At 37.9% G+C, this 55763-nt stretch overlaps 5 protein-coding genes across 11 annotated transcripts; 2 read left to right on the forward strand and 3 right to left on the reverse strand.

The window, feature by feature from the left end:
• Positions 1–2980: 2980 nt before the first annotated feature.
• Positions 2981–5546, reverse strand: LOC148714404 (uncharacterized). Its single transcript, XM_089927257.1, has 4 exons — positions 4976–5546; positions 4177–4903; positions 3422–3895; positions 2981–3319 (listed from the first exon to the last, which is right to left on the reverse strand). The coding sequence occupies exons 1-4, from the start codon at positions 5506–5508 to the stop codon at positions 3152–3154; spliced, it is 1902 nt and encodes a 633-aa protein (XP_089783383.1). The 5' UTR covers positions 5509–5546; the 3' UTR covers positions 2981–3151.
• LOC149751391 (uncharacterized) lies at positions 5540–6946 on the reverse strand. Its single transcript, XM_089927119.1, has 4 exons — positions 6648–6946; positions 6233–6310; positions 5581–6147; positions 5540–5545 (listed from the first exon to the last, which is right to left on the reverse strand). Exons 1-4 carry the CDS (start codon positions 6690–6692, stop codon positions 5540–5542), a joined length of 696 nt encoding a protein of 231 aa, XP_089783245.1. The 5' UTR covers positions 6693–6946.
• A 13510-nt stretch (positions 6947–20456) lies between these two features.
• Positions 20457–27388, reverse strand: LOC103712617 (uncharacterized). 6 transcript variants are annotated; one of them, XM_039116308.3, is made up of 6 exons: positions 26841–27388; positions 23033–24725; positions 22492–22867; positions 22070–22399; positions 21287–21471; positions 20457–21151 (listed from the first exon to the last, which is right to left on the reverse strand). In XM_039116308.3, the coding sequence occupies exons 2-6, from the start codon at positions 24720–24722 to the stop codon at positions 21129–21131; spliced, it is 2604 nt and encodes an 867-aa protein (XP_038972236.3). In that variant the 5' UTR covers positions 24723–24725; positions 26841–27388; the 3' UTR covers positions 20457–21128. The 6 variants fall into 6 exon arrangements, 4 of the variants coding, with proteins under 4 accessions (XP_038972236.3, XP_038972237.3, XP_008797405.4 ...); XR_015973274.2 differs by having other exon boundaries at positions 20585–21151; positions 22070–22314; XR_015973275.2 differs by lacking the exon at positions 21287–21471 and having other exon boundaries at positions 20457–21044; positions 22070–22314.
• A 3247-nt stretch (positions 27389–30635) lies between these two features.
• Positions 30636–42248, forward strand: LOC103712618 (uncharacterized). The gene is made up of 6 exons (XM_008799186.6): positions 30636–31233; positions 31320–31543; positions 40336–40570; positions 40641–40726; positions 40912–41003; positions 41655–42248. The coding sequence occupies exons 1-6, from the start codon at positions 30835–30837 to the stop codon at positions 41921–41923; spliced, it is 1305 nt and encodes a 434-aa protein (XP_008797408.4). The 5' UTR covers positions 30636–30834; the 3' UTR covers positions 41924–42248.
• A 3825-nt stretch (positions 42249–46073) lies between these two features.
• LOC103699733 (Ppx-GppA phosphatase) lies at positions 46074–53280 on the forward strand. 2 transcript variants are annotated; one of them, XM_039116311.3, is made up of 8 exons: positions 46074–47228; positions 47333–47506; positions 48753–48794; positions 48875–48955; positions 50078–50197; positions 52345–52449; positions 52523–52582; positions 53058–53280. In XM_039116311.3, the coding sequence occupies exons 1-8, from the start codon at positions 46155–46157 to the stop codon at positions 53064–53066; spliced, it is 1665 nt and encodes a 554-aa protein (XP_038972239.3). In that variant the 5' UTR covers positions 46074–46154; the 3' UTR covers positions 53067–53280. The 2 variants fall into 2 exon arrangements, with proteins under 2 accessions (XP_038972239.3, XP_038972240.3); XM_039116312.3 differs by having other exon boundaries at positions 46083–47228; positions 52532–52582.
• The last annotated feature ends 2483 nt before the right edge of the window (positions 53281–55763 follow it).

Genomic DNA, 55763 nt, shown 5'->3' on the forward strand with positions numbered 1-55763 from the left:
GCATTCTCCCGGAACCACCTCCCCAGCCATCTCCCGAGCAACGAGCACCTCGCCGGCGCCTCCACGACCACGTCGAGGTAGCTCCCCGCCCCCCCGCCTCCAGTGCTCCGTTCGGCACTGGATCGCCGAACAGAAGGGTTCTGTTCGGCTGAACAGTGCCGAACAGAAGCCCTCTGTTCGGCAACACTCAACCGAACAGAAGCCTTCTGTTCGGCTGCACGGTGCCGAACAGAAGCCTTCTGTTCGGCTGCACGGTGCCGAACAGAATGGTTCTGTCCGGCTCTGAGCAGCCGAACAGAAGCCTTCTGTCCGGCTCTGTGCAGCCGAACAGAAGCCTTCTGTTCGGCTCTGTGAAGCCGAACAGAAGCCTTCTGTTCGGCACTGTGCAGCCGAACAGAAGGGTTCTGGTGCGTGCCGTGCTGAATTTTGTGCCGAACATTTATGTATGCAATTGAATTATTTTCTTTGATATAGCCTAACATTGAATTTCTATATTTTCAGACATGGATCCCCGTCCCGCCAGAGTTAGACCTACGGCGTCAGCTAGGAGACGTCGTGCTAGGATTGCTTCTCCCGAGCCTGCTCATATGCCATCGGACTCTCCTGAGTCAGAGCATGATGATATGCCCGCTAGGGGCGAAGACGATGAGTCCGTTGGACCATGTCCAGGAGGTCCAGAGGATGAGTCCGTCCTGATCAGTTTCAGGACGCATATAGCAGCTTCCATCTGGAGGCAACAGGTATTGTTTATTTGTTATAGCATTATATTTTGTTTATTGATGTTTTATAAAGTAGTAGTAATTATACATTTATATTACAGGAACGAGCTCCACTAAAGTGCATGAACCATACTGCCAAGGTTGGTGAATGGAAGTGGTGGTCTTCAAACCAACCAAATACCAGGTTCAGAGCACTATTGAGGCAGTCGGGCCTCGTAGAGTTAGTACAGTGCTCTTATCGATTCATCGATAAGATTCTGATTTCGGGCTTCGTAGAGAGATGGCAGCCCGAGACGAACACCTTCCATATACCATTTGGCGAGATCACTATCACGTTGGATGATGTATCCGCCATTTTAGGGATTCCTGTCGCAGGTTCCTCAGTATCAGTTTCTCCTGAGAGGATGAGTGATCGGGATGCTGAGGAGCTACTTGTGGAGTTGTTGGGGGTGTCAGCTGGAGACGCGCGTCAGGAGGTACTGTCATCGCGCGGTCAGTCTGTGAGGATGGAGTGGCTGAGGACTCAGTTTCACTCTGTATCTGATAGAGACAGGCAGCAGAGGATAGAGTGTGCAGCACGAGCCTATTTGTTATTTTTGTTAGGCTGCACACTCTTTGCTGATAAGAGTGGGACCAGGGTGCCTATAGCGTATCTGTGTTTACTGCGGGATCTGGATAGGGTGAGCACATATGCCTGGGGTACAGCTGCCTTAGCATATTTGTATCGGCAGTTGGGGATTGCGTCGAGGTCATCAGTGAGACAGATCAGTGGTTATATGACGCTTCTGCAGGCATGGATTTATGAGCATTTTCCAGCACTCAGTCCTCACCCGTCGCTCGAGTATACTGATGCCAGTCCCCGCGTGCACCGCTGGATGCCCGGTACTCCATCCCGTACCACGATGGACCATTTAGTGGTTCTACGTGAGTCATTGGACCTTTTGAGCATCGATGAGGTACGTATCATATTACCATTTGCTTGTGTTTGTCAGTACATTTAATATGCGATATAGTATAAAACTGAAATGGACCTTTTGTTTTACAGGTTATTTGGGATCCCCATCATCGGCTTCGGGGAGATCGCCCATATATACCCGTTGCATTTTTTAGTGGCTCCATCAAGTGCCTTGATATCGTAGAACCCTATCATCCAGAAAGGGTTCTTAGACAGTTTGGTCGTATTCAGACCATCCCTCGAGCGCCACTAGCCCCTACGCGAGCCAACAGAGGTTCCACAGCAGGCTCGTACCGGATACATTACTCCTATATGGATCAGCTTTGGGAGCGGTGGGAGGACCACGTGCTGAGCCAGGCGAGCAGGAGCCACCCAGTTACCCGGCCATCAGACAGCGTACCGGGATACATGGAGTGGTATCTCCGTATCACGCACGTTGCAGTTCAGCCTCCTCATCTGCGCTCGAGTACTCATTCTGGAGCTAGGGGAGGTCATGATGATGCTGACATGCACCGGCGGCGTAATGCAGCTGCACTCGGTATCAGTACCGACATTGTACGGATGGGTCCCTCAGAGGCTACGTCACTAGGTGCCGGGCACCTATATGATGCTATTTCTCAGATGCATCAGGTACTTCTGGGTGATGAGCCTGGCCCGAGTACAGCACCCTCTCATTTGGATCCAGGACCCTCTCATTCGGACGTACAGCAGTACACGCGTCGACGATGGCGTCATAGGGATTGATGATGGAGCCTTTGTAATCTTTGTAAAGCCTTTGATATTAATGAAAAATATATATTTTTGGTATATTTACGTGTAATCTTTGTAAAGCCTGGCCCGTTCTATTTTACATAAATATAACAGTGCACATAACAATCAATCTAACAATGCGAAGACAGATATTTTTTGATTTATATTGATGATGGAGTTTCAAAAATTGTACATATATAAACAATCAATCTAACTCTACTGTCTTGCCTCCACCTCCCCCTGAGGAGATGGAGTCCCGTGGGGGGTTTGACCCTGAATCTGATACGACTGATGTTCTGCCTCCACCTCCCCCTGAGGTACCTCCAAATGTTGTTCCAATCAAAGCTGACCCTGGACAAAGTTCCCCTCCAAAAAAGGCAGCAAAGCCTAAGAGGGTGCCAGTGGCAAGACCTGGCCTTGCAAGGAGAGGGCAGCCGATTAACCTCTTAACCAAGAACATCACAGAGCCCTCTTTTCCAACAAATGTGTTAATCATCTGCTCAAGCTTGTCACCGTTAAGTTCTTGTACATCAGAAAGGTCTATTAGTTCCCATGTTTGATTTGTTTGCTCCCACCAGCTCTTAAGTATGTTTCTGTTTACATCTGAAATCTCAACGGAAACAACAGTCGTCATATGTATTCCCAGCTGATGATGGAGTTTCACAGTACATGACTCTAAGAGCCCCAAAAAATTTACAACTTTCAAAAATTGTACATATATAAATAATCAATCTAACTCTACTGTCTCGCTAATTATAACATTAGGTGAGATGCTCTCTTTGAACTGTTGAATCCGTGCTTCATATGAATTTTCCCATCCGGTAGCACAAGGAAGATGATATTTTCGCCAGTTGGTCGCTACTGGCGGAACGGGATGTCCCGGCAACAAGAACACCTTCAAAATTAGAAATAAGAAAATATTAATAGCTACAAAATTATAAATAAGCAAAATTAAATAAGCAAAATTAAATATTCGCAAGTGTTGTGAACGTAGTACCTCAACAAAATGATTTCCATTTACGAATCCGATAGCGATATCTTTGCGGGATAGAAGAGGTACTGGCACAGAACGGAGAGGTAGGAAGGTCAGACATTGTTGCAACGAGAGATGGTATAGGACAACATTATAGCAGGATGCTATAAGATGACCCATGTCCGGCATAGTCATCCATCTGTCATATGGTGGACAATCATCATAATATGATAATGCATGAGTGATCTCAGCAATCGTCCCTTCCACACCATATAATGTGCGATAGTGGTCCGAATGACATTGCAACTCTTGCAATAAATCCTTCCTAACACGCACCCAGTCATCTTCTCCAAATTCCAGTAAGTCAGCTATTGCCCTAAATCCGCAATTCCCATCAGCTTTTACATCCTTGATATGCTGGATGTATGGTCTCAAGGCAGAAGGAATAGCATCAATATAGATAATGGGCGTATGTGACTGGGCTCTAGTACGAAAAATCTGCAAATAATATCAAATGATAGAAAATATGTAACAATGGCAGAACATGTCCCGTATCGGCACATCTCGGCACGGCACATCCCGTATCGGCACATCTCGGCACGGCACATCCCGTATCGGCACATCTCGGCACGGCACGTCCCGACATGTCCCGTATCGGCACATCTCGGCACGGCACGTCCCGACATGTCCCGTATCGGCACATGACATACCGGCACGGCACGGACCGTCCCGTAGACGTTGTGATACCTATTGTAAGGAAATAAATATTTGGTACTTACCTTTTGCTTGGGCCGTCTCTTTTGAATCTGAGTAGATGGATTGCGGATGGTAACTTTCTCAACACCAGGTGAATAACTATCCTGTCCAGATAGAACCAACTCAAACGCAGACGGGTCACGTCGAGTAGACGTATCAACCTTCAGTGAAGCGCGCCCACGTGAACCGGTCTTCCGTTTTGCAGGCTCTAAAAGAGGTGTACTATCTGGACTTGCAATCTCTCGTAACTTCTTGATCATCTGCAATTGAGAAGCCCCATCTAACTTCTTGAATCGTAGCGCAATCAAATCTAACTCTGCATCACAACTCAACTGAATTGGCTGCACGGGGGGGGTAGGCAGAATATCAAGTTTCCTCCAATGAGGATCTATGCAGTCGAGAGGAATGGGCCGACCTTCCACCCTGTACCGCGCAATCTGGTGAGCACATGGTATACCATGTGTGCGTCGAATAGCGCACCCACAATTTGAATCATCAAACCCAACTGAATTGGCTCGTTTCGATTGGGCGAGGACATGATTTAACGCACTTATAGATATGAAACCTCGCAACTCTTTGAATTCAGCTGGCTTGAAGTTGTGCTGCACTACCAATAAACTCTTCTCCAATGAGGCTTTAACAGAGCTGTGCTGCAACTCAATCAATCCATGTATTCTAGTCCAAGATGACTCGAAACTTCCTTGGCTTGATCCAAGCTGCTTTTTGAGCTTTGCATGTGCACTCTCGACCCTAGTAAACAAATGAAAGTTAGATATAAGAATTGAGGCAAATTAAATTTAAATGAGTCTTTATTTGTGATACCTATTTGTCGTCACATTTCCGTAGTGCCTGCATGTATCAGTCCACGCCGCAACAAATCTTTTCTTGTATTTGCTCAGCCAAGTATCTGACACATACTGTAGTGCATCTGGATAGGTACCGAACTCTCTCTGTAGTGCACTCCAGCGATCATTATACTCGTCTTCCGTGGAGGACAGCACTAGTACATTCCAACTCATAATAAATTTATCCCATTTCTCCTTCAATTCGAAAATTTTTTTGCACTTGGCCAAAACATTCCTACTAATATGCCATCTACATAATAAATGTCTAGCAGTAGGAAATACTCTATGAATTGCATTCATCAAAGCCAAGTCTCTATCTGTAACAATCAACTCAGGCAAAACATCATCAGCTATGACACTGCGCAATCTCTCTAATGCCCAAGTATAGCTTTCTTCCCCCTCAGAATTTAAGTATACAAAAGCAACTGAAAATGTCATGTCAGTAGATGTCACCCCCACAATCTCTAAGAGCGGAAGACGATACCTATTCGTCTTGTACGTGCAATCCATTATCAACACACGGGGAAATGCACGGAACAAATCAATGCTGCCAAGGTGTGCCCAAAATAAGTCATGCACAACATCCGTATTAGTACAATTCCTATGCCACTCAATATATTTAGCCTCTGATAATTTACCTAATAGATGTTGCATTTCAGACCTCCCGGCTTTCTCTGCAACCTTAAACCGTTGACGTACATTGTAGATAGTCTTGATAGTCGTAACATTGAGGGCATCTCTTTCCTTCAATGTGGATAATATGTCCTTTGGACGAACCAAACTCTTCGACATATCCACTAACAATTCCGTCTCCTGCTCAGATAATCTCCCTGCATATGAGTGCCCCTCCAGATTCTCTGCAGCGGGATGATTGTGCACTCCACATACGACCAGTAATATCCAATCATCCGCAGTATCCAATTTCTTTCCTCTTAATGCAAAAGGGCATCCACACTTCTTTGTCCCACAGGCAGTCTTTATTCGCTTTTCTTTTGTGGTTCGGTACGTCCCACCCCTCTCACAACCTAACGTAATTCTGGGTTTCTTAGAAATGGTACCTGCATCGGATGATTTGATTACAACAACAAAACCATTTCGCCTCCCAGCTTCACGACACCAATTACACAAGTCCTCTCTACTCTTGAAGATCTATACATTAAACAATTTATGTAAGTACACAGTTGTAAAAATAGCTCGCTAAACTAATACAAAATTGCACAATATATTATAATACCTCGTAAGTTGTAAATTCGCTTGTGTAATCCAGTACAAATTCTGATCCAATTATACTCGATTCGGTTGTAGCATAGCCCTACATATAAAATAATTTATCACCAAGAATTAATGAATCAGAGGATCTGTTCGGCACAAAATTCAGCACGGCACGCGATTTGGCACGAGAAGGCTTCTGTTCGGCTGCAGAGTGCCGAACAGAAGCCTTCTGTTCGGCTTCAGTGTGCCGGACAGAAGCCTTATGTTCGGCACTGTGCAGCCGAACAGAAGCCTTCTGTTCGGTAGAGCGTTGCCGAACAGAAGGCTTCTGTTCGGCACTATGCAGCCGAACAGAAGCCTTTTGTTCGGCGATCCAGTGCCGAACGGAGCACGAACCGTGAAAAAAAAAAACTTTCGAAACAAGGTGGAACACGTACCTTTGCGGCCGATTCTTCGTCCCAAATCACTAGTTGCTTGTCCATGCTTCGAATGGGGCTTAAATCTCCTTCAAAGATCGCCTAAACGATGTAAATGGATCGAGGGGTTTAAGGGGGGTTTGAGGGGTGGTTTTTTTTTTCCTTTTCAAAACGAAACGGAGGAGGAGATGGAGGAGGAGGAAGGGGGGTGTACTGAGAAAATTTCAAGGGCAATATGGTAATTACACTAAAGGTTAGTTTGGGTATTTTTTTTTTGGTTTTTGGGGGGTGTCCTGAGCAATCGGGGGGGTGTATTTAGAACTACCCATAAGGAAGACATGGAGGTTTTAATCTCCCCATTTGCCTTTCTGCATCCTTTTATAAACCAATTGTGAAAGAAATCACCATATAATTAGCCATGTATTCTCTATACTGCTAGAACCATTAGCCTTTGAATAACCCTAAAATTGTCTCTTTATTGTAAGGTTATGCTTGGTTTAATAAAAAAATGTGGATTAGCAACATTCATTCCCCTTGAAGTAACTATTTCACAACTTATTTTTGTTTGTGTTTGAATTTCTAATAGTCTCTAGAATAACTTAGGCTATAGATAATTTTGTCCATAGAATAGAATAGAATATGCATGAAGTTATTCCAGATCACCTTTGGAATAACTATTTAAGGAATAAGCAAGCATTACCAAGATTACTATCCCTCCCTTATTCTTGCTTTTTAAACCAATTTAATAGAAATAAGGCTTATTTTGATTTTTTTTTTTCCTTGAATACTAAGAGTATGTTAATCCAAGTTAAAAATAAATTACCACGAACCTTCATAAAATATTGAATTGATTAGATGGCAATGTAGGTAACTAAATATTGCCAAACCTTCTTCACAAGGATCTATAATTCAGTGACACATGATCATATTGGATAACCTATATTTCTATCTACTAATTTGTTGATATTTTTCTCTCTTCTCTTGCTAACTTAATTAAGTCAATTTTACATGAAGGTGAGACTTGAAGGTTGGATATAAAGCCTACAATCTCCAACAATGCATTGTACCAAAAATCTCTAACACCAAATTCCAATCCAAGTAGCTCCAAGAGCCTTAAAGGTGCACTCTTACGAAGGTGATAAAGTATCTTTATAGTTATGCTAGAACTTAGTTCATATCATGCCTTTAAGTTTAGGGGATTAGGGTTGAAGTATTAGAGAACCTTCATATATTTCAAATGCATACCTCCTTTGAGCAATAAAGACTAATTAAAATTTATTTTATATAACATCACTTAGATTTATATTTAGAATATATATCTAGAATTTTTATTTTATTTTTTATTATTTCATGATGATGATGGTTTGTCTAAGGATGCCTTTGAAATGGATTAGAATATCAAGGGGGAAATTTTTGCAACATCTAGATGTAACACCCTCTTACAAATAGAGTAAAAGGCATCACCCTCCAATTGGATTCCTTATTCCATTTAGAAGGGTGCCACTCTTTTGGGGTTCCATCCTAGGTATCTAAAAAACTACTTGAAAGAATAGGAGAAAAAGGATTGAAGAAAGTAAATATTGGCTAACGGACGAATATGCATAGTCGGTCCTAAATTGATGAGATAACATAATTGCCTATTTATTTCTATTAAAACATAATAAAAATCTCCAAAACCTAAGACCTCCATGTGGCTCTCACATGGAGAAGAACCTTATAAAAAAAAATGGTATCCCCCCTCCTCCAACATCGATATATTTTTTTCTGCATGTTTTGTGCCTAAGATCAACTAGAAAAGTAGTATACCAGCCAACCCCACCCTCCTACCAAATCAACATCTCTATATATTTTTTCTTACAAGTTGTGCCTAGGACCTAGTGAAAAAATAAAGCACCATGACATGCATAGAGAGTGTGTGTGTGTGAGAGAGTGGGAGAGAGAGAGAAAGAGAGACAAACGGACGGACTTGGAAATGCTAGATGTATCTCCACTTAGATTCCATCAGATCTAGATCAAACAATGAGATATATGTGATCTATTACCTCTAAATTGCTTATATACTAAAAAAGTATGTAATTTGGAGACTTTTATCCTATACATCAAGTGGTCAAAAAATTAGATAGTTTAAATAATATAAAATAATATATTTTTTGTCGCTTGATGCATAGGTTAGAGATCTCTAAATCATATGAGTTTTGGTGAATAAATAGTTGTGAGACAGTCGATCACGACCAATAGCTCAAATCATCGATGTGAACCCCCGTCGTCCGATCTAGATCTCACTAAATCTGAGCATAAAGCCTCTTGAGTGTAGCCAAATATATCTATCCATCCATCCATATATATAAAGAGAGGGACATACATACAAACATACATACATATTCATCTATAATATATATATATATATATATATATATATATATATATATATATATATATATATATATATATGCGTTTGGAACATGACTCATCTCCTCCCTAGTGACTTCCCCTCACCCAACACAAATTTAAGTTTTATTTAATTTAAACATCACTACATACTTGTTGAATGACAAATGTTCCTTCCAATTAGCTCAAACCTTTTAATTATATCTCTCCAATGATAAGAATGTCAGGCACATATCTCATCATTAACTCACCTTTCCTTTATATAGCTATGCATTAAAGTTGTTAAGCATTCTACTTTGTTTCCAAGGCAAAAATATCTCATTTGTAATTTGAAAAGAGGGGGAGAGAAGGGCAGCACATCAGTGTCAAGCAATCAGTTAACCATTACTAACTTACTTTATACATACCACAATGGATCTGAAATTGAAGACACTGATGGTAGCCTCGTAAGTTGAATGCCTTTTAGCTAGCTTTGCCATAATTTTAAGCAGCATTTGGTTATGGATTAAAAATGGTCTAAATGAAATAAATATTCATCTACTTCTCTTATTCCACTTTAATTTATTGAACACAAAATTAGCCTATTTATTTTGAAGTTAAACTTGATATTTTAAAAATAAAGTTACTTTTTCATGTAACTCAGAGTAAATTACTCCATCTTACATGGTGGAGTAATTTATTCCGAAGTAAAGAGTGTCAGAAGTAAGTTGTTCCATTTACTCTAGGTTTAACTTACTTCTCAATTAAATGCATCCTTATTGTTGTCATCCTTTCCATCCTATTTTTGACAAGCTGGGAAAATTGGGATCCTCAAAAAATTTGGTTGGTCGGAGGAGACGGTGCATCGCCAAATTTACTTGGATGAGACCTAGATGTATATGCAGGCATAACACTAGCATTGGGCAAGACGATATAACTATTTCTATACTTCACTTATTCCACCTTAACTTACTAAACACTAAAAATTAGTTTGTTTATTTTGAAGGTAAACTTAGTATTTTAAAAATAAAGCTATTTTTTATATAACTAAGAGCAAACTACTCCATCTTACATGGTGGAGTAATTTATTCTAGAGCAAAGTTGGTCAGGCATAAGTTAATCCATTTACTCTAGGATAACTTACTCCTTGACAAAATATATTCTTATTGTTGCCACCCTTTCCATCCTATTTCAAATGAACCAAAGAGCTTGAGATCCTCAGAAAATTCAGTGATTGGAGCAGAGAGCGCATTGCTTGGACGAGAACTAGATACATGTGCGGGCATGCTACCTATGTTGAACTAGCCGAAAAGATGTCGGCTGAAGAGAGGATAGAAAGTAGCATAAGTCTAGATGTCTTGATCTTCAAAAACTTTTCACCGTTACACCACCATTCAAAAGAGATAGAATTGGATAAGGATGCAGCACAGAGCTACAGTTGAAGTGTGTAGCACTGGGCTATGGTAGAAGGATGGATAAGGCTATAGCATTGGGCAATAGTAGATAATCTAAGTTATATCTACTCCTAGGACAAAGACTAAAGCAAAGATAAGATAAAGGTAATTTGACTAGTTTGATTACCAAAGGTCCTTTACAGAGTACGATTCCACTTATTTATACTTACATGACAATTGCCTTCAAACACAATAACTATCCACTCCGATAGTTGCTTCTCATATTTAGTCTCCACTTCTGATGGTTTTAGTAGCTGCTACCAATTCTCTTATCACTATGCATGTACACAAGTACAATTATTTTGCAACTATGGACTCGATACTCATATCATATTGGTCCTTAACTTATTCTGATATAGCTCATGTTGGTTGTCTTCTCTTTCTTTATTCAATATCTATTCCTAAAAATTTGTGACCTATATGATTACCTCGGTCTTCTACCGATCATCTTTTACAGTCAAAACTTGGTTTTTTTATTCTACTTATCTATATTATGGTCAAATTCTATCTGTTCGGCTTGGATCTCTATTCTTTGTGTGATTTTCATAACCGAACTCTATCCAATCTTAGCACAAGTCATGTAATTCTCGCATACTTTGATCAAACTTAATCCCCGTAGTGGTTGCTACTGGCTGACAAATAGAATATTGTTAAGATATGGTATAAACACTTACATGCCAATCTAAACAGCATATATCCTTCATACTATCTAAAGTTGGAAGTAAATGAATCGATGAGAGGCTACCTCTAATCATAACTGTCACGCCCCGATTCCTTCTACTTGCCCCAAACTCAATAAATTTGCTCTTGTTTTCCCACCCTACAATAAAGTTTTGAATAGAAATGTAGTAGGTCAAAATATCTAATATTTTACTTCCAATGATACAATGTTCAACTTACCAAAGGATACAACATTGCAAGGAAACAATATGTCTCGAAAGACTACAATTTTAGAAAGCATGGTATATTAAGTATAAAAAAATACATTTTGAGTAACTCTCATAGATAATAAATGCTACAATGTTTCGATAGGTTTGATAAAAAAAATAGAAAATAAAGAAAACAAACTATAGTTGTGGCTTAAAGACCGCTAGTTAGCAGGATCATCATGTGATTACTTACTAGATTTGATTAATTTTTTTTATAAAAAAATAGCCATCTTACATGACCTTATATTTAATAGATATATACAAGATTTTGTCCTAATATAAAAGTGAAGAAGGAAAGTCTTCTCATCAATTACTAACAACCCTTTCCTTTCATCAGCCTCTCCACTGTCCACAATCAACCATGAGGGAAGAAAATATCCAAACTTGGAATACTTCAAACTATTCGCTGCAAAAACTGGAAAAGAAAAACAAGAAAAAGCCAAAAAAAACAGAAAAAAAAATGATATCTACTAAAGCATTGATTAACCAAAGATGTTTTCTGTAGAGGAATATCCATCACATATTATGTGCTCATGGTGGAATTTATACACCAATAGGAATCTCTTGTAATCAGTTTGCTGTGCTGAGAGTTTACTCATAAAAATTTTAAATTGAGGGGGTTAGATGCCAAAAAAAAATGGTATTCGTCAATGGAAACCAAGCAACGTAGACTGGTTAGAAGCTTTTAACGATCCCCCGGGTCCGTCGATCTCGCGTCGTATGCACAAAATTTCAAGAAGAGAGGGATTAAAACGCATAGGCTCCCGGACTCCAACGTTCGAAAAATTCAAACTTCAGGCCTGGGTTCCGAACCTAGCCGGTTTGGCTTTGGGGCGCGGCGAGAAAGCGCGGTCTTTGACTCGAGAACCGCGTCCCGCACCTGGCTGGCACGGCATGGCGAAAGCGTGACCGGGCCAAATGGCGATGTGAGGATTATCGCAAATGATATAGTTTTCCATTTTTCATCAAAATAAATATGTCTAGATTTAGATTAACATCTCCTGTGGAATAATAATATTCTTTTCTGAATCATGGTTGTATTACCATATGTTAGATCAAATGATGTCATCTTCTAATGCGTGCTTATCTGATGAAAAAAATATTACCATGGTTAATGGGCTGTGCACTGGGTGGCTTCGTATGTGGCCAGTTAATCTAGAGATACCCTGTGGATTAGAAAAGAAAAGTTATTTGGAGCGCTCCGGAACTTATTGTTTTTCGTTTTTATTGAATGTATCTATAGTAGAACTGTATGAATCATTCATTTTAGCAAAAAAGAATAAGAGTATTACTATAGTTATACAAAATATAGGTAGCGGTAATTATAAATTTCCGATCGGTGAGATTTGTACCAATAATCTAAAGATTTATTATTTGTACTATTATGGTCATTCATTCTACCTTCTAAGGTTGGTCAGCTACCGCCCAAGCTGGTCTGAAATTAAGTTTTAATTGTGTTGAGTTAAGTCGAAGATTATAATTTATCATTTATTGTCATAATGTAGTAATAGTTATTGTTTTTGTCGTAATAAAAAGGCCTGTTTTCGATAATATTGGTCTTACTAAAACTTTAAAATATATTTAGTCCTCAAATGAATGTGAAAAAAATTAGTATTAAAATATAGTCGAAATTTAGCAAAGATGCGAGATATATATATATATATATATATATATAAACTACTTAAAATATACTACATAATCTAATAATAAGAAAATATAATGCTGGTGGGTTCAAGTAAGAAATTAACAGAGGTTCTGGGTTTGGTAGAAAAGGAGGGTCTCACCCACACATAGAAACATGCACAAAGAAAATAATAAATTCAGAATTTGAAATATGTAAAAGAAAAACATCATACACAGTTCTATACTAAAAACAATAAAAATGAGATAGGTAGTACCAGAGCAACAATAACTAATCACATACATTGTTTACTAATTTACTTCTTCCCTCAAAAAGAAAAAAAATTATTGGTATAAAACATCACTCATATAGACCATATAGCTTCACCAAATAACAAATATACATAAATTCTAAAGCTTGACAAATAGTTTGGTCAAGGTTAAATTTGCTAAATCATTTGGCACCAATTTATGAAATATTCAATAAATCATTTAGCAAAGATCTAGTGAGATGATTTACGTACACCATACATGAACGGCCTTTTCTCGCAGCATAGTTGATGGGCCATCTCTTGGGGTATATACCACATGAGTAAGTGATTAAGATCGCCACGCATGTAATGTAACAACCTAAAACCTCACCCTAAAAAACTCAGCTAGAAGATATTTTTTTGAATTCCTTTATCTTGTATAAGTATCCAAAATCTATCCAACAGATAGCCTATGTAAAACTAAACGCAGGCTCGCACCTGGATCCTCATATGTAATTAATCGCAAAATGGGTTTAGGTATCTCCATCCTAACTCATTCAATGGGAGATATCATGTCATCTACTGATCATGCTAACATAATCTTAGGGTTGTCTAAGCTGTGGTCCATTAGACTGATGGTCCATACGGATGACAAAGAACTCTTTAGGTTGACAATATAAAGAATGGGTGCATCATGCGACTGATGGGAAAAGTAAGAATTTGATTAGTATCAACATATTTTGTGGTCAGTGCAGTGTAATGAACAGAGCAACAAAAGGCCCAACAATAATGAGGAGAGATGGCATATAAAATACAAAATAAAAAAGACAGTAACATTCGACAAATATTTAATGGAGTTTTTTTTTTAGGTTGGTGGCCTCCAAAGAGAAAGCTATTCCACAATGAAAGTAGTATAAAAAGATTTCATATGCTTTTTTTTCTGTGAGAAAATTACTTCACCTGCTTTTGACCTTACTTTTGAGCTACCTTCAAGATCAAGCCATTTGCCATGTTCAAGAATTTTTGAAAATAAAAAACTAGATGAAGCAACTGCTATAATTCTTCGTGATTTTATAAATTGTAGGGTATTTGATTTGATGATTGCTTTCAATTTGAGATGGTGGGCCTCCAAATCAAACTTTGCATATTGAATTTTTTAGGGCTTTGCACATCTTGAAGTGCTCTGTTTAAACAATCAGGTGGTCTTAAATGGATGCAATCATCCATTCATATTCATGCCACTTTACTAGAGCGATGGATGTAGATGCGTGTAATCAACTAATATGGAAGAGAAAAGTAGACCTAGCAAATTCGCCAACAAGCCTAACTGAAGCATTATTTCATAAATCTGAATACCGATTCATATCAACTCATGACATGTTTGGTTGGACGGAGTTAAGCTCTATAATAGAAATGAAAATAAGCGATTCTTACTTCAGCCATTTGGTCACTCTCATTTCTAGGGAAATGGGAATATACCAATTCTCCAAAATTCAATCCTGATTCTTCCTTCAGTATTCAAATTCAATTCTACCTGATTTATCTTTTTCAAAAAATTATTTAAAAATATGTTGATTTCGATTTCGGAAGCAAACCAAAAACATCTTCAATAGAATCCTTCCTCCAAACCCTACCGTAAAATGATAAGAACTATTCATCATTTGCTCCAAATAGGCGGACCATGCCCTTAAATAAAATTATGCATCGAAGTCCTTGCATCAATTCTTCCTCGGCCATCCACCCACCCAGATGCCAAAAAAAAAAAAATCCTAAGGAGTGTCTACTCATGGAAAAACAGCAAAAATCCACGTAAACACCTGTCCTATGAGAGGGTGCAGTATCCATGTAGGTGTCCATTTCATTACTAGTTTTACCCTTCCTCCTCCTAGTTGTCCCCCTTTTCCCACCGGTCTAACAAGGAACAGCTTCGGTGAGAATGGAAGGGAGCCCTCTAATTTACTCTTATCTTTCACACTCAATAGTGCTGAAAAAGGTGTTCATCACTGAGAAATAATAATGTTAGATTAGATAGGCCAAGAACTTTTATGGTGTTTATATATTTTTAAACTCATTCATCGCTCAAGCTTTTAGATAGGATCTTAATATAATATTAAAGCCTATCGATCTTTCTTACCTACTAAAACCTCGATGCTCCTACTAATTTGCTTGTCGCCTCTCATTTCAGATTCTGTTCCTCAAGCTCTATACATGAGAGAAGGTGTTGAAACATATTAATCTAATATCGAATAGGTTCAAAACTCTTACGGTATTTTTATGCTCTTGGGCTCATCCATCTAAATGCCCGATTTTTTTAGATAGGATGATCTTAACATTTATCGTTTTCAGACCTCACCTTTTTTTTATTATATAAGGGCGACTCACACCAAACGTGCATAAGTGCAACCAACAAAAACAGAAAAAAAAATGTTGGCGAAGAGAAAAGGAACAGACACTAGATTCTCCGAAAAGATCTTTTTAGAATGATGAGTCATAAAGGAGGCGATCCAGTCAGCAGTACTAATCGTTTTTCGATAGACATAAGTGGTCCGAAAAGAGCAAGATCTTTTTCGAGCTATTAGCTGGTTAAGATAAGGCATTGAGGCAAAAAGGCTAGGACTGAGACAAAGTGAGCGATGGAATGGTAGCTAGGCATTGATCCTGCGGGAAAAGTTGTAGTCCATTACTTTACGGTGTTGGGAGTAGAGTTCAAGGTGTCTTTTACCAGTTTAGAAACCCTTCACGAGGGCTGTCTGATTGCCTCCCCCTTATGCCACGCATGTACAAACCAACTCAAATATCCATCATAGCTTCCTTTATGCTTATGGGCATCCTTACAATCGCATGTTGATAAACAAGACTAAAAACAGCTAGCCTAGTGATCATTTTAGATTTTTTTTTGGCTCACCAAATTAAAGGTTACTTGTTGGTTTCATTGAATATTTCTGAAATTGATAGCTATGATCGCTATCATGTTCCAAGTGTGATCATAAAATAAGCTGACATTATGAAACACTCAAAACACCTTTTAAACAACCATGTATAGATGAGATGGTTGGATCCATTTTGCTTCATATGACTGGCTCACATTTAGCCTCATGCACCAGAAAGGCGAACCTACAATGATTCACCTATTGTGACATATACCTCACATATATAGTCAGCTAGGCACTAAGGATAACCTTCCCTTATATGAAATATTGACAACCATCACATAGCAATTAATGGTGTGTTGAGATGATTAGTATCATCTTTTGTGTGGCCTAATCATACTGCCTTTTCAAGTAGGCTTGTCTCCTATCAACCATGCTCCTACTCGTGAAAAGATAGTACTACCTTTATTCTATCTCCTTTTTTCTTTTTCTTTTTTGATAAGGCGGATGGACCATACAAGTCTAGTGTAAGTGCATCCACAGTGGTTAGAGAATAAAACAAGGTGGAGAGGAGGAAGAGTATTCTCGTATCTGTCCTACAAACAACCACCAAAATGTTGGGCTACATAGGAGGCAACCCAGTCAGTTGATATGATCGCCTCTCGGTACCCATGGTTGATCTGGAAAATAGCATAATCCATTATCTGTCTGTGGATGTTCTACAGCAGCGAATGCTCCCCACCTGCTCCAAATGGGTTCTGAATCTATCCGACCACCATCATCAAGTCACTCTTAAGGTGAATGCAGCATGCTCCCAGGATGCTCCTTGCATAGGTAATGCCCTTGCAGGTTGCCTTCAATTCTACCCCGAGAACCAAGACATGCACCTGCCACCAGCCGCCACCAATCTAGAGTTGAAATCCCTGATTATGAATTCCGCTTCGACCCTGTGCCCACCATCAAACACACTCTCATCAAAGTTGATCTTGAGAAAACTCGGAGATGAGTATCATCCAAGTCGCTCCAGGAAACTCCCATTTGGCTTGAGGAGCGACTCGGGCCATACTTTATTTTATCTCCTTGGAAATAAAGCCCCACTCTAACCTATGCTTATGCAAGAAGATGACTAGTGTACTAGCTATGATGCATCACATAAAGAAGGGTGGGCAGCTTGGTTTGTGATTATCTAATAAAAAGTGTGTGGACAACTCAACTCAAAGCAAAGCTGCTTTGCTTGCAGGAAAAGAGATTGGCGGCAGGAGGCATTATCGTGGCCAGGAAACTCGGACCATAGTTGGTCAAAATGAGTCAATGATATAAAGCTCGATCAATAGGTTAAGGCACAAGCATGGTTAACATGGTAAGAAGATTCATGCAATATGATGTGGTTTTCGTGATCGATATATGATCGTACGCTCCGAAGCCGCCCTCAAACTCATGTTCGATCATTAGTCAAAAGATTTTCAATTAAAAGGCAGAATCATGGATGATAGTCATGCTGATAATAAAATAGGAACAAACTTGGATTAAAAAAAGAAACTTTTGATAATCAATTTCTTTGCATTTAAAAAGCAGAAATGTCATACCAACAATGTACAAAAAAAAAAGGCTTCTCATATTCAATTTCTATGCATTTAGCAGGCTCACTGACTAGATCTGAAGCAATATGAGTTACAATCTAGGTAGTTGTCTATTATTACTGGAATTGGAAAATTAATTGAATCAAATCTAGCACCAATGCTTCTTATACATTTGCGCATGAAGCTCATTAGACAAGATCTATGGCATGAATTTCACTCAATTGGCAGAGCCAAAGAATCCCTAAGAGACGGCGGCGAAGCACGAACGATGCTTGATAAACCAAGTCTTAGTGAGATAAACAATTGTCTCACCATGGAGGGGTCAACAAGGAGGAAGCCATCTATGGAAGTTATAAGTGTCACATGAAGCTCCTTTAAGGGGGTCATGTTTGCAGTTTGCATTGGATGGCCCAACAAAGTGTGCAAAGATATGCCTTTGGAGGTGAGTTAACAAAGGCATGGCCCAACCATTCCTACATAAAAATCTTTTGAGTTTTTTTTTGCATAAACATCCTCCTACATATCAAATTTTACCTAAATATCCTATCAAAATTGATATTTGCATGTATAGCCTTTTCAAATACTTATTTTACTATTCTATTTTTTTTTTATTCTTGTTTTTGCATATATACCCACGTCATCTAACACCATCTAATACCGTTAAAAAATTAACGGTTTTAAATTAAAATAACTAAAATACCATTAATAGGTAGATATGCAACAAAAAAAAATTATAAGGCGATCTTGATAGAGGATAAAAAAATAATTTCAAATTTTTTTTTATTTTTAATTAAATAAATATGGTTTTTAATAATGGTATTGGAAGAACTGTTATATTAGAGGCATTTGTGAAAAAATAGTGTTATATGAAGGTATAGACATAAATATAAATTTAAGAGGATATTCGCGCAAATTTAAATTTTTAACAAGGTATTCATGCAAAAACAACCCAAAATCTTTTAGATATGTGACATGATTGTATAGTTGAAAAAATCATCTGGTTTGTTTGAGTTCCTAAGAACCTATAATAAATAGGAAGCAAACTTTGAGTCAATTTTCCACTGGGGACACAATTAGCAATTGCATTATGCATACTAGATCTCAGCATGTGAGATGAATCTGAATGAATATGGTTCTATTGAAAAAAAAATGCACACTAGAATTCATGTACGGCAAGCAATTTTTTTTTCCAAAAACGATCTATTGATGGTATAATTTTAATTAAATAAAAAAAGTTTATTTTTTTTTATTTCAATAGGATTCTTGAACTTGAGAAAACAAAAATATATCCAGAGATGGTACGGCCGGCATGCACACAAAAAATAAGAAATGATAGTTATATCTACATTCATAATTCTTTGGCGGATATAAATATAGATACAAGTATTAAACATATATAAAATTTAGTATTCATTTTTATTATAAACAAAGCTGAATATGAGTTGGATATTAATATATATATATATATATGTGTTCTAAATAAATATAAATACAAGTTGAATATTAGTTATATGTATATTTTGCTATCTGAATACGGATATAAGTTGGCTATTATTTAGGATATAAATCTGATTTTTAGCATAATTCCATACCAATACGGTTAAGGATCTGGGTCACCATATCACCAGTCCAAATGCTAGGACGGTTGGTTGGATTGTATTTTGTATAAAAAGTATTTTTTTTAAATTAAAATATAATATAAAATATTAATATTTTTATATTAAATACACCCTTTAAATTACATGGAATTAAATTCCACACTGCTCATTAATTACAGCTTAGCTAGAAAATAATGAATCATCTAATTGTTTGGGAAACATGCAAGAAAAAATTATGTAAAATATAAGAATATGTAGAAGCTAATGGTTTTTTATTATTTTAAAAAGTAAAAATTGAAAATATCTTAAAGAATGGCATAAAGTATATTCATTATTCCTTTCTTATCAAAGGAAAATATATGAAAAGAATTAATTATTGAAAAGAATTGACTTTTCATAAGTATAATATATTTTCATTAGGAAACACTAATTAGCATTATCTTAGTGTTTAAGAAGTTGACAACTGAACAATAGGTCAATGGCTACATTTGATTCCAACTTCTAATATCCAAGGCAAAATCTGCACGCTATAACCGATTTCCTACCAAGAAAATAATTATATCAGTTTCTTTTGATATCGGCCACAATACCAACAAATGCACATATCATAAGATCAGAGCAGACCCAAGAATGAGACTTCTCAGCTTGATAAGATGATTCATCCCTCAAATAATCACCTCTCATTGCTAAATTAAGTTTTAGTGGGTTTATTGCAGGAGACCTCAGATTAAGCTAGTTGCCTTAGAAAAAAAATAGCAGCCATTAAATGGAGCTATTATTAGGCAAAGAAAATTGATGGAGAAAAGAATGGATGTCTTTGATGGATGTCATGATTATTTTAAAAGAAAATTGATGGAGAAAAGAATGGATGTCTTTGATGAAGTGTTCAACTTAATACCACCTTTCTTTAGCAATTTGATTTGACATAGGAGGGGGAAGGGGGGAGAGACACTATAGCATTTCTCTGAGAATCTCCCTCAAAAGAGAGTGCTAAACCTGGGGAAAAAATGCCACTTCTCAGAGAACAACAGTAGGGATCACTGCCATGCTGGTTAGAACCATCCCCAGGGAAAGCCATCTGTTGGTAAAACTTAATTTTTTTCTCATAAGAAATATATAATTGCATAAGAAATGTCTATAAATACATAATTACAAAAGAAATGAGTCTAACCATGCATTGCAGTTGGCATGTCATAACTTTATTTAAAATAAAAATTGCCTTACATACCCCTCTGTAGAACAGTCAAACTCTCTCCATCTTCACTTGCATTCCACATGTCAAATACTAGTTTTGTTGTCTTTAAAGTTGATGTTTGTACTCATACTTCACAATTTTGAAACATGTGAATTGCAACATTCCACATGAATTTACTTCCAGAGAATCTGAAGTTTATATCTCCTTTTCTAAGATTAAAAGAACACCCAAAATAACCTACCAGCTCTATTTCATCTGAAGCACACAAACCACTGAATCACCTAAAAGCAGATTCACTTCCCTAATGTTGTCCCGTATCAACACATTGAGAGTGCTTCTCATATTCCATGCCTCTTATGCCCATGACTCCTTTCTGTTAAGTATCAGAAGCTCTTTACATGCAAGAGAGTCTTTTTATTCCTTCCCTCCTAAATCTACCACTTATCAACATAGAAATCTTCGAATCTATTTAGATGAAGAAAAGAAGAAGAAGTCTACCCAAAGAAGTATCTTTAAAAGGCTTGTTCTGTAGCATAGAAGCCTTCAAGCCAAAACTACAAAGAAAAGAACAGCAGATAATTAACAAATACCAGAGAACCAAAAATATTCTGATCCATGAATCCCCACATGCAGAGCTGTCAAATTACTTCAAAAGCCATTTCTGAAACAAAAAATCGGAATTAAAAATGATTTAAGAAATGGCAGAAGAAAAAAAATCGGAATTAAAAATGATTTAAGAAATGGCAGAAGAAAACAGCTGGCATTTTTTTAAACAGAAACAGTGATTGAGGCATACGAGTTGAAATCGAATCATCCACTGCTGATAACATAACCTGCTTCCATTGCAAGAAATGCCATGTTCCAGATGTTTGTTCGTTATTTGCTGAAGGTGTAACAAAGGCCACTTCATGACTCAGGAGTAGAAATGTTACCTCATTTCCAAGGTCCATATGACTTTTTGGTGAAAGTCCAAACATATAGCTTTGAAAGGAAATGTCAAAGAAACAACACAAATCAGAGGAAAAAACTTTTGAGACAGGAAGAAATGAGGTAGGGACGTATGTATGTAGCAACAGGAGGTCAAAAACCTGTCCTCTTATCATTGTCGATTTTTCTTTTTTTATTTTGAAGAAACAAGGTGGTTACATTGTTGAACAAATCTCAATGATATAAACACAGAAAGGTCATGCATCAATAGTTGGGAAAGAAATATGTGCAAGAAATGCTAATTTCGACGATCTGCTATGTTCTGATTTAGACATACATTCTGGTTATAGAAAGCAACTAAATTTTTGAAGGGGTAACAGACAGCTCAATTACACTAATACATGAAAAAGATGCACAAGATTCAAGGAAAGTAAAAAAAACAGAGTATGTCACATTAGTGACTTTGAGGAGACAATGCATGAGATGGAAGGTAACAATAACTTTAGTTAGTTCTAAAATCTTAAGGAGAAACTTCTGACAACTTTGATTTTGACATATGTAAAACCAGTTGACACTAGATATTCTATTCCTTGATATATCTTCAGGCAAAAAAGAAAAAAAAAATAAAAAAGAGGGCGAGAAGGCACATTACAAGAATTTCTTTGTCTTCCCCTTTGGATCAAGCCTACCACTAGCACCAGCTCGGCCTCCTCTCCCTCCTCGCCCTCCACTTGCATGCATGGAGCTAATGATCAGATTTTGTTCACCACATTGATCGCTGCTTGAAGGAGCATCTTCAATGATCCTTAAAAGCTCTTGTATAGGATTACTAGAGTGAGCAGCATGTTTCAACAATGAGTCCTCATCATCAAGGCCTATGAAGCACAAATCCTCCCACTGTAAAGCAGATTCATCCATAAGAGGAAGCTCCGGATTTATATCCCATTTTCTATGCGGACCATACTTATAATTTGAATTAAACCTAAACATGCATAGGTAGATGGTAAGAAACTAAACCAGAAATAGAATCAGCATCAACATTCTGAGATAAATTAGAAAAAAGAGGCATTCTACCGGGATAGTAATCTTAAATTGGAATGTATATACATCAGGTCATCAGCGCGACTTGGATTTAGCCTATTGTGCTTTGCATTGTAGATATAGCTATAGGTGCTCCATGGTCTCTCAATAGATGAAGTGCTAATTGATTGTGCAAGCACTCTAAATGCCATATCTCTCAACTCCTTTGTATCCCCTCCATGAAACTTCCACCACTGCAAAACATTGATTTTTGGATTTCTTGCATCTCTTTTAGCTGTTGCAGAGGAGAATTTTCCCTTCTTTTCCACAAAAGACAAGAACTGCACACGAACAGTATCTGCTTGATCAACATTTGGGTGCATTTTAAATATTGCAGTCATGGCAGCTTCAAATGTATCATCATCTTGGTCTGTCGTTAAGAAAAGGGAAAATATTATTGATATTTTGAAGGCAAGAAATATACCTAGTGCAAGGATTTGCCAAAACAGTCAAATGTTGTAACAGTAACAGAAGAGAATACGAATACAGTAACAGACAAAAAGGAAGGAAAGAAAGAAAAGAAGAAAATATCTACCTGGAGGACACCTCTTCCTACCCCCTGGGGATGGTATTTGGAGGTATTCTTCATCATAATACTTTGGGGTAAGGGCACAAGCTAAGCATTGCAATGGAACACTTGCCTTGTTCCATCTTAAAAAGACCTTTTCCCTGACAAGCATAAAGGTGTCCTCTTCTCCTCTCAAATTGTCTTTGATTTCTCCCAACATATTGTCCATTCTCTCACATACCTCTCCAATAAGGGGGCCATCTTGATCAGTAAATTTGATCATTTTATATATTGGTTTTATTATAGAAAGAGCCAACTGTACTGCTTCCCAAAAGTTATCAGACAGGACTGCTGCCTTCACAGTGTCTCCAGGAAGCTTTGCTTTCTCATCTAGGTTTGGAAAACCAGCCCATCTCTCCCATTGATCAGATATGACAGCAGCCCTTAAAGTTTCCCTTACATCAAGTAGAAGATGAAGAGTGATATAGTGTGATGCACACCCTCTGGCTGCAACTTTCAATAATTCTAACATTGGATAACTTTGGAAAATTTCAACAGTTTGGGAATGATATAAGATATATTTCACTATACCTTTAGCAGTTGTATAAGTCTGCTTAAGCCAAGGGAGGGCATTTATACAGTCCTTCAATATCAAATTGAGTGTGTGAACCATGCAAGGAGTCCAGAATATGTAAGGATATGTTTTTGCCACTTCCTCACTTGCAGCTCTACAGTCTGTAGCATTATCTGTGATCAACTGAACAACATTATATGGTCCCACTTTTTCAATCACTTCAAGCATATAGTCATGAATACTTTTATGGGACTTCTCAACCAGTAAAAAGTCAAGGGCATGTAGAAATATAGAGCCAAATTGATTTGAGGCCAAGAAGTTTATCAAGGATTGATTCTTAACATCAGTCCAACCATTTGAAACAACTGAAACTCCATATTGAGGCCACTTCTGCTTGAAATCCTCTAGTTCCCTTTCAACCCTGTCCCTTTCATTTTCCAACAAGACGGTTTGTGCTCTTTCATAAGACGGGCTTTTGTAGCCCAATTCTTTACTAATTGCTGATACCATTTCTTCCCAATATGGTGACCTTAGCACACTTAAAGGGATGCCATTAGCACACAAACAGCGTATTACTTTAGAATCAACATCATCTCTATCTTGAGTCGAATAATCTTTCTCAAATGGACCCACATAGGAAAGGGCTACAGAAGGTCCCTGTGATGTCATACCAGAATTTGTGTTGAGCTTTGACTTCTTCAGTGGAACAATGTTTGGTGAGCTCTCAACTTGCTCAACTTCCCTCTTAATTTGCATTTGTAGATTTTTGTCTGCCTTTACAATGGAACAATAGCCAATTCCTTTGCTTTCACCTTTTTTATGCCCCATTAAATGTGCATAAACACGTGTATAGGTGCCATGGTATATCTTCTGGCAATGTTTGCATTTGAAGACATGGGAACCCCCATGAGCATTTCCACACTTCTTTCCTTTTATGACATGTTTCCATAACACAGTTGCACTAACATCAGATTGACTTTCTTCTCCCAGTTGTGCCTCAAGTTCATCTCGTACTTGATCTTCTTCATTATAAATTAAACTATCCTTCTCAAACACAAAGTGTCCATCTGCAATAGCTGGAAACTCCATGCCCTCATCATTGATTCCCGTATGTTCTTCATCAAAAGGAGAGCTATGAGACATCCTCTGTAAATACGACATGATTCAAGCATCAAAGAATTGAAGACTAGGAAAAATTATTAGGTAACAATTCATAAAACCATCTTATCATCTAGTTTAATGGAAAGGGTCTTGACCTCATCTGTTTGACACCTAGAAATGACTGTGCAGGACCAACAAACATGGAAAGCATTGCTACACAAAACAGGTTAAGAAAATATTAATTTTTTTTAAAAAAAAAGAAAAAGAAAACTTCACCTCTCTTAGCATGATTTGTGTTATTTAAAAGGGCAAATCTGATTAGTCCCTTTCACTTGGTCATTCAGATGGTCCAATTTCAAAATTCATGAACCACTTTGATTTATAGTTCTAACATACTTACTTGTAAGAATAAAAGCATAAAACCCTTCTAAATAATACATACCAAGAACCCATTCAGCTCGTAAGGATTTGCCCTGATAATCCTCATTGTGCAAATACACAGTAAGACCACACAATGTCAACTTAGTTTCAGAACTCCTAGGTCTAAGAAAAGGCCATTCTCCTCAATAACATTCTCCAATAGTTGACCACTTAATTTGAACACATTGGTTGCTGGCTAGCCCTAATGAAATTACATGCACAAAGAGACGAAGACCAGAATTTATAGAGTGAAAACAAATGGAAGCCTCTCATTTGAGTATTCAGTAGTTGCACATGTGGAAGCCTCTCATTTGAGTATTCAGTAGTTGCACATGTAGAAAAAAAAACATGGAGAACAGAAAGCTAGTCCATAAAAGTGAGCTTCAGACATAATTCCTTACATACTACTACTAATCGTGCATTGCTTTTTTCCATCTAACATTTTTTCAATTTTCACATAAATTAAAGAATTAAAGTCAAAGTTTAATTTTATTTTTAATTACTAAAAAATTAATGACATTTTTTATGATTTTTTGTTGCACTAACTCATTAAAGTGTTTCTAGCTTTATAAAATCTTGATGGTTCCAATACCCTCCCGCTTTCTCCTTAAAAATCATTCTTGCTTTTCTTGTGAATGCTCCCTTAGTGAGGAAGCGGAAAAGAAATAACTTTACAAGGGACAGATTGCAGTATCAATTATAGTACCCCTTATTAAGCAACTAAAAAACAAACAGAGATCAGGAATTGTGCAATAGTGTTTTATCAACAAGCTCTTTCTTGAACAAGTTTTTCAAGGAAGCTTCACACAAATAACCAAACTTCTTCCTAGATCTTTCCACTTCTTTATTCAAACCAATTTTAATTATTCTAAAAACTAATCCCTCTCAACCATCTCTAAGTCCTATCACAGCAACTTCTTGAACCAAAACTCAATTCAGGAAAGAAAAAAAAAATATCAATAGTCCGTAATTATATAAGCAAAAGAGCTGAAGCAGGTTTTGGTATGCAAAAATAAATAAACAGATACGCAGAATTCAAGGAAGCAAAATGTCCTCGTATTCATCAGAATGGAGAAGGTTGTCGATATATCATCCTTCCACTTGGCCGCCCAAAAGCATTTCCAGTCAACCAGTTAAACAAGGATTAGCTATCACTAAGAATTATGAAGAATTTCTTTGTATGCAATAAAATATTGTTAACCTGTCTTAGATTACCATTTTTGAGCTACAAAGTGGTCATTAATCCAGTGCACGAGGAATTCAAGAACAATAGAACGTATCCAAAAAATAATGCTTGTTGGGCTCTACATGAGAAGCTTGTTACTAAAATCCAAAATCTGGACCAAAAACTCCTCTCTTATATTAAATTTTGTAAGAATTCTTTATTAATAAAGAGAAGGATGAAGAGCAAATAGAAGTGTGAGGATTAACACATATTCATGCGATAAAAAGCTAGAAAAATAGCAAGGTTAAAAGTTTGGACGGTGAAAGTCAAGAATAATATGTGACATGAAGCAACAAAGATGGGTAATTGTACGAGAAGCACCAGAAATCATAGGGAAACCACAGAGAAACCAGTGGAAACCAGCTCACAGAAGTTTCTCTTCCTGTTTCACAGCTCCATCATGTTTCCCCTCGGAGTTTCCCGAGTTTTCCCAACAGCCAAATTCATAAACAAACTAACCCCAAATTATTAAAAGAAAGGAAAGAAATGAGAAAGAAAGAAAGCAAAGGTGGCACCTTTGGCACTATTTTAACCTGCCTTCAGTGACTCAAGGGCTCCAATCAAAAGCGCAAACGAAGTAAAGCAATTCCCCCCGTTCAAACAAACCCCCCAGTTTTGTCCAAAATATTAAAGAAATGTCCAAATCATTCTCATCTTCTTCAATCAAAACCTTGAGCGATAAAATCTCAAAAAGCTGCCATCTTTGGGATTGCCACAGCCAAAGGAGGCGGCGCCGAGGTCGATGTCCCTGGTGCTGGCGCTATGGAGCTCCGAGGGCATTGCAGGGACTCGAACCGAATGAATCAAGGAATTAGGGCTCCCTCTTGGACGACGGCGGGGGGCCGAGGTCGCATGGCCGGAGAACGATTAGAGCCGGGGAATGGAGAGAAGTCGGGCATCAGAGCTCCCTTTCTCTCTACCTTTCTCACTCGCTCGCTCGCTCGCTCTGTCGACGGAGTCGGAGTCGGGTATCAGGTAACTCAGCTGCTCGCGCGACCCCAAAAGGAACCCCGCCAATGAGGGGTCGCATACGGAGGAAGATGGGAGCCGAAGTTTGCGGTACGAATTAATAATGTTGCGAATTTCTATTTTCTAATGTTACAACAAGACAATTTAGTACGTGTCTTGTTTCATTCCTGAGGGACCGCTTGGATTCCCATAGGACAAGCTGCAGGTCGCTCAAATTGCTGATATAGGCCAACTTATTTATATACCTACAATTTAAATTACATATTAATTTGAGCTAACAAATTAATATAAAAAGAGCCACTCAAATAGGTACCTTAATTTATGTAAAAAATACTTTTTTTTCTTTTTTTTCTCTCCTTCACTGCGTCTTTTTCTCGGCATCTACATTACTCTATACTCTTTGTACTCCCTTGCCTCGCTCTTTTCCTTTACCTTCCACACCCTCCCTAAGGATTGTACTATTGCCTGCTTCCTTCTCATAGACACTCAAAAGTACTCTTATCTTCATGTACGTCGAAGTGTTTTGATCTAACACCTGATAAGATACCCAATGTCTCTTTGTCAGAGAACAACTTCAACTACAAGGCTCCAAATAATTTCTAAAAATGAGTTCGGTTAACTAATTGCCTTGAGCCATCGAGCCAATTGCAACCAATCTTTTGACCCATGATAGATGCATGGATACGGATTGGGCTCTATATTGGCCACTTGATGCAGTCTACCTAGACACAAACATGGATTGGATAGAAATTTGAAGTCAAACTCCTCTGAGTTGCCATCTTCCAACCGCCCATGATTAGGCCCGTTCAAACCTCGAGCGCCCTATTTGGCTCGCCCGAGCCCGGAGCATTTCAGTCGGACCTGATTTTTAAGCTCAACAGGCCAGACTGAGCCTGAAATTAGGGCCACCTAGTAAATAAGCCGAGCTTGGGTTCAGATCAACTTGATCTCAGACAGACCCTAGCTTGCTGCTTTTTTTACAGGTAAAATGGTCAACCAACCGAACTCTGATCCTGGATTTTTCCATATATACAAGAATGCCCCTCTGGAGAATCAGCTTTCCCCACCGATAAGGCTAGTTTAGTAAATTAATCAAACCGATTGCGCAAACTAAATCCGATCTACATATGTATTTACAAGTCCGCCACTCTCATGGAGCAGCATCCATCACCCAAGGGCTACTTTTGTAAATTAAATCAATCCTATTTCCTGGGGAAAATACGCGCTCGTCGTTCGAGCTTCAAAACACGCGTAACTTGATCCTGATCAGACGGTTCCTATGCTCCCAAAATTCTTACCGCCCGTGGTCACCGACATTGGGAACCATCATTTGGACGGCCAGTGACGTAGGGCCTTCTTTCTTTCTTTTTTTTCTTTTTTTTTTTTTTTCTGATTCTTCATACAATACATGTACGAATACATCCAATAAAATTAAAAAATACATACTCGTGGAGTGCCTATGGCAGCTCCCTTCTCCTGACCAGAAGGTGTACTCTGAGTAGAGGTGGCAAAATATGACCCGACCCGCCAATCCGATCTGTGTTCGACCCGCCAGGTTTGGGTTTGGCCTAAACATGTTGACCCGTTTAACCTGTTTATTAATTGGATCAAATATAGGTTTTAGATGTCTGATCCTTTTAACCCGTTTAATATATGAAAACCCGTAGATATATTTTAGCTGCTTTGAGCAGATGGATGAATGAAGTTCGATCGATTGTTAAGAGATCAAACCCTAGCTCTGGCTCGCATATCCTTTTCTGCTCCGCGATGGGGATCAAACCCTAGATCCATATCTCCACTCCGCAATGGGGATCGATCTCTTCCACTCCTGCGATCCGGGCACCGAGGACGTCTACCTCTCCAAGATCGAGGGCGACAAGCAGTACGCCCGACGATTGGAGCACAACAAGAAGCGGGAGGCTCTCTAGAGGTACGAGGAGCTCAAGAAGCGCGACCTTGCCGACAACTCTGAAGACTTCGACAAGGACGAGTCCTCGTCCGACAATGGTAACGACGATCTCGTCGACTCCAATAAGAAGGACCTCCAGTTTTTTTTTTTTTTTTTTTTTGCTAAAAGGGGACCTCCAGTTCTTTGATGCCCTTGTCAGGGTTCGAAAGAAGGACCCCATTGTCCTCCAAAAGGATGCAAAAATATACTCCTCCAATGAAGAAGAGGGGGAGGAGAAGCCCAAAGCTGCGAAAAAAGAAAGACCTTTGTACCTGAAGGACGTCATTGCCCGGCATTTGATCGAGAAAGGACCGGAATTCGATAGAAAGCCACTGAAAAATAATCCCAAGGTCGATGACAAGGAGCAGGAAAGGCATTCCTAGAGGCAGCGGAGAAAGAGGAGGGCAAACAGGTTAGTAGGTTACCTGTTTAACGGGTCGGGTTACCTATTAAACATAACAGGTTCAGGTTGTAATTCCTGACCTATTTATAAACAGGTCGGGATCAGGTTTATAATTTTTTGATCCGACCTGCATCTGACCCAACCCGTTTATGTTCGACCCGACCCGATTGCCACCCTTCACTCTGAGTGATGGGCCGCGTAGGCAGCCACCCAGTCGGCCGTCTCGTTGGCTTCTCTAAATACATACTTGGCCTGTAAGGCCACCCTATCCCTCATCATCATCCCTATGTCCCGGATCAGGGGGTGGTCCGTGTTCTTACCTCTCGTCCCCCTCCGAATCTATCCGATAACTGTGGCCGAATCGCCATCCAAAATGATCGAATTGGCCTGCAATACCTGCCGCGTATATCGAAGACCTGCCTAGATAACTTGTAACTCCATCTTTGGAATCGACGTGTGAAATAACTGCAGCCACTCGTTGCCACCATTGTTTGGACCTCACATTAATTTTACTGTAGTAGTTTCTACGTTCCAATTGAAATACGAAACAAGAACCGCTCCCTATTAGAACCGTCTGATTGACTCCAGATCAGATATGTCCGGCATCTTCTAGAAACGAAACGCAACCCTCAGGATATCGATATCATCGCGATAAACGAAAAGGGTGCGATGGACATCCACCGTCGAACTTAACACGTGGACGAAGGTCACGAAACTAGTCAAAATAATATTTTAAAGCAAAATATCTTCATTTTTATCTAACTTACGTACTTCCGTATATTTTTAATTATGCCGTATCTTGATCCTCCGTCGGAGAGCCGAAGGCGGCGCCCGGGATGGACGGTTGAGATGAGAGATTCTACTCAAGCGCAGAGAAATTTGAAACGGGCCAGCCGGCATCCGTCTACCGCGAGGACTGAGGGTAATCGACACCAACGGTGACGGGACCGCGAAATTTCCTTACGAAAAGAATAAATAAGAGAATAGAATAGGAGGGGTAAAATAAGGGAACGGGAGGCGGAGAACCACAGGCGCCCCGTCACCGGCACTTTCTCCTCCAGATCCAAAACCCTAATTCCCCGATCGCCATTACCGACCTCGAGAGCTTTGAAAGGCGATAGCCTCGCCCCCAAATCTAGGGTTTCGAAACCCCTTTTACAGGCTTCGAATTCCTCCAATTCGACGTCCGATGGCGGGCTCCGGGGGTTTGTCCTCCTCCTCATCGTCGTCGTCGTCGGCCCGTGGCCACGGCGTCGATCGCTTCTACAACCCGCCGGCGGTCAGGCGGCAGCTTGAGCAGCAGAAGCTCCAGCAACAGCAGCAGCAACAGCAGCAACAGCAGCAGCAACAGCAGCAGCAATCGCTGCCGCAGCGGCCGGCGAGGCCGAAGGCCCGGCCGTCCCTTGTGCTCTCGCCGCCGCCAATTGAGGTGGCCGAGAACCGGGCCGAATTGGACGAGTCATCCTCGAAACCCTCGGTTTCTTCCTCTTCCTCTTCTTCCCCGCCCCGGCCACTGCCTCCTGCTGGAAATCTTGACCGGTTTCTGGAGTCGACAACTCCTGTCGTCCCCATTCAGTACCTCCCCAAGGTGAGGAAGTTGATTTTGTTTTTCGGGTGGGGGTAGGGTTTGTATGATCTGATTGTTTGACTAGTTGGAGACCTGGCCTGTGGCAGACGAGCGTAAGGGGGACGAGCGTGAGCGGGTGGAGGAACTACGAAAAATCACAGCCTTACTTTTGCCTTGGAGATCTTTGGGAGTCGTTCAAGGAGTGGAGTGCTTATGGTGCTGGAGTGCCGCTGGTGTTAAATGGCAGTGACTGTGTTGTTCAATATTATGTGCCTTACCTCTCTGCCATCCAGCTTTATGCTGACCCGTCGAGGCCCTCCATAAGATTGAGGTATGAAATTTGCATATTACAAAATGATGGCCTGTCATGTAATGATGTTCTTCATGTGGCAGCTTCTCGAGTTTGCAGTTTTTCATCAAGTCTGTTCTGTTTAATGAATTAACATTGATAAAAAAATAGATTTTTTTTTGATGCATTGAATTTTATCAAATCATACTAATTATGTCTAACAGAATTTAAAAGTCCAATGCTCAGTGTGATTCTTGAGATGTTCAAGCACTGTTGTTACAGTTTTGTTACTACTGCTGCTAATACTGGGTATAATTTGGTTTTTTTTTTTTTTTTGTGGTTGTATCCTTTTTCTTGCCCACTTCTTGCCTACAATGCAGGCGTCATGCATGCTTTGGCCCTCTTATGTGTGTCTATAGCTTCCTTAGTCGTGTCATGGTTGATTTACAACACTTTTGTTTATCCTCTTGTTCCATAATGTGGATGCATAAAATATCTAGACCTCACTCAGCTTCATTATAGAGAAAACTATAGTCATGGTCAGTGGGCTAACCTATTTTTTGTTGAGATGTTAGTGAGCATCACTGATAGATGTCATTAAGTCTGCCCAATCGTGAAGCTTGGCTGCTAACTTGAATATTCTGGAGCATGCTTCAGCACATCTATTACCTGTCTTGAATTTTTATATTTGGCTATGCTGCCACAATAGCTTCTAGTTTTGTAGGCATGTAGACCTGTTTTTCATTGTATTCTTGCTGCATATTGTAGAAGGATCAAGGGCATTATCTCAAGTCCTGCAAGTGTTCGTCATTTTCATCATCATGATTATTAGAACACTATCTCTTTCTTAAAGTGTTTCTTGTGAACGTTGCAAAAAAAAAAAAAAAAAAAAAACTTTTTGTAAATGACAATGAAGTACGTTAACCTGTGTTGTAACTTTAAGCTGAACTCCTGCATTGATTTTCATGTAATTTGACCAACAATCATATTTTACTATGCCGTGCGATTCCCAAAAGAAACCAGCTCAAACCCAAAGTAAGTAATTAATGGAAAAGGCCATTATTACCTCAAATAGTCTGACCTTGTTTTTTACCTCCATTTTACTGTATCTCAAGACATCTACATCAAGAAGACACATATAAGTGCAACTTGGAGTTTGTGACCCTAGGGTTATGTTCGTAACATCTACCATGTCCTTTATCAACTAAAAGTATATTGAAGAAGTAGTGCTACACATGGATTATTGCAAGTTCGTTTTATAGTGCCATATCTTATAAATATCCATCTTTTAATGCTCTTCCAAAATCTTTGACATTTAGTAGATGGAACCATGCAAGAAAGCTGTTGCATTTACTTCATTAAGACTCACCCCAGCTTTCTCTATTTCTAAGTCTCTTTTGCCATTTCCTTTTTTTGTGAAATCAAACTATTGTGGATCTGTTGTTGGGGTTTGAACAGAACCGGGCGCCAGCTCATTTCTATTTTTTTGGTCCATGTCTGGTCCATAATCGGTGGATGAGTGGCGGCTAGTGGATGAGTTAACCCTGCAACCTCTAAGAACGAAGGGGAACCTTTTTTTTCCTTGGTTATGGTTATTATGCATGTTAGATTGCTATTGGCCTGGATATCATTTTTCATCTTCATCTTGTGGAGTGGATGGAAGGATGGCTATATTAATATGTTGAAGGGATGAACTTCCTGTAAGATAACATTTTCACTAGTTCTTCATTTCAGTGGTTGGCATCCTAATACTTACATGATCTGGTTTAACTTTTTGAAGTTTGACTTTATTATCTTCTTTAGCTTTTCTTTATTAGGAGGCTTATGAGTAGAAAGTGGTGGCGAGTGGCAAGTGGTTTGTTAGTTTAGTAGGATAGTGAAATTCTGCAGGGAGGGTTTATTGTATGTTTGCTGTTGGGTGCTAGACCAATAGGATAGAGTATCTAAGTGAGGAGGGAAATATTTTGGCCTTCCCTCTCTCTCTTTTCTATATCTATAAGTGTGTATCTCTCTGTTTGTTAGGCCTGGAGTGGTGGGCATGTTTCAAATGGGAAGTCAGGTTGGTGGAATTTTAGGAGTTGTTTTTGGGTTTATGGGGAGGGTCTTAGGGCTTGGTGGTGTGGGAGGATAGTTCGGGATATTGTTTGTATTTTTCGTTTTTATATTCAATATTTAGGATAAGAAAGGGTATTGGCAAAATCTTGAGAGATGCAACTTGTTATTATCTCTTTGTTGGAGTTTAAAGATTCAATATTTAGGAATTTATTTTTGAAAAAGAAAATTGCTTTTTTTGTCTATATGGATTCTATTTTGAGTAGTGTCTGTGTTAAAGAGTTTTTTTTTGTTTTTAACACTATAGTTGCAGTTGCGGGAACTCTCTCGTTGTTAATATTGTTTTAGATTTCTTGTTGTAAGATGCTCTGCAAAATTTGGTAATCAATTCTTTAGTTAGATGGTTCTCTCTTTCATGTTTTAGTTTCTTTCATTCTTTGTCATCATTTTCACTTCTTTTTCTCCCATTCTCATACCCTATATGTTCTTCACATATTTAAAGCTTTCCCTATCCTTTTATGCTTTGCTTCTTTCTAATTCATCATCTCTCTCCTCCCTTTTTTATTTGTCATCTTTATCTATTGGTCCATCTATTTTTTGATTATTTTGATAAGATAATTTTTTTTAATCTATTCACTTATTGTTTTGATGTGATATTTTTTTTTTAATATTCTAATCTTGTTATATAAAGCCAAACGTCTATGAGGCTTCTGACATCTGCCATGGGATACCCTTATTTGTGCTCTATCCTGGGACAAGAGATGCTAGAACTTGTTCTTCTTTTTCTCATATGATGAATTCTCAAATATTGATTAGTTTGGTTATTAGAGTGGGTAGACTAGAACCATCGTCATGTCAACCAAAGCCAATGGTTGTAGGCTAGAGGTTTATGTTGGGAGAGGTTTGTAGAAGGATATCTCTGTTATGTTGCTCAGGAATTGTTAGTGGCAAGAGCTTAAGTAAGGTTGTTTTGGACATTTAAGTTGCATTGCTTGCTTTGTTGGTTGGATGTGCTGATGTTAAGTGTGGGGATAAAAGTTGATGTTTTAACTTGATGCAAATTAGCTGGTCTTCTCTTTGTAGATGGACCCTCGAGCCCAATAATTTAATATGTGATATTCACATTGTTGTTTGCATTACTGCCACTAAAGACAACATGACTGCCATCTTTTCCATCCTATCTGCGCTCATACTCAAGTTATCTCATAGATTTTTGAACAATACAAAGTGATTATCATGTTCACCTTTTTTGCACCTTCCTCTAGTCAGCTTGTAGACTTTGTAGCAGGCAAAACATCTAAGAAGAACTATTGAACTATTAAGAGACATATATTTTTCTTGGCAAAATACTAAAATTTAATCAAAAAATGGTAAACAGTTGATGGTTACAGACCTGCTTAAAGAATTACAAAAACCTTTGAGGCAAGTCCTTGAACCAAAACCTACTAAGAATGCTGGACACTAAAGGTTATAATTTCAAAGACAGATATATTGTCTCAAGCTGCTGCTATGGAAATATAGCATTTAGATTGTGATTAGATAAAATGCTGATAAAATACATGTGCAAGTCCATCCCATCTACATCCTTTTAAATCATGATGCTGATAGAACAAGACCATCCCGGACAATCTCATTATATGCTTTTCAAGATCAGTCTATGGACAACGATAAGTTCTGCTTGAATGTCTAGCATCATAGCACAATTATGTGTCTCCAAGAAACTTCCCAGAAGGATCTCCCTGCCAAAAACACTATAATTAGGAGCTGTCACCGTCTAAACAATGCAGTAGTTCTTTTAGCTAATACAATATGGATAGTCTTATATACCTTGTTTAACTAGTCAATTAGCTAAAAATTCTGATGTTCTCGAATCCCTCTTTTCTTGGGAAGCGTTAAAGTGTGTTTTCCCTTTACCAAATTTTTGTTCAAATGAAAAAGAAATTATTGCATTCCTGTGGTACAGATTCTTAATTGAAAATGAGAGGCAGGACAACTGAGTTGGGATGTAATTCCCTTCCATCTCTGGAACATTTTTTTCATACTTAATCTGAAATCAATTCATCCCCTAAATCCAGCCTTTCTTTGAGTTAAACAAAATCCCAGTTATAGACGGAGCTTACTGCAGAAATACCTAAAGATGTCAGATTCAAACAATGAGTGCATACATAAAATGACGAACAGCAGAAACCACTATACATTATTTATTTCTCTCGGAATAGTGGAGCTGTATATGAGATTCATGTGGAGACCTGAGAACAAGGTTCTTGGGCGTTTATAGTGGATAGAACAAGGTTGTGGAGCATTTACAGTGGATATATGTCTACTCTTTTTGTTGGAGATTATTAAGATCATTGTAAGGAGTATTGATGTATTACTTTGCATCTGCTTTCCAATCAAAGAAAAATTATGAACATTGATTCTGATGTAGCATAATGATTATCGGTGACTTTGACATGGCCACCATTTTAATTACAACATGCAATCCTCCCTTGAATTATATACTCCAATTGAACCTCAATGGAATCTCATTTTGAGATCTAGATCCTTAAAACAGTGGATGCTCTCTTTACTTGGACTACTTGTTGAAGAGATATGATGAGGTGAATGCTAGATGTCTCAAAGAAGCTTTTGATTTTCTGATGGTGATTCCATTGCGGTAAGTGAATTCAAGTTTGTTATATTTAGGTTAGATGAGGGAGAATTATTGATGCTTCTTTTATAACTAAAGTAGATTAGGGATGCTACCGATTTATGTGGCACCTTGTGCACTCACGCTCATACAAACATCCATGGAATGTTGGATGTGGACGATAGCAAGGTGTTCATGAGGCATGCCTTTTATGTAGTCAAATAAATGCCATCGATGTCATGGAGTTTTATGTTTTGTTAGATCAACAACTTTTAGCTTAGTTTGTTGATACCTTTCTCACTAAGTGAGAGATCTTGGATTCAAACTTGAGCCAGGGTAAATAACCATCATGTTTTTGAAAAAAAGAGAGTAAAACACTTGATTTTTGATACTAGGGCCTGTTTGGCATTGCCCTTATTTATTGTTTTTCAGGTTTAAAAACAAAATTCCAGAAATCGAGACAAAAAGACATGTTTGATGCTAGAAATGATGAAAGTAAGAAATTCTTACTTTCAATATTTTAAAAAACAAGAAACTCATACTTTACCACCACCTCCAAAACCTCCTCCACAACCACTGCCACCTCTACCACCGTGCCGCCATTGCAACCACTGTTGCCATTGCTGCCACCCTGACCGCTGCTGCTACCATCGTGAGCTTTACCACATAGCGAACTCCTCCACCATCATTGTCACTATAACTACAGTCGCCATCTCCATGACAACCGCTGACATCATTGGTGCCTCTCAGTAACCAACACACTGCTACCTCCACTGCCTCCACTGCTACTACCATGATCTTCGCTGCCATTGCTATTTTTGTTTTTAAAATAACTAATTATACCAAAAAGATTTATATTTTTGAAAATGAGAAAAAACAGAAACAATTTTTTTTATTTCTGAAAATAAAAAAATTAAAGTGATGCCAAATGGCACCTAAATTTATGAATGTCATAATATGAGATCCTAAGTTAGGGGAAATGTAAATCATAGGAGTTCTTAAATCTTATTTAGATCATTGATGTTATTAATATTTGTGGCAATCATGCTTATATGAATGCCAATGAGATGGCAGATGTGCTTATTAAGGGATCTAAGAGTCCGTCTGCAAATACAGAATAGGTCAGAATTCCTAGAAGAAGAGTATTTGTTTACTTGATGCTATCATCAGACAACTGGAGTTTGTGATACACCTTCATACATGTCATAAAGATTAGAGCATTGATCTCAATATGTGTCTTGGACTTTGATTCATCTCTAGCTCAAAGTTGTGGTTATATCCCATTCAATGCCAAAGTGGAAGATTTCTTCCATGTTTTAGTTGATCTAGCCTACATCTTTTTATATTCAAGGTTTTCTTATTCGTAGATGCCTTCTTTACCTCAAAGTGCCACATTCATACTCTGGTACATGCTTTACAGCTAATTCACCTTCTTTTTAGTCAGCTATGTTATTATATCAAGACCAAAATATTTTGTTTTGGATTTACTAGTATTTCCTGTCCTTGTTAAAGACTGCCATTGATTGTCATTCAAGCAACCAAAAAAAAGTGGCATACCTAGAGTCCCTCATATAACGACATGTCAACATCACTACCTAATTTTAAGTTTCAAATTTTAAAATATTCAAGGAACTTTAAAATATATACTTTTCTACAAATTCCTTCTTTTTAAGTGTATTTTCAAAGTGTCATTTCCCTGTTCTCAGACCCAGATTTGTTCCATGTTCGTGCTACCTATGGGTCATTCTGATTATGTGCATTGTATTTTCTGTGCTTTGTCTGCAATATCTCTCAATTGTCTACCTATATTGATACCAGGAAATACATCCACAGGCTGTTCGGGGTAGATCACTAGATCAGCAGGCCCTTCTGTTTTTGCTTTCTGAGCTCTGGTTCTGCTGTATCATCTTGCATGCCTTACTGTTGTTGATGTCTTCTACTTCCTGTAAATAGTTTTTAAATTGTTTTCTCTGCTTCTTGATGTTTCTTAAATTCACAAATTTTGCATTCGTTTCTCTTCACCCTTAATACATCTTAGGGGTTTTTGCATATATAGCCTCCAAAATATATAAAATTGTATGAATACCCTCATAAAATTGCTATTTGTATGTATATCCTCATAAAATACTTATTTTTCTTGTATACCCCTTTTTTACTCTTATATATATATATATATATATATATATATATATATACCCAAACCATCTAATGTCGTTAAAAAATAAACGATTTAAAATTAGAATAACTAAAATACCCTTACAGGTAGACATGAAAAAAAAAGTATATAGATATACATGCAAATAGCAACTTTGTGAGAATATTTATGCAATTACGCATATTTAGGAGGGTATACACTTAAAGAAGTCCAATAAAAAATGATCAAAATTCAATAAAGATAATTCATTAATAAAAAAAGATAACAAAAAAGATTAAATCATATTAATATCAACTCTTATAGGATAAATCATATTGCTTTTATGAAATTTTTGCCTCAAAAACAAACAACCCAACATATACAAATCACTAAAAAATATTATACTAATCTAAGCATCTATAATTAATTTAAATTTGATATGCTTTAATCTTTTATAAATAAAGAAAGATATGTAGATGCCATAGATTCAATAATGATTATTATACCAAAATCAAATGAAAAATAGCATTACTAAAATGATCACCAAATATTTCAACTCGACCAAGTCAAGATCTTAAAAAAATGACAATATGAGTCCGTTTTTTTTTGACTTATCGATCCAACTGAATTATAAAAGACTTTGCAAATTTCAGCTGAATTTTGATTTTTTTAATAGATTTTTTGAATGTATATCCTTCTAAATATGAAAAATTGCATGAATACCCTCAAAAAGTTGCTATTTGCGTGTAAACCTTTATAGTATTTTTTTGCACATCTACCCATAAGGGTATTTCAGTTATTTTAATTTTAAGATGTTTATTTTTTAACGACGTTAAATGGTACAGGTACATATGCAAAAAAGAAAAAAAGAAGGATATACATGCAAATAGTAATTTACGAGGGCATTAATGCAATTTTGTATATTTAGGAGGGTATACATGCAAAAAAAACCTACATCTTTTGGACTCAATATTTATGACCTATTATGTAGTATGCCTGACTAGGTATTAAATATAACATCACAAGACCCACTCGCAACTGCTATCATATAAGATATCTCCTGATGCTAGGTATTTGAGAAAGCAGGCTTTTTACTCATTTTCATTACAATTTGAATTACTAAAGCACTATATTTGCGATGCTATGTAAAATATAGCTTCATCTTCTTTTCATGGGTAAAATAAGAAATGTTTAATTTGGATCCATCTTGTTGCAAGTTCAATAAAAATGTGAGATAATTTCCCTTCATTCCTTCTGCACTTAAAATATAAAAAGAAATTGGCAGGAAATTTTACGGTATTAGAGAAGTGGAAGATACGCTTATGTGCAAATAATTAGCACGAACACTGATAACCAAAGTATACTTGTGGTATACAATTTTCATTATAAAGACAGATGACATGAGCATGCTGGAAAAGTTCTTTTGGGATAGATCATGATCTACTATATTGTTTTTAATAGTTCTGACTTGAAATGCAGTGGATATATAGTTGATAAAATGTCAAGTAAAGGATAACAGAATAGAAATTCAGTTCCAATAAAAAAAAACTGCGTTCCAAGCTACCACAATATCTGGACACTGGTGTCCAATTAAGCAGACTTATATTATGCAGAAGCAAGCTGAAGGAGAATTTACTTTATAGTTGCTCTTCTGTGTTCCCTAATGCTTTTTTTTTTTCAAATGAAAATACATGAATAGTTGATCATGTACCTGAATATTAGGTGAAGCAGATTAGATAGATATTGGAATCAAAAACTTAATCGGACTCACGTACATGAGTGTGATATTCATGCGCATCGATTTTTATTTAGAAAGACTGTTACAGGACTAAGTAAAAAATTTCTCAATTTGGTGTCACAAAGAAGCATATGTCTTGTTAGAGTAACTTGAAACATTTTTTTTCATTTTTGTCATGATGCTAAAACATTAAGTGCTGTGCATGCAAGAATACGAAATTTGATATGATTGCTTGGTCTTGACGGTGTCATATATTTATACTATCTCTTGCCCATTTTAAGGCGGCCTGGTGAGGAAAGTGATGGGGAACCTTACATGGATACTAGCAGTGAGGGCAGTAGCGAGAGTGAAGCTGACCAGTTAAGGGAAAGAATGGCGTCCTTGGGGACTACAAGCAGCATGGGCCAGGAAGGCTTTCTAAGCAATGACAGTGAGGCTTGCAATCCAGCGATCCTCCCAGTATTCGAATACCTAGAGAGGGATCCACCATATGGAAGAGAACCGTTAGCTGACAAGGCAAGTTTAATCTTAAGTAGTTAACAGATTAACCATTAATGCATCCATCTGACACGGACATGTTTTGCAGATATCTGTTCTTGCAAGTAAATTTACAGAGCTGAAGACATACAAGAGTTGTGATCTGCTTCAATGTAGTTGGATGTCTGTTGCATGGTACGATTTTCATTACTCTATTGACAGCCTTGATAATCATCTTTCTCCGGCAGCCACTTTGTAGAGGCTACATGCTGCTATATATTTCTGTTCTGGATGATCTGTTCAGTAACCTTCCTTCACCGGTAAAGCATAATTCATAATGTATGTACACCTGATCTCTGTGTACAATGTTTTTGTTGCAGGTACCCGATATATAGGATACCAACAGGACCGACATTAAAGGATCTGGATGCGTGCTTTTTGACGTTCCACTCACTAGCTACACCTCCTAAAGGTAAGTGTCTTTTAACCACTTATCCAATGCATACAAAAGGGTAGAAATATATCTTACAATTTAATCAATTATAACTAATATTTCAGACCTGATGAGACTCCATATGCAAAGGCTGAATCACATGAATGAAGCAAGCACTACCGTTAAGAACATGCAAATGCATATTATTCTTTGATGAAGTAATATCATGAGACATTGTTTTTGATGACACGCACACACATATAGGGTTTGTAAAAGCACTCCCTTGCTCTCCCATGTTCACACCTCTGTGACTGTTTATTTTCAAAATGGAGAGTAATCCACAAGTCAATTATAAAAGAGAGGAGATGCTTACCAGAGGATGACCCTGGAGGCAACTTAGGTTTCAATTCTGTAATAATTAGGGTAAGCCTAGAGTAGGGATTTCATTTACAGCTCCATAAAATCCTCTCTTATAAGTCTATTTTGAAAGAATACACTGAGAGGGTTCTGTAGTAAATGCATGTCCTTCATAACCATCTTTCTCCAAACAATTTTATTTTAAGAGCGCCAGGTAGATCGTCACCTCGTCTTCTGAAGTGAGAGAGTAGCATCTACGTTGAGATGTTTGGGCTCATGCTGTTTCATGTGTCAGAGTTTTGATGTTTGATTTTTTTTATTTTTTTTTGGCAGATACCAGTGGTGCTCATATGGAGGCTGCTGGCTCCTGTAGTATAAGGAATGTCAACAGCTCGACTGCAATGTCTACAAAGTTACCATTGCGTGCCTTTGGGCTTGCTTCATACAAGCTCAGGGGTTCAATTTGGATGTCCGATGGACTGCATGAGCGGCAGCTAGCAAGCTCGTTGCTGCAAGCTGCCGATGAATGGCTTCGCCTTCGACAAGTAGATCATCCTGACTACTGGTTTTTTATCTCCCATTACAATACATTTAGGAGGTGAGAGTTTTCTGGTTCTGTAAATGCCTCTTTTTCTAGTTGGATAATGTATCGATCAAGTCATGGTGCTAGACCTGTGATTCCAAACGCTCGTGGCATACAGTTTCTACTCTGTTTGTAACAAATTAGCATCTTCCATCCCTTAGTAGATATGTTTTTGAAATCACAAAGATATGACTGGTAGTTTTCTTTGAAAGAGAACTTGTGGAATTGACAAAGAGGGCTTTTACCATTTGGTATTTTAGGCATGTAAAATATAATTGCATGCAGTTACATTGAATTCAAACTATGTAGATTGGGTGACTTAAGATTGGTGTTGGCAGCATAAACAACGTTGCTATTGTTCTTTTGTTGTTGGTTGCATAGAGAAGGTTCCTCCCTTTGGTATTCTCCTTTGTTATTTGTTCCTTTTTTTAATCTTTCCCAGCGATTGGTTCCTGGCCTGTTACATGGCAATGATTTCTTAAACTTACAAAAACAACGTTTCCTTTTTGTATTTTGGTTTGAAATATCTGATTAGATGGCTATTTTGAATATTTGGTTATGCAGCACCTTGTTTTTCCCCACCTTTTTTGATGAGAAATTCCTAAAGGTTGTTCATGAAACTTTGTTTTGAAGAAAGCTACTTTAGAATCATTTCCAGGATTGCATGGTGGTCCCATTCGTGCTAGATGCATGACAAGTCTATTTTATTCTAGATAAAGAGAGAGAGAGAGAGAGAGGAGTACTTTAGAATCTTGACCTGGTGATTGATTGGTTTCTTGGTCTAAATTCGGATTTGGCCAGGTTTGATGAGATTTTACTCGTACTACTAGCGAAATGTTATTGCCAAAGCTAAGATTGTTGTAGAATTTTTTTAAGTGGGATGTAGAATTTTTAGAAGTCTGGTTATTCTTGCCCTTGCAAATCAACACTGTCAAAAGTTCTACTTCATCTCCAAGTTTCGCATTCTCTGCACCCTGCCCTATTGATGCCGTGCTGAGGCGAGCAAGAGAGCCATCAACAGAGTTCAAATTTACAAAAAGCTACATAAAAAAAAAAAAATTTTAAGAGGCCGGGGGTTGTTTTCACAAAATCCACAAACTAGCCTTTTGGAATCCCGAAGGAAAATCCGTGGTGTCCCTCTTGGTGAAGTTGAGCCGCCAGGACGGGTCCTCACGGTAGTCCTTGAATGAATAAAAGAAAGGGGCATTTTGAAGATAAAATCACTCAGGTCGTCATTCTCGTTTAAATAAAAGTTTAATTTATAAAGCTTGTTGGAGTTTATCAATTTAAAAGTCAGTCTGCAGATTCTCCTTTATTCTAGTGTGGATGATGTAAGGTTTGAGTTGATTTGTAATGATCTAGAACCTTATTATTTAAGAGGGAGGGAAAGAAAGAAACAAAAAAAAACACCTTAAATCTCTACATTGCATAACAAATTTTTTAAAACTGTATGCAGATTTCTCACAGCATTTGTAACATATGGATGTGGTTTTAGAAACTAGAAAATGCTTTGAGGTGCTTGTTAATTGCACATGAGAAGTTCACCCGGCCATTACCAGTGGGACTTTTTATTTAGGCCTCATTTGGAGGAGTTTTTGAATGGCTAAAAGGTACTTTTTGACCCTCCAAAAATACTTTTGGATGAAAAAAAGTGTTTAGTAAAAATTTCGCGAATCTATTTTAGCTTTTTCAAGCTCCATTTTGGAGCTTTCCGAATAGGGCCTTGACCCACAATAATATCTGTAACTTCTCATTCAACCCCAAGCATGTCTCTAAGTATGATATACTTGAGAGATCCAAGACGTACTCCTCCAAAGAAAAAGGGAAATTTTCACACCCGGGGCATGATCATCCTCATCGCCCAACCATGCATTAAAGCTAGCCCTACCCCGTAGATCTCTTGCAGATCTAAAGCCCACCATGTCACCTGACAATGTCGTCCGAGCCACTCCCCACTCACCTTTTGCAGCTCAAATTTGGAACGCTAATCTCCCAATCAAAATTATGGTAAGGAAGATTATGCAGCGGAAGAAAAATATTCTTTTGCGTCTAGAACTAATAGGAGGCAGCAAAAATTAAAAAAAAGAAGAAGAAGGTGGATTAATTCTATTCATGCCATAATTTCTTCTTCCTCCTTTTTCAGATAGGGAAGGCATTGGGCTATCCCATATAGGCTAGAACATTGTCCAGTGGATAGATTAGGTCTGAAGCTGGAATGAGAGTATCAAATAGCCATCATCCCATATAGGAGGCGAGAGGTGATACCATCCGAGCTAATGCCCGAAACTGTTGCTTGTTCTTATGGTGAGATGGATAGAAAACAGGTCAATAATTGGGTTGGATAAGTATGCAGGCATACCATATCGAAAAGGGTACATAATAGCGGGTATTGCTGCTTTGATCTTCAAAAACTTTTGCTACTAAAATGCCGTCTTCTTGTGGAAGGAAGTGGTGACTATGAATCACAAATCTACGAACTAAGAATTATGAACTCTAAAATAAATGATAAGGATAATTAAAAGGTAAAATAAGAAAGATACTTATTATTGAATTGGTGGAGGGTCTCTTCTCAAAATTTTAACTTAACATTTATACGGATTCTTTTCTAATTGTTGGATAGTTGTCTCTTTCAGGTATCGACACCCATCTTCTTTAAATCCCTTCTTCCAATATCGGCCTACTTTCCAATACCGAGACAAGAGACTCTCATGAGTATTTGGTTCCTAGCATCAGTATGTGACCATTGTCTAACTGGCCTACCACTAGTTCTTGGTTTGCCAAAAAGAAAAGAAAACTAGAAAAGTAAGCATGTGGAGAGGGGGCTTGGGGGTAAGCTGAAATTTAATGCAAACTGATTAATTTTTTTTTCAAAAAAAGAAAAAAAATTGATTAAAATCTTAGTCATAAACTATAAACAAAAAATTAATATACCATCAAATATATTGAAAAGTAGCTAGACTTTAATTAGTTAAAGGATGACATGACCAAAATGTCAGATTCTGCATGTATGTTTGCTTTGTGAGTGGGATAAAGGCAGACATAATGACAGTCACCGATGAGTTGGGAGAGCAACAGATATTTCTCCATCTCTCAGTTTTTCATTAGATAAAGAAAATCCTTTTAGAGATTGGACAACGAGCTTATATGCTTTATATTAGATAAAGATGGGCTATAAACTTTCAATGATGGCTCCATGATAATAGTTTATTAAGATAAACAACATCTATAAATTAGACCACCCCATATGTATCTACGTAAAGGATTTCATGAGATTTCTGCAGAATTTATAACTTTATCTTGTTTTAAAAATTTTACTTTCACTATAGCACCAAACAACTATAGTTTATGTACTGTTTTGCAAAATTTGGCACCACTCAAATATTCTTCAATAACCAAAACCACTCCAAAATATTAAATTTAGTCTCAAATTTAAAAACATATATAGATGTCGAATTTCTCTCCCTCACCCTTTTCTAATGGAGAAGAGGAGGAAAGAGAGGGGAGAAAAAAGAAGATGAAGAGAGGAAAAGAGAAGAGGAGGACGGGGGTGGCAATGGTGTGTAGCCATCATAGGAAGAAGGGTTGGAGGAGAAGATGGAGTTAGGGTCAGAACTCGGAGGTGGGTTTTATTCATGAGGGTGATGATGATGTCTAGATTCAATTATCTTCTAATTACCTCTATGTCAGCTGACAAGTAAGAATCGCCGGCAAGCTTTGATCGAAATTAGGAAGAGGGTGGATAACGTTGTAACAGTTCATAAAATATAAGATTGATTTTATAATACAATTGAATATGCAGGAAGGTGTTTGTAAATTCATATGAAATGCACTTTTTTTTAGAGCGCTCTCTCTCTCTCTCTCTCTCTCTCTCTCTCTTAAGTAATAGATAATAATCACCATTAGGAAGGCAGAGACTTTTTTTTTTTTGAACTTTCTTTTTTTTTCTAGTAATAGATAAAAATCACCGCGACGGCACCCAAAACCAGACCCTAACTGCTCTGGTGAGTCCACATTTCGCTGGACCAGCATACACTTAAGCACCGAAAGCCAAGCATCCACGCCAGCCTCATCTCACCGTCCGCTCCAAGATCACCGTCCGCTCAATCCTCGATCCCCCCGGTCGACGCTCCAGATCATCCCGCTTCGTATGTTCCCGCCCCCGATACCGTCCGTATTATACATTAACGACTCCCCAAACTTCCTCTCCGGACGCACCCCCTCCGGCACCCCAGCGGCCACCTCCGCCGCCCATGGAGGCCGCGACGGCGCCCCACCACCGCCTCCTCGCCGCCGTGGACGTGGGCACGAACTCCTTCAAGCTCCTCGTCGCCTGCGCCCTCCCCTCCGGCCGCCTCCTCGCCCTCGACCGCCTCAAGGAGCCCGTCCTCCTCGGTCGCGGCCGCCTCCCCGACGGCTCCCTTTCCCCCGATACCCTCCTCCGTGCCCTCGCCGCCCTTCGCTCCTTCGACGCCGCCCTCCGGCCCCTCCCCCTCCACGGCCCTCCCCGTCTCGTCGCCACCTCTGCCGTCCGCGACGCCCCCAACCGCGCCGACCTCCTCTCTATCGTCCGCTCTGACCTTGGCCTCGATGTCGAAGTCCTCTCCGGCGAGGAGGAGGCCCGACTTATCTACCTCGGCGTCCTCCAATTCCTCCCCGTCTACGGGAAATCCGTGCTCACCGTTGACATCGGCGGGGGTTCTACCGAATTCGTCGTCGGGAAGCGCGGGGAGGTTCAATTCGCGACCTCCCTGAACCTAGGACACGTTTCTCTGACCGAATCCTTCATCAAAAATGGAACTTTGGTTGATCTCCGCCGCCACATCCGGTCGGCACTCCGCCAATCGCCACTCATCAAGATCAGGGAGCTCGGATTCGAGGTCGCCGTCGGGTCCTCGGGAACTATCCGGTCGATAGAAAGGGCGATCTTTCTTAGTGGCTACGACGATCTTATGAGCAGCAGAGAATTCAGCAGGGAGTGGAGGTTCAGTCGAGAGGATTTGAGGCTTCTTGTTGACAAGCTTCTTGGATTGGGGTTGGGAGACGTGGAGGGAGTGAGGAGATTAGGGTTTTCAAAGAAGAGAGGGGAGTTTATAGTTGCTGGCGGTGTCTTGTTGCTGGAAATCTTTGAAGCTCTTGGCATTGAGAATATGGAGGTCTCTGGGTATGCACTGGGGGAAGGGGTTATCTCTGAGATGCTTGCAAGCGAGTGCATGGATTTTGATGTGAATGCTAATGTTCGTTGGCAATCGGTGATCGGCCTTGCAATGAGATTTGACAGTGATAACAGGATGAAATTGGCTGCACGGTGTGTTGGCATTGCCAAGGTATCATTTTTTTTCTTCCCCTTAAGATTCTTACTTGAAGCTTTAGTTCCGAATTTCTGTTTATCTTTCAATATGACATACAAGAAGTGAATGCTTGAAACCAGGAGCTTTTTGATGGTATTAGAAGATGTGGTGACCTCACGAATTGCTTGAGTAAAGCTGCAATTTGTTTGGATGAAAAAGATTTTGAGTACCTCGAAGCTGCAATCTTGCTTCATAATATTGGACTACTCATCGACAAGAAGGGCTATCACAAACGCTCATACAAGATAATCAAGGTACTTGCTTTAGGACCTGATTTTCAAAGAGTATGCATCTAGATATAACTTGCTCAATTCTCTTTATATATCTTGTAGTAGGAAACACAGAGAATTTGTAAGTTCAGGATTTTGCTTCCTAATATTGTAGTAAGGATTGAGGAAGCCAATTTATTCAACGAAGCTTTCTTTGTGAGCGAATCAACAAATTATGTCGTGTTATAACATATACAAGTTTGTTAGCGAGCATACAGAGTTGAAAAGATCTCATTTGTCTAGGGTTAACATCCTAATCAACTCACAAAGCCGTAACAACAAATTTTTCATGTTAGATCATTTATCTCTTTCCTTAGAGGTATTATGGATCATACTAGATAATTAAGATTAAAATATTAAAACGTATTCTCATTGAAAATGACATGATTTTGATTTTATTATAAAGAAGGTGTTTAGCTACTCCTTTTTTGTTCCCAAATCTGCTCTTATTTTGTTTTAATGATCAAATACCACATGTCATGAAAGAAAAATTAATAAACACGCCATTAGGTATGCATCTCTAAGAATTTTAAGCAACTTGTGATTCAAGAGTTAATACTTTGCTCAATGCTCCAAATGTTTTAGTCAGGTTCATGCCCAGCATGACAAGGATCTTCTCTGATTGTACTTGTGCTCTAGGATTTTAATCTGACGTGATTGACTTGATCAGCAGATATGGAAAAAATCATATTTAATTCTGAACTTATTATCCAAAGGTGTTCTGGCACGGGCAATGCTGTATTGAACTATCTGAGTGATGTTCAGCTAGAACCAGATGAATCCTAACTGTCCTATCTAATGCATTTGGACCACTATAATAGGCAATTATTGACTAAGGAATCTTGGCAGTTGTCTCTTTGTATTTATCTAAGTATTCTTCCACCCTGCTTTACTATTACAGAGGACACCCTAAATTAAGACTACAGGGATGGATATATCTAAATCACTTTAATTTTGGACAGAGTTTGGTTATAGAAGAAAGCAGCCCTTCACAGAACGAATCATGTATCTATTTGATTGTTTTAAGGTAGACAAATATAAAAGCAAGAAGGTCTCATACTTTTTCTTTTGAGCTCACTAGTTGTTGATTCCATAGAAATGTGAACCTTAAACCATTATGTTACTCTTGGTACTTCATTGCTGAACATGGAATATCTTATTTTTGTAATGATATTTAAATTACAGAACAATATGCAGTCTTTGCCACCTAAAAACTTCATATGTTCTACAGAATGGTGGGCATCTTCATGGTTACAGTTCTGAAGAGATAGAGGTACTCATCGCAGATGATCTCAATCCTTGGTGATCAATATAACTACATTTTATTGAAAATAGCTTTCTGTCAATTCACAGATTGTTGCTCTACTTGCTAGATTTCACAGGAAAAAGTTTCCAAGAGCTGATCGGGGCTCTCTAAAAGAATGTTCAGAGGAGGTATCTCTCCGTATTTGTTCTTCACATGGTCTCATGTTTTGACTTTTCCTTTCTAGCATTGGAGCATCTAGACCCAATTTATTTACATACCATCTTTTAGTTGTTGCATATGTGGCAGGACATAATCAAAGTTTAAAGTTCATGTTCATCTATTGTCTGTACTAAAATCTGATTTTTACCTTTCAGTCTGTGCATTTTTTATTTATCTTTATCAAACATTCTTTGTGCATAATTGTAGACCCTGATCAGGGCTAGCTCATGCGGAGTCCTGCATTTTTATGATATTTAGACATCACAATGATGAGACTTTATGATGCAAACATATACAGTTGTCTACATTTTTCTTTCCTAATTTTATTTATTTAGTCCATAACTTTGACATAAGTACTTGATATGCTACTTTTTATGTCACATTCAGGAACATTTACTTCATGTGTACTTGTGGTTCTTGTCCTTAATAAATGTCCCACTGGTGATGAACATATCTGCAAAAAAGATGTGCTTTTAGTGGACTGAGCTGTAGATGAGACTGAACTCCTTCATGTGGAAGTGGTTCTAGGTCCAAACCCTGGGAGGTACTTCAAGTGTTTTGGGTAATTCTCACATCATTTCTTTGAAACGGTGCCCCCACCATTATTCTCAAAGAAGGAGAAACAGAGATGTGCCTGGAACTTGGCTATTCTATGTGAACTCTGAATTTGAGCAAATAATGTTCTCTTCAAACTGATAAGCTGAAGCAGGAGTTTGACATCGATCTACTTATTAGAACATCAGTCACATTTAAAGTCCTCTATAAATTATACGAGTGCATTGTAAAGCAAGTTATTGCATGAGCAAGGTTCTGCACAAGCACACTGTACTATGTAACTAAACTAAACAGATGAAGAAAACAGTATTTGTAATATAATTAACTTTTCATATAAAATAATGCCAAGTTGGATTTTTGACACTGCATATATGGCAAGGCATGTACTAAGGTTCCTTAGATAAAACTCCTATTGTTGCACTTCTATTCTTCTCTCTTCATTAACTTCATTTCACTTTCTTTTTAGTGCTCCATACAATTATACATCGATTTACTAGAATGGCTATAGTGATTTCATTGTCATTTCTTGTTTCCAGATGAAAAAGAAGATTAGAGTTCTTTGTGCAATTATGCGGATTTCTCTAGCCCTACAAAAATGCCAATGCGTGATATTTCAAGGACTGGAAATTTTTCATACTGGTGGTGTTTTTAAACTGGTATGTGTTTGGATGGATTTGCACCTCACTAGGAGCAACATTGTTTTGATAATTTTTCAACTTTTACTTGAAAAATTATATACGGCCATCACCTTTTTCACTTCATTACTGTATTTTGGTTAAAATATTACTTAGTTATGCTGGAATATGTGAAGGTGAACTCAGACTGACACAGGTGCACAGATTGGTACACAGACACAATGTGGAATCCACACCTGACCCTTCTCCTTACAAGATAATTTGCTTACCATTTGCTCAACCAATTGGAGACTCATCTATGCTCATGGCTTCCTACATCAAAAGCCATCTTTCTCTTTTGTCTAGACTCTTTCTAAGTCTAGGGGAGTTTTGAAGGGTTGCCTCTTTGTTTGCATGAGATTTAACTGTGGATAATAAGATAGATGTTCCTAACAACCAATTGGCCATAACAGGTTTCATAGCAAGCCCTCTCTTGACAATATTTGCCTTTGCTAGGAATTTCGCACCAATTTCTGAAGTGTAAAGTTGTAAACCGGTCATAAAATCTGTTCTCAACTTCAAGTCATGCTTTATATCTGAACCATTGATGGGAAATGCTAGGGCGATGATGCTCTTGGCATACTGTAATACCCAGGTGTACGTGTACCGTGGCTACTTAAAACACAAAACCCAGGTTGTATAGTCTTTATGTTGTATGCTTCTCATGCCATGTTCTATTCTAGGTTGACCTGTTTCCCTAGTGGAGCATAAAATCATTTTTTCCTGTTATGCTGTTCTGCATGGTAGTGTATTAAGGTATCGGCCTGAGAATTATTGTTTTCCTTACTGGATGCCACTGGAATGAGAAAGTATTTCTGAACTATAACATACATTATTATCTTCAAAGGCTGCCAGGCATTGAAGAGTTCCTTGGACTGGCATTGATGTTTTGTGGCTTGACTTGATTGAATCACATTGGAACTTGTGGATTTTTTTGAGAATATGACCTCGTGGCTTTTGAAGTTCCTGTCAAGTGCTTTCAATAGCATTCCAGCGCATAAATTGGACAAGTAATATAAGAACAAAAAGATTCGATAAGAATGAGATTTTTAGGGAATTCTATTGGGAAAAATGAGATATCAGCGTAATGTTGAGGAGAACTTTTCTCTCTTCATCTTTGTCTTCCAGTGTTACTATTTATGGTCTCGGGCCATGCTTTGTTTTGTATTTGCTTTCTTGTTCTTCATCTACTTAAGATCCCACACTTGAATATATGTTACCTACCAATCAAAGAAAGGAGAATGTTTGAATTGATAAAGTCTGACTCACAAAATCGAGTTGATAGGTGGACAGGCCCATGAGTACTCAAACACCCCAAGGATCCCTTCCACTTATAATGTGGGACTATTTCTTAACACCCCTCTCATGTGTAGAGCCTGAAGGAGGGAACCTGGAGGGAGCGGCAACACATGGATTAAAGTGGGGTGTGGAGCCATCAGAAGGTAAGAGGGATCATGGCTCTGATACCATGACAAAGTTCTACCTGGAAACTCGAGTTGATAGGTGGATAGGACCATTAGTACTTAAAATACCTCAAGGATCTCTACCACTTCTGATTTGGGACTATACCTCAGAATGAATGTTTTTCAATACTGAGTCTGTGTTTTTAAGAATCTCGCTGATTCAGACCAGTTGAAGGTGCCCAAGGTCAAAGACTTCCTTGGTGGAGTCTTCCAGTCCTATTATCAAGGACTTGGTTTTACATATCCAATTCTTAAATCAAAGAAATGATCTTAGTCTCCACAAATGGAAGTAGATGTGGGAGACGGTGCAGGGAAGTGGACACTTTAGAAACAGTTTCAATAAGGAAGCATTTTGGAATCGTGTCAGGTTTGAGATTCCAAAAAAATTCCGAAGTAGGTGCATCACCCTGGGTAAAAGATTCTGGCTACTAAGGGAATGAAAAAGCTCTCCTTGATAGTTATTATGCATGTTAAAGAAATCGGTCGTCATCTTGCTACTTATGCTGAGTCCCAAACTTGTGGTTTACACATGGACCATCTGCTGATTATTATCGCAGTTGTTTTACTTACCTGTACACAGGGGAGGCTATAGATGGTTATTTATCAGTTTTATCTAGTAAAGAACAGAAGCATCTTTTCTTTGCATAATTCAATGGTTGTTTTCAGGTACTTAGTAAACTAAAGGACCATTTGCTAGTTTCTCATGATGTGCAGCTGAAATCAGAAACTATTGAGGCTGAACTACGGCCAGAGTTGGATCATTTTAAAGAGGTTTGCACACTTTACTTTAGCATAGTAATAATTGTGTTGTATGCGCTCGATGCTGATTTAATCTTTCATTTAGGTATTCCAGCAAAAAATCTGCGTCACGATCTCGAGTGCAAACATTGAGAAGTCAGCACAGGTACTTCTCTTGTCTCTGAGCTGTGTTTGTCTCAAACCAGTAAACAAATGCCATGGTTATGTATATAGTTTCCAACTCCTAAGAGGAGAAACAAGACTTCTCTTTCTAATTATTTAGTAAGAAACCCAAGTTAGAATTCCAAGGGTTTCCCTAAAATTCAATGTTCTTTACTTCATAATAATTTATCCATTATTTAATTGTTGGCAGTCCTATGGAGTAATGGTTGGGTCACTTTTTGATATATAAGATTGCATTCTTGTGATATTTTTGAATGGCAACAAATATGGTTACAAATCAACTTTCCGTGCCGCAGCAATTACCTTCTTTTCTTTTCACCTCTCTCTTCTGTAAGAATACATGCAACTGTTTTCTTAAGCTGCTTGTGAATTACTAGTCCCATTTATTATAGCAACTTTGTATTGTTTTAAGGTTTTCATTAGTATCTGAAACTGCAAATTTTCTCTTCTATTTTCAGGTACTGTAGCTGCTATTTATCCTGTACGATTTTATCAATGATGCTGTAAAAACTGTCAGATCTTGCTTTGTGAAGGAACTATAGTGAATCCTGACTCCAGGTTTCACCAAATGGCAATTCTACAGATTTTTAAAACATCTGGCTGATGTAAATACATGTTTGGAATGGGATATACTATTTTTTATTGTGGGGAAGACAATAAATGTGCAGATTTCCCAGCTCAGTTATGAAGACTAAAACATGATCTCTTGATTCTTTTATTAGAGGATGCTAACAAAAATAGATGGTATAGGTTGTCAAAGTTGTTAAGCTAACTCAAAATTCTAAGAACTGTGTAAATTGTTTTTTAAAGGCAATACCAACCCTAAAGTCATTCTTTTATTTCAGTAGCCTTTCTGGCTTCCGATCTGTATGTATCATATGCCCTGCAATTTATCTCTGGTTAATTATTCATGCATATAGTCCATACCTGAGGACTTTACATCAGCAGTGGCATATTGTAGTTGCAATTTATTTCCAGTTGATGTTATATTGTTTTTTCTTCATGATCCTGATTAAAATTGCTATTTTTTCCAAGAACTGGATTCGCCGCTTGGTATACGAACAGAAATTTGTAAGGTGTTGCCATATGGATTCTTTCACATAACATGCTATCAAGGTTGCAACTATATGTAAATTTTCTCGCATTCTTGAGCACAACTATTCGCCCTCACATCACAAATTCTGGCAAACTTTTTAAACATGCCAGTGCCCATCATGAAGTCAATCTAATGCTGTAGCTTTCATCATGTAATCTTAATCCACTAACCTTCTTGGTTTGTGGCAAAGCTTGGTTTAGGAGCATTCAACCAACAAATATGCTTATTTTACCTATGTTCTTGGAAACAATGCACCAACAGGGGAATTAGCTCAATTAATGTTGAAGGTTTTTTTCTAGAATTTAATAAGCTATGCATGTGTGTGTGTGTGTGTGTGTGTTTTTTTTTTCTTGCTTTCTTGATGTTAAGATGTCAATTATCATCTACAACCACCAATTTAAAATGAGAAGGTGCATCATTATCCTCAACTTGCAACCAATATATAAAGGGAATAAACTAGCAACTTGCAGCTCTATAGTTGCAATCTGAAAGGTGTATTCTTAGTTTCCTTGTTCAACTTACGTATCCTCAACTTTTTACCCTTTAATTGTATCATTATTGAACGGTAAATACTTGTAATGTCGCTCTTTTTATCCCTTTGACTACTATCATGCAACAGAATTAAACCAAATGAGAACCTTAGTGAATCATAATGTATTACTTCATCATTGCAGGGACTATAAAACCACTACATGGTCACTATATGAAAAATGGTATTGAAATTTAATGATGTTATATTAAAGTTCAAGTTTCTTGCTTCCATATAGTGGCCATTGAAAACTTTTGGTATTGCGATACGAAACGAATTGATGGTTGTCCGTTTGTAATTCTTGATTATAATAAAATCAAAATTTTATGTTTTTGCATGGTTACCACAAAATTATTCAGTACTCATTATATGAAACATAAAAGATAATATTTGTCCACAGTCCCTATATAGCTTTTTTGATTATTTCAATACCCAAATCTCATGTTTCTATATACTAAGCCAAAAGCCATTCTTTTGTCACTATAAGGAGTATAGGGAAATGAAATTTGATAACAAGTCTCTTTATCATTCAAGGACTATAATTAATTTTCCTACTTCCATATAGTAACCGTAGAATTTATGATTACTATATAAACCATAAGAAATAAAATATAAAAAATAACTCCTTTTGTAACTAATAATTATATCGAAACCTAAACTTTGTGCTACCATATACTATCCACAAATACAATAATAACCACACAACTATCTACTATCACTATATAAAACATGTGAAATGAAATCATTAATTGTAACAAGATTCATTTTCATGCTTCCATACAGACTGTAGAGCCCTTTTAAGACCACCAAATAAAACATAAGAAATAAAATTTGATGACAAGTCCCCTGTAACTGAGTGATTATTAGAAGATTTTTGATTTTATGTTCGATATAGTTTTTACAAAACCATGCTAGATCACAATATATATCATATAAAATGAAATTTGGTAGTAGGTCCCTTTGTCATTTATTGATTATATTAGAACAAAAATTTCATGTTTCATGTCATGTCCACATATATAATGATGCATCATTTTGTAGTCACCATATATAACATTAGAAAAAAATAATAATCATAACAAGGCTAATATTTTGCTAACTATTCTAGAATCACTCTATGAAACATATGAAATGATGTTTAAGAAGAAGTCCCTCTTTAATTTATGAATCCTTTAGTTTTACGAGAATAATTTATATATTATATTAAAATTGAGGCCTATTTGGCATCTTTTATTTTTATTTTTTATTTTTAAAAGTAGCATCACTAAAACTGAGACAAAAATATATACGGCACTATTATTTTTTTATTTTTAAAAGTCATTTTAATTATTTTAGAAATAATAAAATGAGTAAATTCTTAATTTTATTTTTAAAATAAGAAACTCATATACTTTACCACCATCACCATTTTCCGCCTCCACCACTCTTCACCATCATTATCTCTATTGTCACCTTCGCTATCCTTTTTATTGCAGCAACTACTGCTACACCATGACTACCATTATCACCACTCCATACCACATACTTTAAAAATTAGAG

The sequence above is a fragment of the Phoenix dactylifera genome, chromosome 14, assembly GCF_051530095.1.
Source record: "Phoenix dactylifera cultivar Ajwa chromosome 14, Ajwa_hap1_PhDact_Kaust_v1.1, whole genome shotgun sequence".
Taxonomy (NCBI): Eukaryota; Viridiplantae; Streptophyta; class Magnoliopsida; order Arecales; family Arecaceae; genus Phoenix; species Phoenix dactylifera.

Coding starts and splice junctions, on each gene's coding strand:
- LOC148714404 (XM_089927257.1), bottom strand. CDS start 5,508: ATGGATTGCACGTACAAGACGAATAGGTATCGTCTTCCGCTCTTAGAG. Junction 4,904..4,975: donor GGAAATGTGACGACAAATAG/GTATCACAAATA, acceptor TTTGTTTACTAG/GGTCGAGAGTGCACATGCAA. Junction 3,896..4,176: donor AGAGACGGCCCAAGCAAAAG/GTAAGTACCAAA, acceptor TATTATTTGCAG/ATTTTTCGTACTAGAGCCCA.
- LOC149751391 (XM_089927119.1), bottom strand. CDS start 6,692: ATGGACAAGCAACTAGTGATTTGGGACGAAGAATCGGCCGCAAAG. Junction 6,311..6,647: donor ACGAAGAATCGGCCGCAAAG/GTACGTGTTCCA, acceptor TTTTATATGTAG/GGCTATGCTACAACCGAATC. Junction 6,148..6,232: donor GCGAATTTACAACTTACGAG/GTATTATAATAT, acceptor TTTAATGTATAG/ATCTTCAAGAGTAGAGAGGA.
- LOC103712617 (XM_008799183.6), bottom strand. CDS start 24,722: ATGTCTCATAGCTCTCCTTTTGATGAAGAACATACGGGAATCAATGAT. Junction 22,400..22,491: donor AATTTAAGATTACTATCCCG/GTAGAATGCCTC, acceptor ATGCATGTTTAG/GTTTAATTCAAATTATAAGT. Junction 21,472..22,069: donor GGGAAGACAAAGAAATTCTT/GTAATGTGCCTT, acceptor TTCCTTTCAAAG/CTATATGTTTGGACTTTCAC.
- LOC103712618 (XM_008799186.6), top strand. CDS start 30,835: ATGGCGGGCTCCGGGGGTTTGTCCTCCTCCTCATCGTCGTCGTCGTCG. Junction 31,234..31,319: donor CCATTCAGTACCTCCCCAAG/GTGAGGAAGTTG, acceptor GGCCTGTGGCAG/ACGAGCGTAAGGGGGACGAG. Junction 40,571..40,640: donor GAGAACCGTTAGCTGACAAG/GCAAGTTTAATC, acceptor CATGTTTTGCAG/ATATCTGTTCTTGCAAGTAA.
- LOC103699733 (XM_039116311.3), top strand. CDS start 46,155: ATGGAGGCCGCGACGGCGCCCCACCACCGCCTCCTCGCCGCCGTGGAC. Junction 47,507..48,752: donor GCTCATACAAGATAATCAAG/GTACTTGCTTTA, acceptor TATGTTCTACAG/AATGGTGGGCATCTTCATGG. Junction 48,795..48,874: donor ACAGTTCTGAAGAGATAGAG/GTACTCATCGCA, acceptor GTCAATTCACAG/ATTGTTGCTCTACTTGCTAG.